The sequence below is a fragment of the Brachypodium distachyon genome, chromosome 4, assembly GCF_000005505.3.
Source record: "Brachypodium distachyon strain Bd21 chromosome 4, Brachypodium_distachyon_v3.0, whole genome shotgun sequence".
NCBI classification, from domain to species: Eukaryota; Viridiplantae; Streptophyta; class Magnoliopsida; order Poales; family Poaceae; genus Brachypodium; species Brachypodium distachyon.
The window spans coordinates 20,284,306-20,355,549 of record NC_016134.3 but is presented as its reverse complement, the minus strand read 5'-3'; the positions used below and the strand labels follow the sequence as shown (position 1 = coordinate 20,355,549).

Genomic DNA, 71,244 nt, shown 5'->3' with positions numbered 1-71,244 from the left:
TTTCTTTCATTAAATCTTCTTCCTCTTCATAGCTTTCTGTTAGTAATTTATTATTTATGTCCCATTGTTCCTCTTCATCTGCAACATTATTTTTATGACCTTTGCCTATAGTAAAGTTTCCACTATGATCATACCTTTTTTCTTCTGTCCTTACATTGTTATTTACAATAATTGAACTACTATTGACTGGCTTTTTCTCTTGTTTTAATCTCTTTAATCTTGCAATTTCTCTAATGAAAAACAATTCTTTTTCCCTAATTTTGGGCCAATCTTTTGCCATAGAATTATTATATTCTCATTCTATATGTTTTAATTTTTTTTTGCAGTGTTTTATTTCATCGTCTAAATCTGCCTTTTCCATGCATTCAGATGCACCACTATTTTTATTTTCACCAAACTCTGATTCAGAAGAAAAAGATTCAATATCATCCATGGTTGCAGTCTTATAATTTGTAAATCTAATGCTACTACTTTCTTCACAGTTTTTGATAGCTTATATAGCTATTAGGTTGCTTTAATTCTTTCTTTTCTATTACATCACTTATTTTCATTCTTCTCCTGCTCTTTCTTCGGAGCCAATTTTAAGAGGACTCATAAATTTTATACCTTTTGACTGCATACTTTCAATTACATCATCTACATTTACTCTATATCTAGAGCTGTTTTTGTTAGTGAGTCTTCCTATAAACTCTATGCTTACTAACAAATTTGTTCCTTTAAATTCTTCATATCCTTTAGTCTGAAACCCAAAACTCATTTTTTTAATAAATTCTTTTACAGGCATCATTAAGTCTGGGGCTATATAGGTTATTAACCTATTTTCGCTCATGTCTCCTTCCATAAAGCCTAATGAAGCTTTATCTACCAATCCTCATCTTTTGTCTAATAGTGTTATTAACACCTTTGCTCCTAATTTCTTTCTTGTCATTCCTTTGACTCCTATGATATACATACCCTGGTGAATATATTTATACCCACAATATTTGAGTTCATTCTCAATATTTCTGCTTACAATCCTTAATTCCACTGGATATGTTAATACACTTAACTCTACTTCTCTGGATATTCTGTATAAGCCAAATCTCTTTCTAAGTCTATAACTTCTTCTAAACTATCGATATCATCAGTTTTGTTGCATGACATTCTATGCATCATTGTTAGAGGTCTTGAATCCTACCTTACTAGTTGGAGGTTTCTGTCTCATCTAATGAGGCTTTTAGATAGGTCCATTTTTCCGAATTAATATTTTTTGAGGCTGATATTATTCCGATGATGCTAACAAATCTTTGTTACTTTCTTATCTATTTAGTTTATCTAAAATCTGAATTAATAACTGCATGATCGTATTGTTTTGCCTTATAATTACTTTTGAGGCTTCCTTTGGCGAATCGTGATCAGAGAATCCGACCGGCGGTATTAAATATTTAGAAACTTCTTCTAATGCTTGGCTATATTCGGACATGCAAATTACGAGAGAACCAAAGTTTTTACTTCTTTTACAAGTCCTTTAATTTCAGCTATATCTCTTTTTGTTTCAGAGCTAGGTTTAATCATTGAAAGATTAAAATATCTAGACTTAAAAATTAGCGCATGTAAAGTTATCAATACTAAAGAAAATATTGACATCAGGTGCAGAATAAATTCCTCTGAAGAACATATTTGGCATACTGCTCATAGTCAGCTAAATACAATTGTTGATCTGATATATAACTTTTTTATATCTTGACGAAAAAGGCAAGACAACTTAGATAAAAAATTTGAATTTATACTTAAAGAATACCAAAAACTCGCAAAAAAATACTCAGAATTGAATAATAAAATTGATATAGTTCTGCATAAGCTAGAAGAAGCCAAAGCAAAACAGAACATAGTCCGCAAGAATAACGATTACGTTAAAGAAGAACATATATATGTCCAATATTTTTTCCAATGGATAAGAGTTCTTCTTTAACGTGTATATATATATGAGATGGATTTGGTACGCCTATCCTCCCCGATGCCCACCATCGGTACCGTCCATGTGCATTGAGATTCTAACTTTTAATCTCCTTTTAGTTCTTTTTATAATTCTTAAAGAATTGGTTGTTTATTCTTCCTCTTACATACTTATGACAACTTTATTTCAAGATTCAAAATGTTTCTCCTTATAGCATGTTGTTGTATTTGAGGACCACACAAATTCAAAAATCAATGCCACATGCGACTGGCCAGGCGTAGGCCTCGGTACAGATGGGCCGTCAGGGTGCACGGCCCAAACTTTTTTCTTTCCCTATTAGCTCGGTACCGCTAGGTCCAAAAGTTCCATTGCATTGATACCCGGTCTGTCTCGTTAACAGGTACTGGCCGGTTTAGGCATTGGATGGGTTTTGAAACTAACTGGCAGTGGAAAAAAAATCCAGTTTGGGTAGTCCATCGGCGTGTGGGGCAGCTCACGTGTCGGCACTCAACTTTTTCTCTCTCAAAAAGTTCTTACTACAGTAAGCTTTTTTATCAAACCACTACGGAGTTTGGCTGAGCATGCTGCAGAACCTGCGAAAAGTGGCTGGACCCCACCACCAACTTGTTTTTTTTCTTGGCATCTCGATGTGTGCATGCATGTCCTCCGTTCAAGAGAAAATTCGATTCCAAACACATCCATTCTCATACACAGTGGATAATAAACTACCACATGTTTTTATAATCCAGTTATTCTTATATCCAGTGGACAACACCCAGACACATGCTTTTATATGTAGAATGAAAAGATGATCCCTCCTTGGCTGAGAGTGCTATAACCCGATGAATATTTCAGTGCATCCTGTCCTGCATTCCAGCTGGCGTCTTTGGGAGCCGGACGACGACGGCGCAGCAGAGCGGGCACGTCGGGTGTGCACGGAGGCACTGCTCGACGCAGCCTTCGTGGAACAGGTGGCCGCACGCCGGTAGTGGCTTGCCGCCGACGTGCATTCTTCGTGAGAGGCATTCCGTCGAACACTTCTCCTGCACATTTGCTTGTTAGAGCTTATAACTATATACTATCAGGACTAGAACACAAAGATCAAACGCATGCAGCCAAATTAAAACCACTAGCAGAACAGAAGATCAAATCTTTGGCAAATGATCAATCCACTGCGACGGAGACGAGCGCGTTGAGGCTGGCGTCGACGTCCTCCCTGCCCCAGTAGAAGGCGACGCGGAGGGCGAGCACGCGGACGCTGGGGTCGGCGGCGCAGAGCATATGGCCATGAGCCGTGGGAGCTCGCCGCGCGCGCGGACCCCGTCCGCCAGCAGCCTGCGGATCTGTGGCCCCCAGCCCGCTCGGCTCGCTCTGCGACACGGTGACGAGGAACATGCTCCGGTCATCTTCCCGACGAGGACGTGCCAGTGCCGGACGGTGCAAACATTGGGCTACGGGGAAGCAGCAGGCGAGAAGCTTGCGAAAATGAGGACGAGGAACGGCGAATGGATTCGTGGCTTGGGGATGGAGAAGATGGGCGAGAGAGACTCACGGGTGAGATAGCGCGCCTGGGGGCCTACGTGGTCTAGGCCTGAGACGGACAGATGCACCGTCACTCCCAGCTTTATCGATCAGCACGATGTCGTCCATTTGCATTTATTTTTATAAAAATTCACGTCACTTGGTTTCACACGGAGAAAATACGATTAATCCTCCATAACAAAAAAGTGCAGTCTAGCTTTTTGCTCTAAAAATATTTGCTATTGAAACCATCTTGTCTTCAAATAGATGTGAATGCCAATCGTAACAACCTCTGTCAAAACAAAAATGTCAATTATTTGTTATATACATTTTCATCTACAAACAAGTCTTGGTATCATATTATATGTTTAAGAGTTTGCTAATTGGTTATTCACCTTGATTTTGAATAATACAAATACATCATCAACTTCAATTTCATATTATATATCTCTTAAAGATGATGCCCGCGCAAGTGCGCGGGCCACTACACCAGTTTATAAAGAACAAAAAAAGACAGCTAGTGATATGGGTGGGGATGGTTCAATCTTTCGATGAGATTGGTAACTCTCGATTTGGGTAGGAGGTGACGTTGACGATCCGACTACGGTCTAGGAGGCAGCGCCTTAGCAATCGATACACCAACATCAGAGGGTTATTGACCACGCGAGGGCACGATCAACCTGACCACGAAGGTCTTTGTTTCTGCAAGCAATCAAAGAACAAGCAAGAACAAAATAAATAGAGGATGCAATCTGAAATTGCGAATGTCTAACCGACAGTCTTTGTTTCTGCAAGAAATCGAAGGTCTTTGATTTGCAAGCAATCAAACCAATGTCTCAACGAGACGATAAGTTGAGGTTCCGAAAGCAGTAAAACAGGTGGTCTAACCGACACACGCGATTACACGAAGTAGTAGCGATAGCTAACTTTTAACTAATCAAAACCCAAATCTCCATAGGGGGGCTCATGGGGTATATAAAGGAGGAGAAAGATGGATTTTCGACCAACTTGGGCATGGGGACAAAATGCAACTCTATCTCTAAGTTTCCTAACAAAACAACAACTCTTTAGGAAACAGAAAAACAGATCCGTCAGCTTGTTTTGTCCGTCACGGACAACTCAATAATGCTAGTCCTAGCTGCTGGAGTCGATAAGAACGAATTACAGAAATAATCGAAGCCTATATACTGAAGAAGGTAGGAATAGATAGATCAAAAGATGGCACAACAAGTAAATCCCTGGGATTTTCTTTTTCTTTTTTTTTCTTTTTGTGGCCTTCTTTCTGTCTTCTTCTTCTTTTTTCTTTTTTTTAACCCCAGAAACTCACGCAAAAGAAGGACCGAAAAACTGTACGTCGGTCTATCGAAGCACAGCAGAGGCTGCAGTAAGGAAAATTCAGAAAAATATGAAAAAATATGGGTTAGAAGCGTATCGACAAAAGCTTTCCATCAAGGGCAAGATCACTCAAAACAGATGTCGGACGGTGGAGAAAACTGCAAAACACCAGGCTGCAACGACGCCTGAAAACGGATGCAGAAACTTGGAAGCTTCGAAAGACCACCTTAGAAGCCGAATTTGAGGGTCAAAGTGCAGGCCAACGCCTTGAATGTTTCCTCATGCGCCTCGTCGTGGGCTTTCCAAAAAGTCCAAAACCGTCCAAATCCGAGTTGGTATGAAAAAGATACGTCCGTGTTACTGAACACGGGTCAAACCCACCCGAAACTAAAATTCTCTCAACGTGGATCCTAAACGGATTCTTTCTCTCTTTTTTTTTCTTTCCTTTCTTTTTTCACAACTTTCCAAACAACTTGATCTCTAAACAAAATTCGATTTATTATGAAACACTTTCCAAAAGCACTCTCGATTGGACTTGGACTCGAACTCGGAGAAGAACTCGGTGTAGGACTCGATGGAAGATATGGTGGTAGCGGAAGATTATGGCGTGGGGGTGGTGTGGCCGGGAGTTTGGCGACGGAAGATTGATAAAGCAAACCTGCGTCACACGAAGAACAAGAAAACCAAAAGAAAGTTCGATTTAGTAGAAAAAATCTGAAAAACGATCCAATCTAATCCAACAACTCGACACGATTAATGCACCAAAGATTCAACAATGTAAATACTAATGTGAAAATTGCAAGGCTCGGATTGGTTTTAGGACAAAGAAAACTAATCTCTACTTTTTTTATTGGCTTTTTCTGGACTATAGGTAAAACAGATCTATACAATGGAAAAACTGGAAAAATCTCACCGATTAACCTTAAGCTCTGATACCACGTGATATGGGTGGGGCTGGCCCGATCTTTTGATGAGATTTTAACTCTCGATTTGGGTAGGAGGTGACGTGACGATCCGACTACGGCCTAGGAGGCAGCGCCTTAGCAATCGATACACCAACTCCAGAGGGTTATTGATCACACGGGGGCACGATCAACCTGACCACGAAGGTCTTTGTTCCTTCAAGCAATCGAAGAACAAGATAAATAGCGGATGCAATCTGAAATTGCGAATATACTATATCAAACCAATGTTTCAACGAGACGATAAGTTGGGGTTCCGAAAGCAGTAAACAGGTGGTCTAACCGACACACGAGATTACACGAAGTAGTAGCGAGGGCTAACTTTTAACTAATCAAAACCCAAAGCTCCTTAGGGAGGATCATGGGGTATATAAAGGAGGAGGAAGATGGATTTTCGAACAACTTGGGCATGGGGCCGAAATCCAACTCTATCTCTAAGTTTCCTAACAAAACAACAACTCTTTAGGAAACAGAAAAACAGATCCGTTAGCTTGTTTTGTCCGTCACGGACAGCTTGCGTCGAATCTCCTTGTGGGGCCGGATCCGTTGGAAAGGTCTTGTAATTAACTTTCCAACAAGTACTTATTTGCTTGACTTGGACTTCGTATGCGGCCTGGGTGATAAAAACAAATTCGGGTCTCCTGACAGCTCGGACCTGAATCGGATTCAACTTTAATTCGTGATATCTTTCTCTAGCAAGCTCTGAATCATGTGCCGTTTGATTTGTTGGAAATTAGACTTGATAGGCTTCCCCTTCCATATCCCGCTGCATGCTATCGCACCTCATCTTTGTAAAGTTCAATTAGATGCCTACATAATAAGATTATACAAGATAGTAGCTCCACCTATTTGCAAATAACATATTGAACACATCTATTAATTGAATTCACCTGAGTATAATTGTTATAGAATACTCCAATAATTTGGGTTCTAATGGTCATATCCATGGTGATCATGTCCATATCATCATCCCTTTCTTGAAAGGAAAGCCGTCCTCAGTGTCGTTTGTGCTGAAAAGAGACTGACAAAATAGACAAAGTGTGTGCATGGTATATGTATATGTCATCCATCTTAAAACATCTCCTTTCTTTCACAAGTAATATCTTATAACAAAATCTCATGAAGTAATTAGTCAAAGAATTGTCATGAATAATATTCCAGCCGATAGATTGACAATATTGTTTGCATATATAAGTGAAACAATTTCTTGTATTTGCTTTGCACGACTCACCATTATACCATCCCAACAGTGGAGAATAATATTTAACAATACCCGAATTAGTTATTACAAGATGCTGAAATTTAGAGCAAGTGAAGGCACTAATATGCAAACAATCATGTAATCAACTATTTGGCAAATAATCATCACCAATATTGGAGGTCATATCAAAATGGTTAAGCATATGCAACAATTTATTTTCTCCCAAAATAGGAAAATTATCACAAGCAATGCAAATTTCATGCACCCAAAATTTATTGTTCACATCATGTTCTCCAATTAATTGAATAGTGTATCCATGAACATTAGGAAAAGATTAACAAATTGTTAACTCAGAAACTTTATCCATTGCATGTGACAAATACATAGGTGTATCAAGTATAATATAACATAAGAATTAATGGGTGGATCCTTATCAATCACTTCATGTCTAATCAACTCGACACAACCTAAATCAAAGTTATCTATCTCACTTGTTTCTTCCAAAACATTAGTTATTTCCTCGCATGATTCGTTCTCATTAATATCAAAATTATATGTGCACTCAAAATCATTAGAAGAATTAATTTCAGCAGTAGGTGCACTCAAATCAGCATGTAAATCAACAATTTCACATGGTGCAGAAAATTCAACGGGCATCTCATTTATTTCATCACATGTCATATTTTGTTCAGCAACGCAATCATTTTTATCATTACCTTGTAGGCTCGACTCATTTGTAGTAGACCTTCTTTGTAACTTCCTCTCAGCTTCACGAGCAAGATTAAACAAACACAATAGAGAGTCGTAATCTCCATATTCAATCACGTAAGAAATTTCAAAATTAAGCCCATAATAAAACCTATCCATTTTTCTTTGTTCGGTTTCATCTAAACCAGATCGCAAGGTAAAAATTTGGAACTCATGATAGTAATCATCAACAGTTTTATCATCTTCTGTCAAACGTCGTAATTTGGAACGCAACTCATAAGCATAACTTGGAGGAACATATTTTTCTCTCATGATTGTCTTCATATCAATCCAAGTGTGAGGTATTTTGTTTTCTCTAACTATCTTACTCCACCATGATAATGCATCAAAACGAAATTTACTACTAGCAATTTGGACCTTACTACTAGCAATCTAGTACATGGAAGCATGTGAATTGCTCAATTAGAGCTATTTCCCAATCAATATAAGCTTCAGCATCATTATTTCCATCAAGTGCTCGACTAGAGAGGGGATCCCATTCTTCACGCTCAGTTCAGCTCTAAGGGTTTTATCTGGTGTTCTTCAAAACAACTCACTAGGGGATCACCACCGAACCCGTTCGGGGTGGGTCGTCTTATATAGCCATGGCCACGACTGATCTAGCCATTGTGACCCGTTGGATAAAGTGATTCTTGAGACTCTAGCTCACATTTTATTTCTTTGTCTCACAACGGTTAGATTAGGTGGTCAAAACGAAAGCGACAGATTTTCAAACACATTTGAAATCAGAGTGGAGACTTCACGTGGAAGTTTCTGTGAAGCCTGAAATGCTTCATTCTTCACTCCGACGAAAAACACTCACACAGAAAATGGTTTGCGCCTAAGATGAACATGAAGAATAGGTTTCACCTGAACCAGCTCCACATTTCAAACCCCCCTTAATAGTACGGTGTTCCTATACTCAAATGAAGAAAAAAGCTGCGGAAAGACCTATGAAGAAAGCTACGCTTCACGTTTTTCACCGTTCTTCACTGAGTTCTTCATACTTCAAGCCAGTACCTGTACTTCAATTTTTAGGAGTCGTCGATGCTGGTTAAACCAACTTTTCTGAGGAACTAAAACCTGAAACACTCCGTGTAACTCATTAGTTTCTCAACCATGTTGTCATCATTCATCAAAACCCATTCAGGGGCAAGATTTCCCTTTCACTTGGTCCACGAGGTGCACCTGCTGGGCATGCGGGCGCGTGGACCGGAGCCGAACTCCACAGGAAACGTGCATGAAGAAGTGGAGACACGCGCGTGCGCAGCGCCCGTGTGCGCGGGCGGGTAACAAGCGCCGCTCGGACTGCTTGTGTGGGGAACGCCACTGCGTAGTCTAGTCCTAGTTAGTTTCCTTCAAAGTATTTCTGCAGCAACCCGTGGGGTATCTTCTAGTTATTATAAAGAGTATGACCAATAAAGTTGTATACCTCGTTCCGGTTATATAGTTATCTTTGTTAGAACCAATCTATGTATTCCATCGTATCTAAGCTCTTCCTAACCTTTCAAGTTATTCCAAACCTATTCTTGGCCTCCTCATCTATTCACTCTCTTATTTGCATTTTATTTGGCATTGTTGCTTTTATATTTATGTTGGTTATTCTGGCTATCGTTACCACGAGTAGAGAGTGATTGCTGTTTTTTTCTTCCCGCCTTAATACAGATGTTCATGTTGTTTATTCTGGCTATTCTGGCTATCGTTATTCCAACTTGTTGTTTTTTTAACGCCTTAATACTGTGAGCATAGTGAGGAGAGCAAGGGGTTCTATAGCTTAAATATGGATGCAATGGCCGCAGTGATTGTTAGGCTTTGCATGAGTCACGAGTTTAGTCACTCGCAGTAACTGTAAGTCTTAAGCTAGTTGTATAGATTGTTTCTCATTTCTGTCAGGTTGTTTTTTCTGTTATACTTTGCGCGTGGCATAGCAGACATGTTTGTTTGTGTCACGTTGGTAGTCCTTAGTCGTCGCTTATACAAGAATAAGTCTGAGACATGTGCTGAGTTCACGTGGAGACCGTAGTTATCAGGCTTTCCCGTTTTCTGTTGAGTTTGTTCAGCACGATCCGGATCTGTGTGATGGGGCAGGCAAAAGAGGACCGTAGTTTCCGGCACGTTCGCTACGTCGACGTGGTCCGAGGAATAAAAGAGAAAGCAGAAAAGACGCAACAGTATGCGTCGCAAAATATTTGTCTGTCGTTTCCGTTTTTTATTCCTGTGAGTGTTCGTCCGTGGAATTGGTCGACGGCCGGAATTGAGAGAAGGTGAGACGTGTTTCCCAGTTCATCGTCTGTTCGTTGCTGTCCAGATCGCATGTGTTGTGGCCTGATTAGTGATTTCTATTGGAGTACTAACTTCTGCTTTTGTTCCCGGCACTCAATGGTGGTAATAGCTATCTAGGTTTTGATTCTATAGCTATCTACGTTGTGATTCTATACATCAATGCGTAAGTTTCCAATGTTTCCCTCGATTAACTTGACACGGTTCTTCGTTTCACTGCTTGTGTAATAACTTTAATTACTTCTTGCAAGTGTGAATCAAAATGGGCAGAAAGTATGCCATCAATCCAGTGCTAAAATAAATTACCAGATTCAATGACGCCCAGGCGGCGCGCACGGCACTCCCCGCATGTAGTATCCATAAAAAACCGCATTTAGGACCAAGTTCTGAGAATCTTCTAAAGATACTCTTTTTTCCGATGAAACGGTAGATTCCGTGATTCGATTAGAAAAATAAAGTTGGCCCTATTTATGAGGAAAACCGGCATGAAAACCGATACAAATGCACGGCTTATATAAGGAAAGCCGTGCGAAAAACCCTGATGACAAATAGCATACACAGGAACCGAATAGACAAGCCGCTATCGCAAAGACGAAGACCTCCTCTGCTCCAACGATGCCGAACAGGAAACGGCTCCTTGCACCAGAAGAAGGTAAGCAGAGTGGAACTTCTTCGGCGACCAGAGCCAGAAGAGGTTTCCCCGACGGGAACGGCTCGCGCATCGGCAAGCCCGTGTAGCACGAAGTCGCCCTCCTTGGCCTGGACCACACCGCGGACAGGAGCGAATAGCCGAGTCTCACCAAAGGCCACCGCACCACGCGAGCGCCGGCGAAGCTCGCCGAACGCCACGCGCCAAACCACCACCGGGCACCAGCCAGGGCGTCGCAACCGCCCCACGCACCGGATCAGGCCACGCCCCCTGGCCACACAAGCAGTGGAACAGGGCAGCATGGCCAAGCCAGCCAGGCCCAGATCGGGCCCGCGTCATCGCGGACAGCGGCGCAAACTCCACCGGCACCAGATCCGGTGCCGCACGCCCCAGATCCGGCATCCCCACCGGCGGATCTGGCCCAGCCGTCCACCGAACCGCCTCACCTCCGCTCGCCAAGACGGCGCAGCTCCTCCACGGGGCGGCGCACAAGGCCGCGCGCCCCCCAGACGCACACCGTCTCCGCGCGCTGACCTCCAGGAGCACCGCCGCAGACCAGCGCTTGCCGCTGCCGCCGCACATCGCGAGTTCCCCTGCTCGCGACGCACCCCGCAGCCGCCACTGCAGAGCAAAGAAACGGAGCCTCGCCGCCGCCCGGGCGAAGGCTACCGGCGACGGCGAGGGAGAGAGATTTAGGTGGGGGGGGGGGGGGGGAGGGGGGGCGAAGGAGATGGGGGAAATCGCCGGCCGTGTCGCCTGGGGAGGGGGCATCGCGGGGGAAAAGCTTCTAGAGATACTCTTAATTCTTAAATACCTTCCTCCCATTAATATATTCATGTTTGTTGCCTTTATAATTCCGCTTTCAGTTTTATATATTGAAAACATACCAGCATGACTAAAATTTCTACCTACATGGTTCCTATGTACAAGGGTTTACGGCTTTACAATAAAATTTCTGTCTACACGGATCCTGTAACTAAGTACTCCTACAACTCTACAAGGGCCTTGCCGATTTACATGGAGGACGGCATGTTAAAGACCTTTCCTTCCAAATTTATTTTCACTTCATTGTTCAGTTAATCGCCATTCTAAAATTATTTAGTCCATCCGAACCATAACAATTGTCCCAAATTTTAACTAACTCAGTACTCCCTCGGGTGCATAAAAATTGTGGCCCACTTAGTACAAAATGGACGACGCTTTTTATGAATCGGAGAGAGTATAAAATTGTAGCACTCCCTCCGTCCGACGAAGAATGTCTCAATTTTGATTAAATTTGAATGCCTCTATACACTAAGTTATGTTTAGATACATTCAAATTTTGACAAACTTGAGACATCTTTTGTTGGACGGAGAAAGTACTAAATTTGAGACACACTTATTATGGATCAGATGGAGTAACATTCAACTTTTAGAAAATTGCAGTACTCTCTCCGTCTAACGAAGGATGTCTCAACTTTGACTAAATTTGAATGCCTTTATATACCAAGTCATGTCTAGATACATTCAAATTTTGAAAAACTTGAGACAGCTTTTGTTGGACGGAGAAAGTATTAAATTTGAGACACTTATTATGAATCAGATGGACATTCAACTTTCAGGAAAAAAATAACTTCATTGCGGATCAGACTATACTAGAAATCAAGTTACATATGCAAGTCTTTGTGACACCAGAAATTATGACAAGGGTGTGGCGCGGCCCTTTTCTAGTAGCCATAATTTCTGGATCTCCTCCTGCACTCGGGCACCTGCATCGATCGGGGCTGCAACAGGAACTCCAAAATTGTTGAACTACTCAACCTACGTTGCATGCCTCAGCTATCTTGTTTGATAAATTGTTCTTCTGTATACAAATAATAATTATTATATTATGATGCATGGAAGAGCACGTGGCAAGATAGTTCTGTCCACACTAATCTATTTATATACGATTTTGCTAGTGCACAGGCGATTTGTGGACCATCGATCTACTCATCAAGATTCGTGTCAATTCTTTTTCCTCTGACTGCTCTCTCGCTGGACCTCGACCCTTCTTCTGGTCTTCTCTCCCCATTCTGCCAGGCGGCGCGCTCGAGACGGAGAGGACAGCGCGGGGGCTTCTGCTCGTCGCCCGCGGTTTGGGAGGTGGGGGGTGGCGGGGCGATTCTTCTCGTCGGCCACTTGACCGACGGCGCGACGCTGCGGACGTGCTGGGTGCGACGGCGCAGACGATTGGGACGCGCCGTACACGAGGAGACAGGGGAGGCGCCGGGGATCGTCTCCGGCTCGAGTCCGCGGCCGCCGGGGCGCGCCTCTTCTCCAATCTACAAGCTCTCGCGGGGAACTTCCTCACCAGCGACAACTTATCTCCGGTTCGATTCGCTCGCGCTTTGCCGCTAATTTCAGTGGGATATGGTTGTTCGTAGGCCTTGTGTTTGTTGTGTTAGGTGGCGATTTTCACTGTCTTTGTCGTTGGAATGAGCTAGATGGGGGTTGAGGTAGTACCCGAACATATATATGGATGCAGATAATCACAGGGAAATAAATCACTCACAAACTTTTTGTTCATTGTTTCATTGTACTTGTTCGTTTGTGTGGAAGCAGGGATTTTCGTTTGATTTGGCGAGTGTGTAGCATGAATGGGAACAGCATGTATCCATTTGTAGTCTGATCTTACTCACAGATTTTTGCTTGTATTGCTAGCATGAACAGGAACATTAGGAATCTGTAGTCTGGGCTTATGGGGGCTTATTCCTGTGGCGATGATTTTTGTTTGAACTGCTGTGATTTGGTGTTGCTTGAGTTCTCGCAGTTTTGATGGAGCATTTTTTAAGGCCCGCTAGCCGTAGTAGGGTATCTACCCATTTTTACCCTACTTTTCATGGTCAGACTCATTTGTGCTTTTCATCCATACTTTACTAGAAATGTCAATATGATTGATATGATGTCGATCCGTTCCTTCAAGTGTAATGGCCAATTTGCAGCTATTTTTTATGTCTAATTTTCTGTTGAGTTTGACTGATGATTTATGGGTCTAGCTTTTGGCCTTAGTACAAAGTGTCCATCGGTGCGTTTTGGTTAGCAGGGTGTCATTTTTTGGCTTACATATATGGGTACAAATATGATGGGTTCGTTTGTATCCGATGTATTTTTTTTTTTGGCCTACAAGTTGTGTTTTCATAAATGCTTTGAAAAATTAAGTTGTTTTATATGTGCTCGCTGTTTTAAGGTGTTTATTACAATTTTTGTGTTCATGGGTTTTGTGTTCATCGTGGCCAATTGCACTCTACTTTAAATTTAATTACACTAGTTTAACTTTTGCAATTCTAGATATACCAAACTGCAACTAATTGCATATTTTTAAGTTTATTTTCATCATGGCAAATTGCACTGCCCTTTAAATTTCATTGCACTACTTTAACTTTTGCAATTCCAAGTGTACCAACTTGCAATCACAATTTTCATTTATGTTCCTTTCTTCTACGTTCAAATTACTTCCACAAGTATATATACTCTTTTTACTTTCTTTTTTGTCTGTCTTTAGTGGTAGCAGCGACAGAAGCAATGTAGAAGCAAGACCTGAGATTAATTTCAAATAAGAAGGTTGAAAGTTGCAGTGCCTTTTAAATCAAATTGCACCCCTTTCTGCCGTTGCAATTCCAGCCTTTTGAAATTGCAATTGCACTAGGTCTTGTACATTCAGTTATGCAATCTATTTGAAATTTGCACTGCCTTTTAAATCAAAATGCACCCCCTTTTCATCTCGCTCGCTCTATATTGTGGCTACATTAATTTCCTTTGTTCTTTGGCCGATAAGGGGTGTGATTCCCAGGAAATCCAGTGTCAAGAATAAGGGGAGGGGAGGGAAGAGGGTGCGGTCAGTGGGCACACCTTGACTACGGGGGATTGATGTTAGCTCCCATAATTCTGGCTTCAAGTTGTTGTTCTCTCTACGGATCTGAGACGGTTGATTTCTGCTTGAGTTTATGTTTTACCGAATTTTGCTTCGTCCTTCTCTTCCTCAAGCCGCCATGAGCAATATTGAGGTGTGTTCTTTTCCCAAATCGAAAACCCCCTAGGTCGATTTTCACTAAAAAAAACTGCAATTGCAGTGGCTTTTAATTCAAATTTTCTGATTGCATGTCTTTTAAATCAAATTTTGTACATGCAGTGGCTTTTAATTCAAGTTGCAACCCAGTTATTGCGTTGCAACTGTAGAATTTTAAAATACATTTGTAGTTTTTTTTAGGACAAATCTAGATTTGTTGCCGGCTGCAATTGCAACTACATATAGTCTTCTTTTTGGTAATTTGCATTGCTCTACTTCTAGGATCGTACAACCTGTAATGTGTAAAGTTACAATAGGTATTTTGAACTACATTTTCAATGTGTTGTGAGAGCGTTTGCCTATTTAATTTGTTTTGTTTTGGTCCCATTAGATATGTGTTGCATGGCTCAGAAAAAAGTGACTGATTTTTCTTGAAATAACATGTGGCTGTTTTTTCACAACACATTATGGCTTTTGTATATGCTTGAATCCATATGATTTCTGTTTTCTGGCTTTGCCATATGCTTTTCTGTATGAGCAGCGACAATTAGCTCTTCTCCTTCTAATTTAGCTCAATATATATCCCAGAAAGCACACTGGTTTGCTTTTGTTGTCGATATTTCCCAGAAGTGCTTTTGGATCATCGATTCTTATTTCAGAGAGGGCTATTATAACGAAATAGATGATCTAATTGTTAGTTTGCTGACTATATCTCTGCACTGCATGATTTGGTTTCATTCTTTCCTTTTTGTAATTCGAGCACCTGCATATTTTTGCAATTTTCCAGTGCCTGCACCTGCAATTGCATACCACCCGGGCTGCATTTGCATACCACATTGACTGCAATTGCAGTTATTCTTAGAATTGCACACAGACCAATCACACTTGGATAGCTTCTGCAATTCCATTCTTAATTATACATCTGTCTTATTATTTGTAGATACATTTTGTCCAAGAAGGGTGATGGCAATGATTAGACGATGATCTTTTTTCGCATGTTAACTGAAACACCCATTTTCTGTATTTCTGTCGAAGTGTTTTGGATCTGATGTTGCTAGATGTTTAATTCTGTGAGGATAATTTTGCAGCTTATATGCTCGAGTTGGAGGTGTCTTTTGTAAGGTGTATAAACATATAATTGGAAATTTCTGGTTCAAATAACGGTAGTTTACTTATAATTCCTTTTGTTGTTAAATATTAAGTGCTCCCTCTGCTTTCTTTGATCAGCATTTCTGTGCTATGGCAGTAAGTATTTTCTGAAAGTGTGCACATGATGTAAATGTCCTGTGGGGTGGCGGAACTCATACCTTATTAGACGGGGCGGGGGGGGGGGGGGGGGGGCGGGGGGAGATACACTATTCTGCATTTCTGCGTCTGCATGTTGTAAATATTATCAACCCCCTGTCCCTCAATAGTCAACACTCTGTAGTTTTTGTGCTCTTGAATTCATCTCCAAGGTAGCTATCTGTTTAGGGTGTACTAGGAGATCATGATTCGTCGATGTTGTGATTATATTTTATACCTTCAAAATGTTCCAACATAATTAATTACTATGATTGAAATGCACAAACATTAGTTTCATGCTGCACCTTCTTGCATGAAGGTTTGAAGTGGGTTTGATGTCACAGAAATATGTAGAGAAGTAACCAAAGGGCTAACCAAACACTGAAGGGCATACTGAACCCTGAACCAAATATGTGGACAAATTACCCGATCCAATACTTTTCTGTTGCAATCAAATTCTCCTTATGTGTTTGTGTCATGTATTGGAAGCAATACTTGCCTATAGGGGAGAGGAGGAGATGGATTGGGGTGTTTTGTGAACACCTGTACGTATTGATATTGAGACTGGCTTCCAGACTTGAAGTTGCTCCTCTCTCTTCTGAATCTGAATCGGTTGATTTCTCCTCTGTTTTTCGCTTCATTGGATTTGCAGCTCATTTTATTTGCAAGTTGTAGGTTCCCCGGTTGCAATTGCAAATAGGTTCTTTTACCTTTTGTTTTAGATCCTGTAGCAGATCTTAGGATCTCTGTTTTCTTTTTGACACAAGGATCTCTGTTTTCTTTCTTTTTTTAGAATGGATCTCTGTTTTCTGTGTAGAAGCTGATCACATTTTGATCATTTCTATAGACACAAAGCCCAACATTTGAAAACAATAGGCCCAGGCCCAACACACGAAATTTCAGCACAAAAGGCCCAGAACACAAAGCATAGAAACAATACGTAACTAGAGTATTTCGGAGTAATTCTGGTCCACACAATAGCATATTTTATGTTTTACAGCTCAATAAAATGTGACTGGTTTTTGATGAAAAACCAGGTGACTGCTTCTAAACAAAATAACAGGCGGCTGTTTTAGAAAGGAAAAACAGGCGTCTGGTCAATAGACAGACCCTTAGTATATATGATGGAGCAACCGGAAGAAGATGGATCTCTAGAAAATCCCAAAAAAAAACATAATATATGTCTGTTTATTATTTATTGGTGGAATGCCCGTGCGTTGCTAAGGAACAATAAAACAACATTCCCAATGTGAACATCTGAGTGATTTTCGTCCATTTTTCTCTTTTGCAGCAAACCATTGTGTTCGCTCCGTCGTGGACTGTGCGATATTGAATCAACCCACATGAACATGTTTAGGACGATGCGTCAATCAAATACAGCTCTTAGGAAGAAGTCCATTGTAAGGCAACCGAATTACTTTAGGAAGAAGTCCATTGTTAAGGTAAACGATTTACACATGTATTAATGAAGTTGTATAGTACAACATTAGCTCTTCCAGATAATCACAGAATAATCCCAACTCCTTTGATAACAGTCACTCCACAATATACAAAACACAGACACAATAGCACATTTTTTTCATAAACAATAAGCAATTCTAGATTCATATATTCCTAATTATGTAAACAGAAAACATTACAAAGGAAAAGAAGTAATCACAAAAAAACGGAAAAAGGAGATGTTGATGGCGAGTTTGTCCGAAGAGATTAGGGAGAGGCCTGCGTCGGATGGAGGAGCTCAGCGGGGAACACCACCGTGGTCCTGGAACAGCGGCAACGGCAACATTATTTTTCTGTTGGGTGTCACTATGGGACGGTTCAAAATGTCAAATCCCGCCGCCATGAGTTATGCATGGAGGTTCCAAAGGGGCAAAGAGAGGGAAACGTATTGGGACAAAAGGGGATGGTTATAAGAGTGGCAGGAGAAGTACGTACCATCAACACCAACAGGGACAACAACACATGTACCTCCTAGGCGTATGATACATCAATCTGCTGATGTCCACGTGTCGTTGGCGTGCTGCCTATAGACAGAAGAACAGCCAACTGTTATGCCTGTATTGACCATATTGGGATAAGACTGCACGGCCATCAAAATCCGTTGTCCTTCACTTCAATGACCTATAGAAATGTTAACCCATGATGGTTTACCAATTTTGTAACAATTGAAAACTTTACCAATGAAGAATCACTTCACCTGCACTGGGATTTTCATGTATACTTACTTACCCTTTGCCCATAAGCTTCAAAGTCCATTTTAACCTTCTGCTGAGATGTCTTGTAGTTCTGGAGAAGTTGTGAAATTAACCGAACCAAGATACAAAACGAAAACAACTCATGTATCTTCTATCAATGCATCGAGACGCAAGCTTCCAGTTTTCTCAAAAAACAACTCATATATCGACTATGCTGGCTTCACATATATAAAGAATTCAATATATGCATCGCTTGCTTACCAGGGCAAGGTTATGTCTTTGGCGTCCGACTACTGTAGAGATATTTTTAGGGCAGTAGTTTGATTACAGTTGTGGGCGCCCGCCGTAGTTTGATTACAGTTGTGGGCGCCCGCCGATCGCGTCTAGCTGATCAGATCGGACCTAAATCACACCAGGCTAAGAGCTTTCTCTGCCTAGGTGATTATACAACTGCAGAGTGCTCTGAGCAAACTGCACTTAGATCCATCTACAAAAAAGAAACAAGTAAAATGAGCAGCAACAGCTAAATAGAAATTCTCAGGACCCAAGAAAAATCAAGATACATGTGAGCAAATGAAACTACAGTACAACACAAGTTTCAGCCAGAACACACCATAGCATCTATTTCGTCCAAGTAATTGCACGGTTTCAGAAATTTATGAAAACTAATACGCTAAATCTGCCCACACAGTCAGAAACAATGCACATCCCTCTAATCTGTGTATATCACATCTGAAGAGCTAATTAGTAAACCAATGAAATTAGTAAAGTCAACCAAGAAGAATTTTTTGGGTAAAAAAATCCATTTAACGGCTGCAAAGCAACATGTACTATTTGGGATAAATCGTTTGACCTATAAGCCCAAAGATGCATTTGACCCCATAGAACTATAGAATCTTCCGCAAAAATAGAACTATTAGACATGTTGAATGAATAGTAACACTGCCTGTTTAATTTGATGGAGTCACACATTTCCCCTAAACTGATCTATTAATTTCTCATTTGGAAGTAGCCTTCGAGAAAACTTTCATACGTGATTAACCCACACGAGATAAACAAAATTAGTTTGAAATCCCAAACAGAACATAATTCCCTGGTTTACGCAAAACAAATAAATCAAGTGGCACAAACATGTACAGTACCTTCAGATTATTGGAGTGAAACCATGCTGTTCTAGAGCCACAAAATCCATAAAATTGCCCAAATGTATTGCATCTGGAAATTGTTAGTTTCTCCTGTTTACCATTAGCTTTTCCAGCTGACAACGATCGAGCCTCCTCAATGTAGCCTCCTGCTAGAAAATCTATCATACATCATCCACCGTTGGATCTCAAAATAAACAAATACATTACCTATGTTGTACTAAATGAAATATTTGTGTTCGCTCTTAAAAGCCTTCATGTGGATGTAGTGCAGGTCATTGCTTTTCTCATTGCCTTTAGACATGAAAATACAGTCCCCTAACTCAACTTTAAATGAGCTATATTGCACTAGGCCAGTTGACAAATGCTTTGAAACCTGCTCTACTTGCAAAATCATGGGAGAAAACTCTAGGAGGATGAAAGAAGCTTACTCTAATGCGTTTGCTGGCCCCAACTTTCTCAACTTTGCACACAAAACTGCTCAAAAGAGTAGTAAGGGATCAAGCGAGAGTGCCAGTGCAGTCCCGCACTTGAAAGCAAGACGTAAACTCAGAATAAAGAGGCCTAAAGAGACCAGAATAAGCACACGTATACATATGTTTCTTACAATCAAGGATCTAGCAAGAACATAGAGGCCCATTCCCATAGTCCCTACAAACTGAGGTACTGTCTCCTCTCAAAAAAAAATGAGGTGATGTTTTGCTAACCAATTCAGGTAAAACGATTGATCAATATACAACAAAAGACATCTAGTTTTGGGTCATACAACTATCTCCGAAAATCAAACCACCATGTAAAACTTGAGTACCACTAATACAGAGAGAGATAGAATTACCGTACAAAGCTGGAGTATAATTAGTAGAGAGAGAGAGAGAGAGAGAATCCATACAGGAAGCTTTGTCGTAGTTGTGGGCAGAGCAGAGGTGGCATGGCCGCGCGTCGGCCGCCGAGGCAGAGAGGGCGAGATGATTGGCGTGGCGGGGGTATGGAAGAGGTGGAGGAGAGGGGGCGGTTGGGGAGCAGCTCCATTCCATCTCGGCCTGTTCGGCGGCAGCGACCGCAGAAGCGGAAGGGGCGAGAACGAGGGAGATCCATCGGCTCAACGGTGTCGGCCGTGGGGGCGAAGAGGGCGAGACGAGCGGCACGGCTAGGGCGGTGAGCACGGAGGCGGAGGGTGCGAGGCGAGTATGAGATTGGAAGAGACGTGCAGTGGAGGAGGGGCGCCGGTAAGGAGACGTCGCGCCAGAGCAGGAGATGCGACGGCGCCGGATGGAATCTGGAGATAATCGCGGAGGGAGAAGGGAACGATGGAAGCGGAGAAAATTTCGGTATATATTTTGGGTACGTTTTTTTACCGTTATCCATTAGCTTGGCTGTAATCACGGGAGGACGCTGGATGGCCGATGGGAACGGTTCTTTTCGTTCGGGGTGGGCAGGACGGGACGGACGCCAACTGTGACTTAAGAACAGTAAAGATAAAGAAAGATGTTAGCAAATTACAACCGTATGATCTTGATCTGGTCTTCCGTTTCCACCTTCCTCCGTACAAACCCTTGATCTGATCTCCCGCACCTTCCATCTCCCGGCCTCCCTCCCTCGACCCTCGATACCGTCCAGCTCACCACAACCCTTTCCGTGAACCCTAGCGCCGTCGGGACGACAATGTCCCTTCAGATGCCTCCAGATTACGTGGTGTTCTACGTACATCATAGATGGATTCAGGGAGGTAAAGGGACGGTGTTCTGTGCTATCCTCCTACGGACGCCTTCCTGCCATCCGGCCGTCGGCCAACCTTTGTCTGACCTGTCTCCTGTCATCGCATTCCTCCGGCGGCACAACACTGCGCCCTATTGCTGGTGCGGCCTGTTTCTGTGCTGATGGGTTGTTTTACTGTTTACTGTCCTAAATATCTCAAGGTGTTCCAAATCTTGTGAGCTCAGCGGCACTTGAACAATGCACAACGCATTTTCCTGTAAATCGGACATGGGAGATTAGCAAAATTATAAATTGGCAAAGATAGTGCACCGTGTGATTACACAAAAATGAATCTCGGCACTTCTCACGCAAGCTTATGTGATTTCCTTCCAAATAGACTCCTGAATTTTTTAAGATTTCACACACACAAAAAAAGAATTTCTTAAGACTTTTTGCCATGCCAAAAGGTTTCTGAAATAACAAAATAAAAATAGGAATATACTCTGCTAGTCAGCGATTAAAACTAGTTTATCCCAAACACTAAATAAATTTTGGTAAATATAAATAGTAACATGGCATTAAATCAGAAATAATAGATAAGTTTATCAAGAATCATACGGTGACAAAAACATGTTCCCATTCATTACGTGTTCCTCTAAATTTGGGTCGATCCCTTTTAGGACCTGACAGAAGTAGAAGCGGCACACCGCCACAGCTCCTGAGCTTGTTGTGCGATACTCCCTCCTAAGGCCCCGTTCAGTTAATCCCACCTCCCACATGATTGTAGATCGATTTTTTTTCAATCATTTTCAATCCCTTAAGGAATATTTATAATCAAACGAGGCCTACGGCATGCATCCTTCGCTCATGGGAGGGTGGGCAGTGATCCGCTAGGCACCGCTGGGAGGTGAGGTCTCGATCTCGTGAAGGCGCACCGGCATCGCTGCCCAGGATGGCCGAGATCTCCGGTAGAGGTGGGGAGCAATGTTTTTCTCTCGCAGATAGTTTGGCATCCATCCTATCATTTCATTTGGTAGAAATGAAATACTCTCTTTGATCCATATTACTTGTCTCAAATTTATTTAAATATGAATCGGAGGGAGTAGAAATTTCGATTGGATTTCATTTGAATTCCGGGTTCAAAATCATGTTTGTCTACCACATGGATTTGTAGAGTGAGAGACAATTTCAGAATGATGGCTTTTAGAGAGAAATTGGAGTTAGTTATAGTCTGATTCCATGGATTTTGAGATTGAATTCCTATGGCCAACTTCGTGTTTTTTCTTTATAATTGAACATTATCTGACGACTATAAATTGCTGCCATCAGGAAAATAAAATAATTGCGAATTCCGAGTGACTGACCAAGCATCTAAAGTAGTGATAAATCCTGTCAATAAGATGGATCCTAATGAAAGTCCATCGATTCCGAATCTTTGGTGGAAATCGAATGGTACTAGCATTATAGTTGAATACTATATTAGTGTTTCATACTATTAGAACTAGTGTTTTGAAGATTAAATCTAAATTTACCATGTGATTATACCCATTTGTCAAAGGAGACCTTAAAAGCATCTCCAACAACATACACATATTTGAGTAGAATACCCAAAAACCGCCAATATGGGTATTTTGGTCCAAAAAACAGCTCCAACAGTACACCCATATTTCTAGGATACCCATAATTTTTTGGATAGCTACCCAATACCCAAATATGGGTACTCCCAGCTAGAATACCCAAACGACCCATTTCTCACGCGCGAACCTCAACTGTCGATTTCCTGAAGATTCAGCCCGGCGCCGATTTCGGCAGCCAGATCGCGCCATTGCCACCCATTGCGCCACCGGTCGGTCCATCCCGCCCCTGCGCAGCTTCCCCCCGTCGTTCCCCGCCCTCGCCCGCTCTCGCCAACCCCCATCGGCGGCCCCCAAGCTTGAGCCTGCCGCGGGCCGCCGCTGTTGTCTGCCCTCGTGCGCTCTCCCCAACCCAGGCCGCCGGCCGGCGATATTGACCCCGCTGCGGGCTGCCGCCGTCACGCGCCGCGTCGCCGCCCCCCATTAGGCCATCAGCGACCCCGACGAGCTCCTCTGCCTCTGCCCATCCTGATGTCCCTGTCGATTTGGAGCCCCGACGAGGCCCCCAGCCCCTACCCCTTCTCTCTTCGCCGCCCAAGAGCTCCGCCGCAACCTGCGCCGCCGCCCGACCTCTCCCACCGTTTCCATCTCTTCTCGTCGGTTTTCCATCTCTCCTCGTCGGTTTTCCTCCCCCACTGCAGCTGCTTGTGACATGGCGGGCGAGCGCGTCGCCGCCCGCTCGCTGGAGGGCGCCTGGGCGGTCGTCTACCGCGTGCCGGAGGCGGCAGGCCTTGAGGTCGCCGGAGTGCGCGTGCCAGAGGATCACGGTCAGACGAGGAAGAGGAGGAGACGGGAGAAGGGGAAGAAGATGGATGGATAAGGAAGAAGATGGGGAATTTTCCTTTAAAAAAATCTATAATAAGTAAAAGTTTTGGGTATTTAGTTTTCGGTACCCAGATTTGGGTATGCTGTGAGAGATGGAGCCAATTTGCATATCCAAATTTTCTCTCTTTTCTATTCATATTGGTTTTGGATATTTAAAATATGAGTATGCCGTTGGAGATACTCTTAAGAACGGAATGAGTAAATCCGAAGACCATATTCAAACCCTAACAAAACAATTTCGGGAAATAAACAACCATTGAAAGGTCAGACGTGGGGCCGTCGCTCTGGAACCGCCGCAAACATACCCAATAGGCACCCAACTCTTTAAAGGCAGCGAAGAAGCCTAGGAACTACTGCTCCCCTCCTCCACTTCCCACTTCCAAAACCACCACCGTCTCTTCCCCTCCTGAGCCCGGGGACCTTCCGTAACGGCGCAGGCGTCGACGTCGTCGCCGGCGACAATGGCGGCGGCGGCGGCGGCAGCCCGGGAGCACGTGGAGAGGATCCGGCGGGACCGCTACTACATCGGCCGCGGCGAGCAGAACCCGCTAGCGGAGGACATGCACCAGGCTGAACTACCTCAGCCAGGAGCTCTACTCCAAGGACGTCCATTTCCTCATGGAGCTCGTCCAGGTGAAGAATCTTGCTGTCTTCATACGATTCTTTTCCTTCTCTTTTGGCACTCTTTTTTTCTCTCTAGTACTATAGGTTCTAGTACAAATAGTGTAAAACTTGTTGATTTGCTGAAACATCGGATATTTTCTTTTTGTCTCTGGTTCCGATCTGGTATTTTCTTACAAATGCTACCACAGATTTTGTATGCATATTTGGCTTCAATTTCTAATTGTATTCATTGCCTGGGAAAATCTTTGTTATGATTAACTTAGTATGCATGTGCTCTTCTTTTCTACTCCGTTCCATTAAGGTAACAGGTTGGCACGGTTTTGAACTGAGCTAGTTCAAAGCCGCGTCAATCTTTGTGGAACGGAGGGAGTACATTAGTTACCTTTCCAGCCTTTATTGTTTCATCTAGATCTCTATGTTTTGTTTTGTTTTTCAATCCATTTTTTTCGCACAAAATGAACATAAATTATAATTCTTTTGTCTATTCGATTTATTTTCTATATCTCTTTCTTTCCACAGTACAATTTTTTTTGGTTCTACCGAATATTAAGTAGCAAATTTGAACTATATCTTTTTCTGTTTAAATCTCCAGGATGCAACTTTCTGGAAATACATTAGTGAAAGATATACTTATTAAGTAACTCAAATTTGTCTGAAAATGGACGTATCTATATATTAAAATGCGTCTCGGCACTTAATATAGGATGGAGGGAGTATATGAATATTATTTTCGACATGGTTCGATTGGGCAGAGATGAGGCTGGTGCTTCTGGGCGTGCAGACTGCGGACACCCGCCGCATATGCACCGCTACCTCCTCGCCACATATGGCCCGCCGCTGCCCCCACCGCATATGACCGCTGTGGAGTACTGCGTCGCCCTGCCGCACCGCCGCTGCTCGAGGTTGCTGGAGTAGGCCGAGAAAAACACAGTGGGGAAGGAGATGGAAGAGATAGAGTTTTGTGTTTGATTTGGGCACGAATCTCAAAGCAGAACATGTGTAGGGAGATAGGAGGTGCGGTGCTCTGAGGTTTAGAAAATCCCCTCAATTTTTTTTCAAGAGAACTGCATTTTTTTTTACCGAAAACTATAATAGAGGCTCATACAGTATAAATTTATAAATATAGAGTAATTCATGAGAACTGCATCAATACCTAATCAACCTAGTTAAGATTCATTGCATTTCTCTTTTAAAACACCATTTTTTTTTTAACATTGGTACTAGTAATTGTTATAGTTTGTTGGTGATGTGGTCCTAATTGCTGAGGATATTTATGCAAATGTTCTAACATCTGAAGTAAAAACACGTTGGAATGGTGCATGCAAACCGTGTCTCTTCGGGCACGTTGGAATGGTGCATGCAAACCGTGTCTCATATGTTGTACCAATTTTGCACTATCCACATACTCGTACTCATGCTGTCGTACATGGTTTAGTAACTGCGCACCATCCACGATGGAATGGCGCATGCATACCTGAAGTGTTTTTCTTTTTGCACTGTACACATATACTCATGCTCATACTCTTGCATGGTCTAGCAATTCTGGACTTGGAGAACATATGACTATTTCAAGTTTATTGATAACTTAAATTTTGTGTGAAAAGTCTATGGCTAGTTTTAGGAAAGCAGGAAATTTCAGCATGTGACTTTGAACAGTTTTTGTGTTCCATCAATCAGTTCTGTTAAACTGGCTTATGTATGAGTAAATATTTTTCCAGTCTATGGTTAGTATTCATAAGTATTGACTGCCAATTAATTAGATTGTGGATATTGATCTGCATCAGATTCCACATATGGTCTTTTGGGATCCATGCAAACGTAGTTTATCCTTGACACAAGAAGTATTTTTTTTCATGATACACACATGCACATCTACATATACTGTAACTGTATATCAGTGAAATAAAACGTATTAAATCTTGACCATGAACGCAATTGATGGAGTCAATGGTTATGTTTCTTTTGTAGTAACTACCGGAAATAAGTATTAACATATTAAGGTGTAGTGTTGCATTAATATGTTCTTAAAACGGACTGTCTTCGGTGGGCTGGATGATTTTTAGATAATGGAAGAGATTTCGCCTCTGCGTCCATGGATGCAAACAGATGGCAACATGCTCGTGAAATTTTTCTTGATGATGCATGAATTATTCTTTATTTTTCAAACCCTGTAAGTTATCGCAATATTCTGAACTTATGTGTCACTCAATATCGCGTAACAACGATTCTTTATGTAATGACATAATGCTCTCTTTTATTTTCTGAACATCACATTTATTGTTAAATTTTCTTCGTAAAAACTAGAACGCTGAAGATAACGAGCACCCTTCGGGAGTAGCACCATCTTTGGAGTTTCTAATTACATCCAATGATGCTACTGGATCTGTTGCATCTTATACGTTACTCATTTTCAACAATGAGAGGGGCTTCTTTCCCTCCAATGTTGAGTCTATTTGTCGTGTGGGGAAGTCAACGAAAAAGGGAAACCGTGACAAGGGTTACATTGGAGAGAAAGGTAAATTTTAAAGCTCATGAAATCCTTTTGGCCAGTGAGGAACTGCTTACTTTTTAATATTATTCCTCTAACTTCATTAAGGTATTACTTGAAACTTCTCCCGAGAAATATTGTATTGTGTACTCAATTAGAAGTTGGACCATGTACCTATTTTTTGCTTGGGACGTTGGTGTCGTGCAAGGTATCATGTGTTCCATTAAAAAAAAGATATCTTGCATTCATATCCCTACTCAGAATCAAAGATGTTCTCGTCTTTTATGTTACAAAGTACTAGAAATTGATCACTTGGTCACAGATATTTGAAAACATCTTCTAGAAATTATTTGCGATCAAGTTATAAATGGAGTTCAAATAGTTTCTAGATATCCTGCAAAATCTTTGTTGTCCATCAAATTAGAGCGTTGAACTTTACATCCAGTTTGTATGCCCCAGTGTTTTTAGAATAAGACTTGTCATTTACCATGTTTGCTATTTCAATTCTCATTATATGTTACAGTGTCACTTGCTCTGTTTACTATTGTCTATTTGTCTTCAAACTGTTTCCACCTATAGCATTGTTATCCCTTGGTAGGTAAGTTTATTTTTCGGCTGGCTCCTAGAAAGTTTTATTTCTCAGGGAAACTCTGCCAACCACAGCATGCGATAGAGCAAAAGTAGGTCCCCCACGTTGGCATGGTTTGTATAAACATATACAGATTATATCACACCAGATTATTGCCAAATGGTTTAGAATAATGATATTTGCTTCATATATCCACCCTAAGTTTGCTTCAATTCATGTTAAATTAAACGAGACAAACCCAAGACCTGTAGTTTTACCACTAGGCCACATGAATGTCCCAAAATTCATGGTAGATTTAGGGTGAAGAGACATTCAAAGTGTAAACCGAAATTTGGTCAGTTTTACACTGCAAACATACATATATATCTATTGAACATCGCAATTCCTTGATAGCTTCTTTGTTCAAGCACTGTTGATTTCCCTAGTGGAACGGTCTGCCTTCTGACAATCACACGCAGGCCATGCAATACTTCCATACTCAAATGGAAGGGGAAGTAGAATACTGTGTTTGCATGTTCACATCTTTAGAAACTTATATTTGATATTAGTTATTTGATTCCAAAAATAACAATATTGCTGTTGTGAAGCCTGTGATTGCTCCTGTTGATTTTTGGATTATAGTTTTAACAGCGTGACTATGTTAATTAAATGTTGCAACAGAATTGGATAGCCCATTATCAGCTTTTCTTATTGTTAATACAACCTTTTCCTGTAAGTCCTATGTTTCAGATTTTAAACCTTTACTCTTCATCATACCTTACTGAAGCAGATCTCTCATATATGTTATAAATGAAGTTTAAGCTCTGCCTAGGATGATAATATGTGCGAAAGATCTATATAGGCCAAAAGAGTTAAGAGTCTTTATTGATCATCCAATTTAACAATATTAACCATTTCAGTTGAAGAGCTACAATGTATGGTTATGTACATGCTTGCTCTCTGTTCCTTTTATAGTAGTACTTAAAATTTCTAATATCCATGTCTGTCCTGATTTAGGTATTGGATTCAAAAGCGTGTTCATGATATCAAGCCAGCCCCATATATTCAGTAATGGTTATCAAATTAAATTTAATGAGAAGCCTTGTGCAGAATGTAATATTGGATATGTTGTCCCTGAGTGAGTTGAATCCAGACCTAGCCTTTTGGATATTAAAGCGATATATGGGTGTTTCAAAAACCTTCCAACAACCTGTATCGTCCTTCCTTTGAAGGACGAGAAGGTTACTGCGGTGAAGCAGCAGCTGTCAAGCTTACATCCTGAAATGCTGTTGTTTCTGTCAAAGATCAGAAGACTTTCTGTCCAAGAACATAATTGCAACCCCAAGGATAGCACTGTTAGTGAGATTGCAATATCGAGTGAAAAGAACTATGAAGCAAGAAAAAACATGCACGCGGAGTCTTACACACTGCATTTATCAGCACAGGAGAATGGGAAAGAAGAAGAGTGCGGCTACTATATGTGGAGGCAAAAGTTCCCTGTCAAACCAGAGAATAGAGTGGACAAACGCGCTGAAATTGATGAGTGGGTCATCACCCTAGCCTTCCCACATGGTGAGCGTCTCTCTCGCGGAAAGCAACTATCCCCTGTTGTCTATGCTTTCCTTCCCACTGAGATGGTAACAAACTTCCCATTCATCATTCAAGCTGATTTCCTCCTTGCATCATCAAGAGAGGCAATGTTGTTTGATAGTCCATGGAACAAGGGAATCCTAGAGTGTATACCAAGTGCTTTTATGAATGCCTTTGTAGCACTTGTGAAGTCCAGAGCTGATGCACCAGCAATGTCGCTTCCATCCATGTTCCACTTCCTGCCAGTCAGTCCTTCACTGATCCCATTGCTCGAACCAGTTAGGTCTGGCATCAAAGGCAAGGTTCTTGTCGAGGATATAGTGCCATGCGAGTCTCATACTAAACAGAAGATATTTTGCAAGCCTGGTGTGGTTGCGCGGCTCAACCCAACCTTTTGGGATATCCTTGGCAAGGCGCGAGAAGCAGGAGTGAATCTAAAAAATCTGTCGACCCATGGAACCTACATTCTCAGCTCTCATTTTGACAACAGTACATACAATAGTGTGCTCGCATTTCTGGGTGTTAAAAGCGTGAGTCCTGAATGGTATGCAAAGTGTATTGAGGGTTCTAATCTGGCCAAGGAGGTACATGAACAGCTTTATCTGGAAATTCTACTGTTTGTTGCTGATAATTGGCAAAATTTATTTTCTGGTACAAACATGATGTCCATTCCCCTGCTGAAGTATGTTGGTAGGAACAGTGTTATCTCTTTCTGGAGCATATCTAGAGCTAGTCAATGGAGTGATAGATTGTGCATTGCATCTGAGAGCAAGTCTATATCATGGCTAATTAGCTGGAACCAGGAGTTCCTATCTTCTAACCGACTCTTTGTGCCTCCCAGTACTCAGACAGCTCTGCAAGGTTTCTCACAGAAGCAAAAAGTGACTGATTGGCTTCAGAGTCATGCAAAAGTGGAGTTTCTATCTGTATATAGTTATGGATCAATTGTTGTCAATTCCCTTAACTGTGATAGGAGGCCTGTCATAGCTTTTGCTCACTTTCTATATCACTCGTACAAAAATAATGGTTACATTGAGAGCTACAACTTAGCAGGACTATGTAGTGAAATGCCGATAATTGACAGCTACGGCAATGTTGTGAAGAAAAGAAACAATATTCTTGTTCCTGCAAACGGGAGCAAGTGGGTTGGACTGATGGTCACTAACCCATGGAGGAATGAGAAATATGTTGAAATGTCATCAGATTACATGTCAGCAGGATGCTTCGCTGGGATTTCTACGCCCAAAGGTCAGGTTTTGGATTTCTTAAAGACACATCTGCAGGCCTCGGATGTGCCATTCATACACCCTCCAGATGCAAGTTTTCCTACAGTCTCATCACCTCTAACTATGGACAATGCCATCTTGCTATTGCAATGGATCCGTAATCTGAAGTCAAGAAGTGTAGCATTACCGGTTACTTTCTTGGCTTGTGTTAAAGAGGGAAGTTGGCTGAGGACATCAGTTGGGTACAAACCACCAAATGCATCATTTATATCCAGTTCTGAGTGGGGCAACCTTTTGCAAAATGGATCTTCCTTTGTTGATATACCAATGATCGATCAACATTTCTATCAAAACAGCATGAGTACAAGGAGGAACTTAAGGCGATTGGTGTAAGATTTGAATTTGGAGGCATCAGCTTACATTGGCAACCGCCTGATGTCTATGGCTGCAAGCAATATGTTAACCAGAGAGAATGTATACTCGCTGCTTCAGCTGATTCGGTTTCTTCGAGAGGAGGTTCTGTCTCCAAGTGAGCTGATCAAGAGTGTCAAAGATGGACAATGGATGAAGAGTACGCTCGGCTTCATGTCTCCTGCTAGTTGTATCATGTATGATTCAGACTGGGCAGTGGCATCTTGTATCAGTAACCAACCATTCCTTGATGTCAAATTCTATGGTGAGGCCATCCTAACATATAAAGAAGAGCTGAAGTTACTTGGTGTTCTTGTAGGGTTTGAAAACAATGAAAAGACTTACAAGCTCGTGATTGATAATTTCAAGTTTAGTTCTTCATCTATCACTTCCGAGGCTACTGTACTGATCCTCAAGTGTATCCGGTACTCTAGCCCATGTGATGTCTTCCTGAGGAAGCTCAAGGATTTGAAATGGTTAAAGACCAATGTGGGATTCCGTGCTCCTAATGAATCTTTTTTTGTCGATCCTCAGTGGGAGTGCCTGATAGGGGCATTTGATGGAATTCCTGTAGTTGATTCTGGATTTTACGGGAGTACAATCAGTCCTTACAAAGAAGAGCTGAAGAAGACTGGGTTGATCACAAGATTTGAGGACGCATCCAAGGCTGTAGCTAATATTTTCAAGCAGATGGTCCTGAAGTCATCGCTTACAAAGTCAAATGTCCTGGCTCTACTATCGTCGTATCGGCAGCTGAGAACAGACAGCCCTATTCCTGTTGATCTTTTCAATTGCATGCGGAATGAGAAGTTGCTGCGCACAACACTTGGATTCAGATCTCCCTCAGATGCAATTTTGTTTGATGAGGATTGGCAATCTCTGTCACCGATAGCAAACTTACCTTTTATAAATGATGGTGACTCTCAAGATGGTTTAAGTAAGGACATACGTGGTTACAAAGCTGAGCTTAACGAACTAGGTGTTAGTACAGAAGTGAAAGCTGGTGCTAGTTTTGTCATCAGGGGTCTCAACATTTCCGGGAACACTTCAGAGATTTCTGCAGCTACCGTCTTGTCATTGCTGGGGTCCATCAAGAACTACTTGGCTTATACACCAAATTTTCCAAAGGACTTTCTTGAGAAAATCACTAGCTGTAGGCTTTTGAGGACAACACTGGGTTACCAATTTCCTGATGAATGTATATACTCTTTGATCCAAAGCAGTCTTCCATCGACATGAAAGATGGTCCTTTCATCAATCAATCTTTCTATGGTTCGGAGATATTCTCATTCAAGGATGCCCTTGCCGTAGTCGGAGTAACTGTGGATGTTAGATCTGGGCATGGCCTTGTTTCTCAGCATCTGAGGAGCCACAAAGATACTGCTACTATTTCCTGGATCTACATGTTCCTTAAGGAGTGCAATTGGGAGTCTGTGAACAACAAGAGTGATTGGATTTGGATACCAAATGAAAGAGAAAGTGGAGACTGGGTGTGTTATTCATGATCGGAACAATCTTTTCAGTCTTCAGTTGCATGTATTGGACAAATACTATGACGTTGCTCGACTTCTTTTCATCTACTTTTGGTGTGAGGCCTGGTCCTGGAGCTGAAGACCATTGCAAACTGTGGAGCACATGGGAGAGCTCGGTCGGTGAGCTATCTATAGATTGCTCTGTTTTCTGGCAGTTCATTGCAAAGAACTGGAGCAAAAACATGGAGAAACTTCTCTCTGGTTGCGTGAAGGTTCCGGTTCTTATTGATGGGAAGATCATTTTATCGCAGGAGGATGTATTCATTCCTGAAGATCTACTGCTCAAGGATTTGTTCAACAAGCTTCCTCGGCAATCATTTTTCATCTGGTATCCTTTTAGCGAACCGTCCATTTCTCGAGCAAAGGCTTGACAACATCTATGGTAGTATTGGAGTTCGTGCAATATCCAAAGTCATCGAGAAGAATGAATGTTTTACCTTTCGGAATGGAAGCTCCAGAACGGTTGATCAGTGTAAGGTGATCAGTATTGGTTTGCTTCAAATAGTCCTTGCTTTCCTTGCTGATCCTGTTCTTGACATTTCTGCCAAAGAGCGACATATGATGGTTTCTTGCCTGTTGAATGTGAATGTCCTGGAGACCGACAAGCCAATCAGAGTGGGATACTCTGTGAAGTTAAATTCTGGGAAGGCTGTGGATGTGACGGCCAGCAGAATGATCCGGTGGGAGAGAGAACTCGAAGTTGTACATGCAGCGGGGTTATGGTGCAGGTGGTTACAAGGAAAAGCTTGAGTTTGCGACAAACTTCGCAGATGAGATATCTCAAGGTTTGCTCTTTGAGATGGCAGACAAAATTCCTTCACTCACTGAACTCATAAAAAGTGGTAGTTTGGTGGACTTTGATGACTCTGCTATCGAATACTTGCTTGGTGGTTACAAGGAAAAGCTTGAGTTTGCGACAAACTTCGCAGATGAGATATCTCAAGGTTTGCTCTTTGAGATGGCAGACAAAATTCCTTCACTCACTGAACTCATAAAAAGTGGTAGTTTGGTGGACTTTGATGACTCTGCTATCGAATACTTGCTGAAATCGAAGAACCTGCAGCTGTTCCTTGAAGATGAGGCTTTCCTCAATACCGTGTCGCTGGGTCTGTCCCTGGCAAACTAAAATTTCTAATCTCACAACTCTAAATTTTGCTCTACTGATGCCAGTCTTCAAATCTTAAACTTTTGTACATAGGGGGAAGCAAGAACTGTTAATGGTGTTTGGATCTTGCTCTTTCGTGTTCCTTGCGAGTTAACTGGTAAGGAAGACATTGTTTCATTTCCCTTGGCGCTTGCTGTTCATGTTTTGCATTTCCTCTAGCTCGTGCTCTGCAATGGAACCTGACATATGTGAGGTTTTCCTTGGTCAGTAGTTATTTCTGTATGTGTGCCTCGCCGGTTTATCATGTCAGATCATTACTGCACAGCTGGTTTAATTTATTTTAGCGAATTTGCGCGTGTGGCACTTTTTTTTTGTGAAAAAAGAACTTCATTAACTGATGATAGTAGCACAATCCTTTGTTACAGCTTCCGGATCTCATCCGGACACTTCCGGATCCAAAATCCTGTCTGATTGTTAACTCTGGCAAAGTTTGCCACGGAGTGACTAACGTTATTTTGACTTCTACTAATTTTGCAGATCGTGATCGGTTGTTCATCCAGTTGTCTCTGGATCTCACGAACACGCATTGCATGGGGCGATCTGTCGGGAGACTTAGCACAGATCATTGCTAGGGCCTCCGCACAGTCGGATTCAAGGACAATAACCTTGTCAGTCCACCCAATTGCCGCTCGCAGACCATCTTTGCAGGCCACCAGCTCAGCTTCGAGAGCATCTGCGCAGCTCCTGAGGTTTCTGCAGGCAGAGAAAACGATCCCTCCATCGTGATCACGAAGCACCACGCCAACCCCAGCAGCACCATCAGACTGAGAAAAAGATCCATCCACGTTCAGCTGACAGAGTGAGCATCCGGTGGTTTCCATCCAAGGATCTCGGCAGCTTTCTTCCTGCCGTGCGGTTGGTGCGCCTTCTAGTTGGCAGCATACGAACACACCTGCTTTCCTTTCGCAACATCGACAGCAGGATGCTGCTGAACCAGCAGCAAGGAGTCCAAATAGCTACAAAGGAACTGTTTAGAGGCCTCCACCGGAGCTGGAGTCTTGTCATGTGTAATGTCATTATGGACGTACCATATGCGCCAAAGCAGCATGAGCAGCATGAGCAGCATTGCAGTCTTAGTCTTGTCATGCTGAGCAACAAGATGGAGAATCCACCCACCGCCAGTATTCTGAACTTGATCCGCACCCGGAATATCCCAACAGGAACTAATCGCGTGCCACAAGGCACGGGCAGGAGGACAACGAACCAAGGCATGGAAAGAGTCTTCATCCTCAACTCCACAGACCTGGCAAGTGCGCACCTTCTTCATCTTCCGTTTAAAGAAGTTAACCTGGGTGGGAAGAGATTCCCGACTAAGCTTCCAAGCAAAAATGTTGACCTTATGGGGAACGATATCGTTCCAAATGGGCTTCCACTTGGAACTGCCTTCGTCCGGCCTGGTGCTTGTAGCCCCATGGGTCTGCTCAATGTGCGCAAGCAATGTCCGCAAGCCGGCGGCCAAGATGATACGCAGACCGAACAGAGAACTGGCCTCTCTTATCAGGATGCCAAGCAAGAAAATCCCGCTCATTCCTAGTGGAGGGCTTGATCTTGATGACATAGTCGATATCAACCGGGAGAAAATAAAGCTGCAGCAACTCTATATTCTAGGTACCATCCGGGGACAAAGTTCAGAAACCCATTTGAGACGGCAATTTCTCCTAGGTGATATCGGTCGTCATCCGTGATCACGAGGAATCCAAGGATCTCTCCAAATGCGGACATCCTCTCCATTACCAATCCTCCAAATAATGCCATTCTTGACCAAGTCAAGCCCAAATTCAATCGCTTGCCAGGAGGAGGAGGCATTTCCAGTAAACACAGTGTCAACCAAGGAGCCATTGGGATAGTACTTAGATTTCAGAACTCTAGCGCACAGAGAGTCCGGTTTATCAATAAGGCGCCACACGTGACGGCCGAGGAGGGCCTGATTAAAAGTTTGCATGTCCCTAAAGCCCAAGCTGCCCATATTCTTGGGCCGAAGCATGACGTCCCAAGCAACCCAATGAGTCTTCCTCTTCCCCTGTTCAGCTCCCCACCAAAAATCCCTGATAATTTTGTTGAGATCTTCGCAAAGGCCTGCCGGTAGTTTGAAAACACCCATTACGTAGGTAGGGATGGCTTGTGCCACAGTCTTGATCATGACATCTTTCCCCCCTTGCGAAGGCCTGTTCTCACCCCACTGCAAAACCCTCTTGCTAAGCTTCTCCTGACGCTACGAGGATTCCAGGGTTTAGTGACGGTGATTTATTTTCGTGTCGGGCACCAAAAGTACCGTCACAAAAATCATATTTGTGATGGGCATAGTACTACCGACACGAAAATATTTATTTTTGTGTCGGGCATAATTTCGTGTCGGGCACTAGAAACGGACATGGAAAATCAACATTTTCGTGTCAGTCTTAACTATTTACGTGTCGGTTCACCGTCACAACAAGCACATATTTGTGACGGTGATGATGTACCCGTCACAAAAATAACAACGTCACAAATATTGTTTTTATCACTTTTGTGAAGCAACTACCATATGTCTTGCTCTAAAGAATCTAGAAAAAATTGAACATGCATAGGACTATATTTTGTAGATTCTACTTGAGTATGGTAATTTTTTATACTTGTTGACTATTATTTAGAATTACCGTGTATTTTAACCAAATTTATTTCAAATAACACCCGAATGTGCTCCGAAAAATGTGAAAATGAACTAGGGGTCCATTTAGGTACTAATAAGGTTTCCATAATGTTTTGAAACCATTTGAGCGAACAATGACTATACATTGCATTGTAATGGTGGTATGTCATAAGATGTGATATGATCTTTTGGAATGAGTTCGAGTGTGAAGTTAGTAATGCAAATGAAACTTATGAAATCATAACTAATTAATAACAAATCCAAAAAATTTGGTTATGTTTGCATTTCAATTTGTTAACATGTTGTAACAATAATATCACATGTGGTGTTCCTCAGAAATAATGATTTTTCATTTTCTAAATGCAAAAAATGGTGTATTTTGTGAAGAAAACACAAGTTTTATGGTTCAGAAGCGCACCTATCAAATTTTCACACATACTAATTGCTAGTGTCCAAAGGTTTTGAATTTTAAAACTTTTTTGATACCTTCTCTCGTTTAAATGAATTTCTAGCGTTTTCTCAAAACTAATTGAGTTTTGTTCTAAACCAAAAACTGGCCAATCGGACGGCCCAGAAAACCCTAGGGTTTGAGGGTTGTTATAATACCCCTCTCCATTCCTTGTCTCTTTCTCCTCTCTTCCCCAGCCGCCTCGCTCCCCCCGCACTCTCTTCTCACGCGGCAGCCGCCCTCCTCCCGCTCCCGGCTGAGACGGCGCCGGATCCGGGCTTCCCCGGCCCCGCCACCGCCAGATCCCAGCGCCCTAGGCCGCCGCCCCTTCCCCACTTCCCCGCGCAAAGGCGGCCCCCGCCCCTTGCCCACCTCCTCGCGCGACGGCGGGCATCCCCACCCCGACTCTTGCGCCTCTGTCGGAGGCCACCCCGCCTCGCCGCGTCATAGCCTGCCTGGACCCTGCCGCCCTCGGGCCCTCCGGCGGCGAATCCGGCCACCCTCGGTGTAACATCCCAAATTTTCAAAACCCTTCATATACATTGCATTCATAAGCATCTTGTCACCTTTGCATTTAATCACATTTAAAACGCTAAAGTTTAACTCAGAAAAACCCATTAACAAAAGTACTTTTGTTTGGATCTGGCTTTCTTCTTGCTTTTGGTTAATTGCATTTTAACCCATGATGGTTTTGGTATAAAAAGGGGATTAATGCATTTATAAATCTACCCCATATCTTGGCATTTGAATTTGATTTGAATCACTAATTATTTTAATAGTTAAAAAGCCCTACAGGCTAGTTTATAGGCAAAAATATTTTTAAATATTTTATTTTGAGGGAATTCTTGTCCCAAAAGTTGAATCATATGAAAATGTGATTTTACAAATTTTGTTGCATTTTTTTGGTTTGATTTTGAGCTTCGAATCAAAATTTGTGTTCAAAAACAGAAAATAGAAAAAGAAATGAAGAAAAAAAAAGAGAACAACGGCCGGCCCGGCCAAATGGGCGAACCGGCCCACTTACCTCGCGCGCCCGACCGCACCAGTCCGCAGCCCCGCCCACGCGTGCGCCTGAGCCGCTGACGCTGATGGGCGGGACCCACTGTCAGGGTCTTCTTCTCTAACTGCCACCCCTGATTTCTCCGGCGACGACCCGAGTCTGCACCCACGACGCCACCTCCTTTTTCTCCGCGCACGCCGCCCCATCTTCGAAACTGAGCGTGTCGGTTTGAAGCCCTCGACCCCCTCCTTCTTTTCCCCCTTCGCTCTCGCTCGATTGCGCCTCGAAACCGTCCCAATTTCTCGCCGGAAAAGCCACTGCCGCCGCCGATTTTTTGGTCGCCGCTGCCCACCTCTTTCTGCTCCCCTCTTCCTTGCGCAGCTTGTGACGCGGTTCTTTTCGTTTTTGGAGCGCCGCAGCCGTCGCCCGTCGCCGCCCGAAGCTTCGCCGCCGGCCGCGCCACGCCCGTCGTCCTAGGCGTCGACGCCGTCTCTCCCGCAGCGAACCGAGGACCCGAGGAAGATCCCCAGGTCAAGCCGCGTCTTCCCTGCCGCTTCCCGAACCTGCAGCTTCACCGGACCGCCATGCCGTCGCCTCCCGTCACCGCCGGAGCTCGCCGGAAACCTAGCGCCGCCGCCAGTAAGTCCCGAGCCCCCTCGTCCGTTCGATTTAGATGGACGGCCGTGATTAGTTCACTTAACCGAACCGGTACCGGCCAATAGGATAGCGCCACGTGTTGCCCTTTTAAAATTAAAACTTAATTCCCGGCCGAATTAATTGGTACTTTTGCAGAAAAGCCCCTGGAACTTCAAATCACCGTATCTTTTAAACCGTTTGACCAAATTTGAAGTTCTATACCTTTCTGGAATCCTCACAACATGTAGAATTTTAGCATAGTTTAATTTTGAATTTGAACAACTTTAACAGAACCAAATTACAGAATGCTTAATTATGGTTTAAAATTCATATGAATTGTTTCAAACTAGTTTTGAACATGTTAGCTTGTTGAAAAATGTTTTGAGTATACGCTCTGTCCATTAGGACTAGAGGGGAAATTATTTTGTAAATAATATTGCCACACCAAATTAATCTTGCTCCATGCCTTATAAAAATCAAATAAGCTTTTAATTAAAGCTCACCTTTGTTTTGTACAAAGAAAGTACTTTCTTATCAGTGTATAATCTGTCCAAACCTTTTGTGAAGCTCTTTAAAACAGAAACTAAACTTGTTAAGTTTATAACCAACCTAAGTGTGCATCTTCATGACTATTGCATCATGGCATGTTTTTGTATTGAATAGCATGTTTATATGTGTGTGTGTATTCTTTTATTTTAGATTGTGTGGATTATGAACCTTGTTGTTGCGAAGAGTGCGAGAACTACCACAACCTTGGACAAGGCAAGTTCACTTTGATCATCTCCCAAATACTTTTACTATGCACTAGTTGTTTTATTAGTTGCATTAGGAATATTATTTGTACCTCTATGCTAGCTATAAATCCCAGGTAGTATAGTTTTACCCTTGGAATTACCTTGCTACCAATTCGCCATCGATTGTAGTTGATTGCTAAGCTATGGTAGTATCGTGGGGGAAATTACTACATTATGATAATGTTATGTTTATGGAAATGAGATATTTTATTAGAGTAAGGCAAAACAATTAATTCAATGAACCGTCCTTGATGGACGGCTTTGAGGTTTTAGATGTTATGCGACGTCAGGTCCATTTCTATGGGTCCATTTCTATGAGTCGTCTCTCCATGTCTATGGAAGCGTCTGCGTCGCAAATGTGGAATGCCACCTAGGGTAACCGAGACTGGACTAGTTTCCTATTTAGTAGCTTTCAGTACAACCACATGCTAAATGGGCTCTGGCAGGATTGAGTAAGTTGTTTGAACCCAGGTCCGGAGAATTGTACTGAGGTAGCATGTGTAAGGGGAGCGTGATTCTTTCGTGGTCTGGGGAATGACTTCTGAAAGTCTTGTAATCGATGCCGTTGCTACTCTACCTTGAGGACAGCAAGGGATTAACACGTCGATTTCTTGTGGTTCAGATGCACCACTATTTTAATTTTCACCAAACTCGGATTCCGAAGCGAAAGTTTCAGTATCATCCATGGTTGCAGCCTTATAATTTGTAAATCTAATGCTACTACTTCCTTCACAGTTTTGATAGCTTATATAGCTATTAGGTTGCTTTAATTCTTTCATTTCTATTAGATCACTTATTTTCCATTCTTCTCCTGCTCTTTCTTCAGAGCCAATTTTAAGAGGACTCATAAATTTTATACCTTTTGACTGCATACTTTCAATTACATCATCTACATTTACTCTATATCTAGAGCTGCTTTTGTTAGTGAGTCTTCCTATATAAACTTTATGCTTACTAACAAATTTGTTCCTTTAAATTCTTCATATCCTTTAGTCTGGAACCCAAAACTCATTTTTTCAATAAATTCTTTTACAGGCATCATTAAGTCTGGGGCTATATAGGTTATTAACCTATTTTCGTTCATGTCTCCTTCCATAAAGCCTACTGAAGCATTATCTACCGATCCCCATCTTTTGTCTAATAGTGTTATTAACACCTTTGCTCCTAATTTCTTTCTTGTCATTCTTTTGACTCCTATGATATACATACCCTGGTGAATATATTTATACCCACAATACTTGAGTTCATTCTCAATATTTCTGCTTACAATCCTTAATTCCACTGGATGTGTTAATACACTTAATTCTACTTCTCTGGATATTCTGTATAAGCCATTTCTACCTTCAAACATTCCCATGTGATATACCTGTTGCGGTTTTATTTTTCTCAGTGTATCTTTTTTATACCTTTCCAAATCTCTTTCTAAGTCTATAACTTCTTCTAAACTATCGATATCATCAGTTTTTCTGCATGACATTCTATGCATCATTGTTAGAGGTCTTGAATCCTGCCTTACTAGTTGGAGGTTTCTATCTCTTCTAATGAGGCTTTTAGATAGGTCCATTTTTCTGAATTAATATTTTTTGAGGCTGATATTATTCCAGATGATGCTAACACAATATCCTTGTTACTTTCTTCTCTATTTAGTTTATCTAAAATCTGAATTAATAACCGCAGGATCGTATTGTTTTGCCTTATAATTATTTTTGAGTCTTCCTTTGGCGAATCGTGATCAGAGAATCTGACTGGCGGTGTTAAATATTTAGAAACTTCTTCTAATGCTTGGCTATAATCGGACATGCAAATTACGAGAGGATCAAAGTTTTTACTTCTTTTACAAGTCCTTTAATTTCAGCTATATCTCTTTTTGTTTCAGTGCTAGGTAAAGGGTCTCTATTTTTATTTAGACAATGTCCAATATTTTTTCCAATGGATAAGAGTTCTTCTTTAACGTAATTGTTATTCTTGCAGACTATGTTCTGTTTTGCTTTGGCTTCTTCTAGCTTATGCAGAACTACATCAATTTTATTATTCGACCCTGAGTATTTTTCTGCGAGTTTTTGGTGTTCTTTAAGTATAAATTCAAATTTTTTATCTAAGTTGTCTTGCCTTTTTCCCCAGGATATAAAAAGGTTATATATCAGATCAACAATTGTATTTAGCTGACTATGAGCAGTATGCCAAATATGTTCTTCAGAGGGATTTATTCTGCACCTGTGTCAATATTTTCTTCAGTATTGATAACTTTACCTGCGCTAACTTCTAAGTCTAGATACTTTAATCTTTCAATGATTAAACCTAGCTCTGATACCACAAATACTAAATATAAATACTTAATATAAATATTAGATACTAAATATTCAGATTATATCGACTAATATTAAATTATATGATTGATTAATATTTAATTATTATGATTATCTTTTACAGGATCTTTTAAGGCTGGTGAGGCCAACGGAGTTACCGACGGTTCGTGCAGTGGTGTCAAAAACCTACTCAGTACTCACCGTATTTTTCACTATATTGCTTCAGGAGTAGCTAAGTTTATTTCCCTAGGTGTTCTTAAACAAGTTTATATGGGTGATTTCTTATCGTCTTCCCAACCAGTTCCACCCGAAGGGAACACTTCTCTACGGTTACAGGGTTCTCGTTCAAACGCCATACGAGAGGCTTAACAGAGAACTACACGCAGATGTTTCTCCTATAGGATCCCTAGCATAAGCACCCACCCGTATAAACACATTTAACAAGACCAAGGGAAATACTAAACTACTTCATTTCACAATATAGTTTACATACGGTTTTCCCTTTTAGGAACCCCCGAAGGGTTTACACAAAGATAAGGGAATTACCTTACTACCTTCCCGACCTTATGTTACACTGCCTTGATTATATTGGCTTTATTACAGTGGGAAGAGGTACTACTACTACTAGAGAGCAGATTGTTTGCTCGCTAGCTGCTCTAACTTTGTGCTATTGAAGGCTTGTGTTCTCAGGAATGTTGTGTGTCCTCCATTGCAGCAAGAAGGCTCCTTTTAAAGGCAAGATATGGCTGGCTTCAATAGTGCTCCCATGCATTATTTACTTCTCCTTTCTTATTGGTCATGATGCATCTTCTTTATAGGTCCTAGGCCTTCTTTATAGCCTCTTGAGTGCATGCATGCATGAAAAGATGAGATTTTTTGGCTGCCACTTCTTTGGATGCTTGCGAACGTGGCCTCCTTCATCCTGGGAGTATTCTTGTGCTTCAATGATAATGTCCACGACACAATGCACCCTTCTTGTCTGCTTCCTTCGTTATTCTTCGTCTGCACACCATAAATCATAGATCCCATGCAATTGTGATCTTGCACGCTGATGATGGGTCTTATATAATTAAGACATGCTAACAATGGATGTAATATTATTATATTTTTTATTATTATTTATTATTATTTTATTTTTTAGATCTCAATCATATTCAAATTCAAATTATATTCTATCAACTATTCGGGCGGGGAGGACATATACACCTCCGAATTATATATACATATGTATATATATGTATATGTATATATATATATATATATGTATATGTCATGCTATTAAAAAACTGATCTAGAACTAGTTATTCCATTTATGCAGCTACCAATTGTGAAATTCCTTTTTTTTAATGTGTCAATTTTTCTATCGGTAATTGCAATGTCAGAAAGATTTTTATTTACGGCATTATTATTTCTCTGTCGGTATATTCATGTTGGGTGAACCGACACAATTTATTTTCATGTCGTCTTTTTCTGACGGGCAAGTCGTCAGATGAGAAGTGACCGAAACCGGACGTGAAATTGCTTTTTTGTCGGCCACCGTCAGAAATATCCGCCAGAAATATTTTTTGTGATGGGTCACCGTCACGCAAATTGTTTTTCTCCGACGCTCCAGTTCTGACGGTATTTGCGTGACGGTTGACCGACACAAATTATATTTCTGACGGTTTTTGGGCTATTTCTGACGGTTTTGCACTGTCACTGAACCCTGAAATCCTGGTAGTGTGAAGGCTCTGAAATTTCTCCTTATTCATGCGTCCTTCAAGGGTCGGTAGCCCCAAGTATTTGTGGCCTCGAAGCCATCCTCCTCCACACGGAGAATGGTCTTAATTTCTTGTATGGTACCCACATCACACTCTTTGCCAAACAACAAGGAACACTTGGATAAATTAATCAGCTGCCTAGTGCCACAAGCTTAGCTGGTAAGAACTTGTTGCACTTTCCTTGCTTGTTCGCCTTCCACCTTAAAGAAAAGCAAGGTGTCATCGGCGAAGAGGAGGTGTGAAATACCAGGCGCATGTCTGCATACTTTCAAAGGGCTAATGTTATTGAGCAAAACCTCCCGCTTGAGCAGTGCAGAGAGCCCGTCTGCCACGAAGAGAAACAAAAACAGGGACAACGGATCCCCCTGTCTCAGACCGCGAGTCGGGGCAAAAGCTTCCAGCAGAGTACCATTGAGCTTAACTGAATAATTCATAGTCGTGACACATGCCATAATCCAGTCGACCCATTGTTTAGCAAAGCCTAATTTTTCCAAGGTTGACTTGAGGAAATCCCAATCGACCCGGTCGTAGACTTTCGAAAGATCAAGCTTGTACGCACAGAACTGATTCCCAGGATTGACATTGTGCTCAATATGATGGAAACACTCAAAGGCTACAAGAGCATTATAGGTGATTAGCCGGCCAGGCACAAAACGTGCTTTGATTTTCCGAAATGATCTCATCTAGAAGGGGACGAAGACGATTCACAATACACTTGGCCATAATCTTGTACAGAACAGAGCACAACGCAATTGGCCGGAAGTCCTTTAGCGTCTTGGGCTGGCCCACTTTTGGAATCAACACGATCGACGTGTTGTTGATCCCTGCCGGCATGTGGCCCGTGCGGAAGAAGCCCAAGACGGCTTCGACAACGTCATCCTTTAACACGGCCCAGTTGCGCTGGTAGAATCTAGTAGGAAATCCATCGAGGCCGGGCGTTTTCGGCGGCCTGATTTGGAACAAGGCGTCAGAAAATTTTGTCCCTATTGAACTCCTTGCAAAGCTGATTGTTCATCTCCTCAGTAATCTTAGGTTCGAGGACGTCAATGACTGGTTGCGGATTCAGATTTGGGTCTTTCTGGAAGATACTCTGGAAATACTCCGTAGTCATCTTTTCCAGAACCGGAGTATCCTCAATCCAATTACCCTGATCATTAGAGAGCCCCCCAATTTTATTCTTTTTGGCCCTGCACACCGCCTTCTGATGGAAGAATTTCGTATTCCGGTCACCGGTCTTTATCCAGTCGATACGTGACTGCTGCATCCAAAGGAGCTCCTCCTGGTATAGGAGTTTGTTGATTCGGTCATTGACCTTTCAAATCTCCCTATTATCCGCATTCTCCAGGATAGTTGGTTCAGCCTGCCTCTTTCTAATTCCAGGTCTTTGATAATATTCTCAAACTTCCCCCTACTCCAGCCTTGCAGCTTACGCATGACACCTTCGAGAGCCAAAAAAACCGCCCTCAGATCACCCTTGGCATGCGCAGCCTTCCACGCATTCGAGACTAATTCAGGGATTTCTGCGGCCCGTTCCCAAAACAGCTCATATTGGCGACTAATCTTTCTGACCCTGCGGTATTGTCCTCAAGTAATCTGACAAGGATCGGATTATGATCCGAGCATGGAGAGACCAGGTGTTCAATTTTTGCTTGGCCATATATGTCTCTCCAATCATCATCCGCTACGACAAGGTCCAGTCTGACACGCACGTTCTTGGACCCCGAGCGTTGGTTATTATACGTGTACGGAATGCCCGAGTAGCCAAGATCCATCAGACCACAATTAAGCAGTGCATCTCTAAACACTCTCATCTGTGGATCCGGTCGAGGCCTCACAGACAGGTATTCGCGGGCCTCATTGAAATCACCCATTACCAGCCATGGCAGATTGGATTGACCTCGCATAGAACACAGATCCGCCCAAACCTGCCCCCTGTTTTCCACCCGGGGTTCTCCATGGATGCAAGTCAGTCTCCAGGGTGGAGCCTCAGGAGAAATACGAATATAAACATCAATGAAGTTTTTATTCAAAGAGATTACAGTGACATCAAACTGCTCATGCCAAAACAGCGCGAGTTCTCCACTTGTCCCAGCACTATCGACCCCGGCAAACCCAGACAAACCTAAACGATTACGAAGGCGGTCACGGACCCTATCTTTATTCTGCCTCGTCTCACATAGGAAAATCAACTTCAACTGTAATCTCTGGAAAAAACCCATTAATTCCCGAACCGTCGAGGTACAGTTCCAAGCCAAGCAATTCATGGCTCCTGACGGAGCTCCTCCGGCTCCGTCAGGTTGCCAGCGGCCCCAAGGCTGGTCGCCACACCGTCCTCCATAACACCTCCCTTGTCTCCTTCGTCATCATTCTTCGTCTTCTTTGGTGCACGCTGATCCTTCTGCTCGGACACCTTCGTGTTGCTCTGGTCTCCTCCATCCTTTTCTTCCTCAGATAGCTCCTCTGCCACGGTCTCCCGTCTCTTCCCCAGGATAGAGTCCTTCGCAAGCATGAAGGAACCGGCCATACGCGCAGCCGCTGCGCCTCTTCTTTTCTTCAGGAGTTTCGCTCTCAGTTCCCGTTCCTTTTGCAGCCCAGATCCATCTGACAAGTGGTCTTCAGTTGGACTTGTTCCCTTTGCCAGGCCCTCCTTCTCTGCTACGGCCCGGCCCAAAGTGAGGAGGGCGATGTCATCCTCCTCAATCCCCTGAGCCTGAGTATCCCGGACCGAGAGCTTGTCGACCGCGGACGCCATGCCTAGCACCTCCGCAGCGGTCTTTGGGTCCGTCTCGGTTCTCTCTTCCGCCTCTTCCGCGTCAGACTGAATGGGGGTCTTAGACGCAGTGGGAGTGTTTGCCGATAACCCCAGCCGCCACTTGGTCGGCGAAGGTGGACCAAAGCGCAGCGACTTCTTCGCAGGAACCAGTGCGCTAGGAACATAAAAGCTCCGGTGTTCAAAGCTCTTGTATGGAGATGCTCGCTGTTCCATGCAGAATCTCACTGACTTGTGTTCTTCCGGGATGAGGCAGGACCGAGCATGGTGTCCCACGATGCCGCAGTAAAAGCAGAACCGCGGCAATCTCTCATACTTGACTTGGCAGCTTCTGATCTTCTCCTTCCCCTTTTCCACCGTCTTGATCTTGATGTCTCGCTTTAACACTGAGAATTTTTTGATTTCCGAGTTGTTAATTTTGATTACTAGCAGTTCTCCATTCTTTTTGGTGCAGAAGTTTGGTTCATTCGTGTATCCTTTTTCGGGTACATGTCATTTGTGTGCTTGGCTTAACTAATTCTCATTGTTTCGCCCCTGATGTTAATTTTTTGGATTAATTGTTATTTTTCAGTACTTCTCAAGACGGAAGTGCTTTTGGAGTACCTATATCACACTAGTGCAAATGAGACGGTTGATCGGTTATTTTTCTCTCCAGTTTGACAACGTATGTCTTGTTACTTGTGTTGTTTGGCGTCGCGCTAGCCTCCTAGCGCGACCGATGCAAATGAATGGCACTATGGCAGCAACGTACAGCTTGTACTTCCTAACCAATTAGATGAGCATGCACGCAAGCGAATGTTCAGTTCGGATGTCAGAGAATGCATCGCGGTGACTGCAGAGTTGACGAGAGATCTCTTTGTAATTTCTGTAGAAATATTGTTAGGTTGGCTTTGGAAAATTTGGAATTTCAGCAAAACCTATAACGTCGAGCTAAAATCGTGCACAAAATATCAAGTTACACGGACACAAATTTGTTAAGCCCTGCGGGCGATTGTTGTGTGCGCTTTAACCCCGACTAAGCTCGAGCACCATGAACCACGAGAGTTCACGAATTCAAAACAAACCTGAAAATCTTAGAAAAATCACAAAATATTTTTGCCACCTCAAACCAACTCATACTTATGACATAAAAACTAAATATTTCGGTCAAAATCTACCTCTTGAAAATTGGCACCTACTACATACCAAATTGCCATTTCTAATTGAAGCGACCGCCCCCGTACACGAGTTCGATCTCTGTGCTTTTAGTGCTAGTCCCTGGATCGACTCACTAGCACACACAGTTTCAAGATGTAATATCATAAAACAAAAGTCTCAAGTATTACAACGCATCATCCAGAAATTAAGAATACTTACAAACTCACATAACCCCATGGGCTAGCTAGAATTAAAACAATTGTTCAACAACGGAAAACGAAAGATACAAGGGCTTCATCAACACCACGGTGAGAGCGTGTTGGAATGTAGGCCCGTAACCCAAAGACCAGAACGTACGCTTACTCTTCGTCGGAGCTTCCTGCATCATTAAACGATGCAGCCACTAGGGTCAATACATTGAATGTATTGGCAAGATCACTAGGAGTTATATCAGAACCTACCAAGTATATGCATAATCTGGCAAGGTGGGGTTCAGGCTATTTGCATAAAAACTTAATTGTTTAATTCTATCATTTTAATCAAATAATTTTATTACTATTGGACATGGGGTAGACACACCCATGCTCTTATTAAACTAAGGACATTGAGTAGACACATCAATGCTCCTAAACCCAAGTTCAAACCATTCATTTTATTAAAAAGTTAGATTGAGTGAGACTTTCCTTACAGCTCCACTATCCAGTTGCTCATAATTGTTCATAATCGGGGACATGTCTAAGTACTTAGTTTTGACGTTCTCGAGAGTTTGTACACATTCCTCACAAGAAACCGACGGGTTAATCCCTTGCTGTCCTCAGGGTAGAGTAGCAACGGCGTCGATTACAAGATTTTCAGAGGTAATTTCTTAAACCATGAGAGAATCACGCTCCCCCTACACAGGCCACCTTAGTACAATTTCTCAGGTCTAGGTTCATACAACATACTCTATTCTTGCCAGAGCCTATTTAGCATTGTGGTTGTACTGGAAGCTACTAAGTAGGAAACTAGTCCAGTCTCGGTTTGCCAGGTGGCATTCCACATTTGCGACGCAGGCACTCCCATAGACATGGAGAGACGACTCATAGAAATGAACCCATAGAAATGGATCTGACGCCGCATAACATCAAAAATCCTCAAAGTCGCCCACCCAGGATGGTTCATTAAATTAATTGTTTTGCCTTAGTCTAATAAAACATCTCATTTCTCCATAGACATAACAATATCATAATGTAGTAATTTCCCCCACGATACTACCATAGCTTAGCATTCAACTACAAATGATGGCAAATTGGTAGCAAGGTAATGGCAAGGGTAAAACTATACTACCTGGGATTTATAGCTAGCATAGAGGTACAAGTAATATTCCTAATGCAACTAATAAAACAACTAGTGCATAGTAAAAATATTTGGAAGATGAACAAAGTGAATTTGCCTTGTCCAAGGTTGTGGTAGTTCTCGCACTCTTCACAACAACAAGGTTCACAATCCACACAATCTAAAATAAAAGAATACACACACACATAAACATGCTATTCAATACAAAAACATGCCATGATGCAATAGTCATGAAGATGCACACTAAGGTTGGTTTTAAACTTAACATGTTTAACTTCTGTTTTAAAGAGATTTACAAAAGGTTTGGACAGATTATAAATTAATAAAGGGGTAATTACTTTGTATGAAACAAAGATGAGCTTTAATTAAAAGCTTATTTGATTTTTGTAAAGCATGAAGCAAGATTAAATTTGTGTGGAAATATTATTTACAAAATAATTTCCCTTCTGGTCCTAATGGACAGAGAGTATACTCAAAACATTTTTCAACTAACATGTTCAAAACTAGTTTGAAATAATTCATATCAATTTCAAACCCTAATTAAGCATTTTGCAATTTTCTTCTGTTAAATTTGTTCAAACTCCAAATTAAACCACGCCAAAAGATTCTACATGTTGTAAGGATTCCAGAAAGGTATAGAACTTCAAATTTGGTCAAACGGTTTAAAAGATATGATGATTTGAATATCCAGGGGTGTTTCTGCAAGATTTCCCATTTTAATTCGGCTGGGAATTAAGTTTTAAATTTTAATGGCGACACGTGGCGCTATCCTACTGGTCGGTACCAGTTCAAGTTAATGATCTAAGCTCAGCCGTCCAAACAAGAATCAACGGACAGGGGAGCTTGGGCTTACCGGCGACGGCACTAGGGTTCCGGCGTGCGGCGGCGGCTCAGGAAGACGGCGGCGTGGCAGTTCCGGTGTGCCTGCGGGCTCGGGGAGACGAGATGGACACGAAAACGGCGGCGGCGAAGCTCGGGGGTGACTGGAGTGACCCCTAGGATGACGGGAACGAGGCGGCCGACGGCGGAGCTTCGGGCGGACGACGGCAAGAGGCTGCGGCGTTCCAAAACAAAAACCAAACGTGTCAAAGGACGCGCCTGAGAGAGGGGGAGGAGGAAGAAGCAAGCGGCGGCACGAGGGGCTCACCGGGTCGTCGTCGGCGAGCTCGTGAAGGCGGCGGCAGAAGCTTTTTCCGGCGAGAAATTTCGGTGAAACGAGAGCGAAAACGGGCGAGAGAGATGGGGGAAAAGAGAGAGGAGGTTGTGGCCTTCAGGGTGACGCGCTCCAATTCGAAGGTGGGGCTGCGTGGCCGCAGAAATCGGGAGGAGTCGTGGCCGGTTCGGACGCGGTCGTGGCCGGGGAAAGAGGAGGCAGTTGGAGACGAAGACGACGGCCTGACAGTGGGGTCCACCTGTCAGCGGCACGGGCAGCGCGTGCGGGGGCTGGGCTAGCTCGGTCGAGCGCAGGTGAGTGGGCCGGTTCGGCCCATTTGGCCGGGCCGGCCACTGTTTCTTTTTTTTTCTTTTCTTTTTTCCTTTTCTATTTCTGTTTTTGAATACCAATTTTGAGAGAAAGCTCCAATTTAACCAAATAAATTGCAACAAAATTTATAAAATCATATTTTCATATGATTCAACTTTTGGGACAAGAATTCCGTCAAAATAAAATATTTTGAAAAATATATTTTTGCCTATACCTTTAGGGCTTTCTAGCTATTAAAAATAATTTGTGATTCAAATCAAATTCAAATGCCAAGACATGGTGTAGCTTTATAAATGCATTAAACCCCTTTTTATGCTAAAACCCTCATGGGTTAAAATGCAATTAACCAAAAGCAAGAAGAAAGCCAGATTCAAATAAAAGTACTTTTTTTAATGGGTTTTTCTGAGTTAAACTTTAGGGTTTTAAATGTGATTAAATGCAAAGGTGACATGATGCTTATGAAATGCAATGCATATGAAGGGTTTTGAAAAATGGGATGTTACACTAATGAACACAAATAATTATGTACATCTATATCGGTCGAAATGACACCATAGAAATAACTATATACATCTCCGGCACTTGAAATTGAGCTATCACCTTCCTTCAGAATGACAGCACACAAACCTTATCTCCCTGTTGCTCCTAATGAAAAAAATTGACATCCATAATGAGCACAAATTGTCTGCCCTACTGAACACAAATTGACATACCTAAGAAAAACAGATAATTAAACATGTCAATCCATTTCGGTCAAAATCTACCACCGCATTTCGCATCTTCCACACTGCAATTGGACCTACGACCTCCACTAAGAGCGACCCCACACAACACTATCTCTATGTCATCCCTAATGAACAGAATTGCCACCCTTAATAACTATAAATTGCCACTGAATACAAAATGCCACCAGTAGACACAAAGTGACAGCCCCAAGTAAATACAAATTGTCATCCATAATGAACAAAAATAATAATGCCCATCCATTAATTCAAGCAAAATTTATTATCCACCGCCACATCCTGCATCTCCTCCAATTCAGATCAAACTATCACCTTCATTCAAAACGACCCCCACACAAAATTCTATCCGAACACAAAATTGCCACCCTGAACGAACAAAAATTGCCGCTCTTAATCAATACAAATTGCCACCCTCAATGAACACTAATTGCAATCCATTTGGTCAAAAATCAACCACACAAACACTAATAGAAAAAAATTGACACCACACACAAACACTAATTAACATAAATTGCCAACGCTAATTAACATAAATTGCCACCTGAAAAAATATTTTCACCAATAATGAACAGAAATGGACAGCCCTAATTGAATACAATTTGCCACCAGTAATGAACAAACATAACCACGCACATACATTTCAGTCAAAATTTACCATCCACCACCACATCCCGCATCTCTTCTACATCAAATCGAGTTACCACCTTCATTCAAAACATCCTCACACAAAACCTATTTAGACACAAAATTGCCACACCTAATTAACAGAACTTGTCGTCCCTAATCAACACAAATTGCCACCCCAGTGAGCCATCCGTAGTGAACACAAACTACCATGTCTATCCATTTTGGTCAAAATCCTCCACACAAATACTAACACAAAAAATTGCCACCCGACACAAACATTAAGCTATGTCGCCCGTAATGAACAGAAATTGCAACCCTTAAATTGTCCGGAACATAAAATGTCACCAATAATGAATACAAATTGACAGTCCCATGTAATACAAATTGACAGTTGTAATGAACTAATATAACCACACACATCTATTTCAGTCAAAATCCGCCGTCCACAGCCGCATCTCGTGTCTCTTCCACTTCATATCGAGCTACCACCTTCATTCAAAATGATTCCACACAAAACCCTATCCGAACACTAAATTCCCCCCCCCCCCTCTAATGAACACAAATTGCCAACCCCGTTAACACTAATTCCATCCGTAATGAACACAAACTATCATATCCATCGATTTTGGTCAAAATCAACCACCCACCACTGCATCCGCATCTCCTCCACTCCAATCGAGCTATCACCTCCATTCAAAACGATCACCACACAACCCTATCCCCATGTCAGTCCGAATGACAACAAATTATCACCCATAATGAACAAAAATAACCATATTCATCCATTTCGATCAAAATCTATCACCCACAACCGCACCCTACATTTCTCCACTCCAAATCAAGTTAGCACAACAAATCAAAATGAGCACAGAAAAACCATCTCTCCGTGTCAAGATCCCCTTCACTGCAACCTGGCAACCACTAAAACAACAATGAAAATTGGTAGGGAAGCACGATTAGCACCTCGCCTACATAGGCGCATAGACATACGGTGACAGTTAAACGAATGAGAGAGGAGGGAGCCACCACTGCTCGCTCCACCCCCTTGATCCCGTCACTGGGACCCTGAATCTCTCTTGGGTGTAACAGGTGTGTAGAGCTCCTCCTCGGGTTCAAGCCTTGCGGGTGAGCCACGACCCTCGATTACGTCCTCACAGGAAGCAAGGCTAATTCGCCCCCGAATGTTGGACGGGAAGAGGAAGCAGCTGGGACACTGACGAATTGATTTCGTCCTTGTGGTAGCAGCGCTGGTTCATACCCGCAGATGCCTGACGTGAAGAGGAAGTAGCCACAGCGCCGACAGACACTGCGAGTGGAGGCAACGGGGACAGCTCGTCGCCGTGATTTTAAACAGCGGGCTATATACAGTATAGCGGAAACTTTTTTCCAGCGGCTAAACAGTGATAGTGCAGCTATGCCACTATGGTCGATAGCGGTTTTGTGAAAAAGTAAAAAAATATGGCAGCACAAAATGCATAACTTACAGAGAGACAGCGGTAGTGCAGCGGTTCAGTACATACTACATACACATTACAGAAGTAATTAAGTTCCGTTACCTTAGAGCATCTCCACTCACCCCCCCCCCCCTCCCCATTTCGCGTCCGGCGCTAGGCCATATGGGGGGGGGGACGAGAATGGGGGGAAATGGGGGGACTGGCTGTCCAGGCGGGGGGAAGTGGAGGGAAAAGGGGGTGCCGGCAAAAATTTGGAGGGAAGTTTGTATTATCTCGCCGACAGGTGTGGCCCGCATTGTTTTTTGGCTTCAGCCGGTGCCCCCGATCGCACCCCCCCCCCTTAGAATTGGGTGTGGCCTGGGGCGCCGGCTAAAATCTTGGGCCGTGCCGTCTAATTTTTAGAAATGTGGGGGCTGGGCCGGGTGGGTTTTTGGGCACCGGCGCCCCCATTTGGCATTTGGGGGGGCGGCTGGAGTTGCTCTTAAGACATAGGGGAGAGATAAGACACAATCACACAAGTACATAAGAGGTTGCTGCTGCTCCATGGCCATAAGAGCAATCTATTCAACAGAATTATCAGAGTCACAATCAGACGAATGGTCATTTCGCTGCTGTTGCTCCATCTCAACATCCTGATCATCTCCATGCACGCCACCAAAGTAGCAATCAGAGAACAAAGTACTACAGATCAACAGGAAGCCTGGAGGTGGCTAGGGATCAGACATGTCGAGGTGCCTTGCCAGCTTTGGTGTTCTTCAAGGGAAGGCGCAGCCAGTCGCCACCAGCCGCCTCCGGTCGCTAGTTGTCGCCGCTCGCTAGCAGCCGCCTCTGGTTGCCATCAGTCATCACAAGCAGCTAGAACCAGGCCGCCGCTGCACGAGTTAGGTTTAGGGAACAGGCACATTACGCAGTGTGTCGTTGTGGTGGCGCTAGGACGGCTCGGGTGGCGGCGACAGGGACGGTGGATTATGAACTTTGATGTTTATTATATTATTTTCCATCGTCTTTGCACCTCATTATGAATTATTATCAATGTTTTTAATGATTTAGGGGACTTTTAAAAAGTTATCATTTATTTGGTATTTAATTCTGAGAGTCAGAAAACCCCTTTTCAATGTTCCAAATGAGCTGAAATTTTACGAGAGTAACATTTTGAGGGAACGAAAACTGCATGCAAAGGACGCTGCCAGGGGCGCCACCAAGCTCCGGATCCACCTGGTGGCACGGCTAGAGCAGGTCAACGCACCACCAGTGGGTTTTGGGCCTTCCTAGGCCCAAATGCCTCTGTTCTTGCAGCTGTGGCTTCGTCTTGACCTAAACTGTCTATAAATATGCCCCCATATTTTTCCTCGCGTTGCACGGCGGCGGAGATCGAAAGCACTAAAACATCGGCAGATTGGTTCCAGATCGGAGGGGGGAAACGCTGTCGGGGTTGCCTCTAGTGGGCTCCTCCCCCTCCGGTGTCGTTGTCATCAACATCTACAACAACATGTTCATCATCTTTAGGAGCAAGTCCATCTCCAAGTTTCGACTTCATCCACCTCACAGTTCGTTGTATACCCGATCCCCGACGTAGCTTCTAACCTTTTGCTTAATTGCTTGGGAACTTGTTATTATGTAGTGAAGTTATAGAGGCAAGTTTTAGAGGCGTCGGCAAACTGCATCATATCCAAGGTGGGAGCCCAATGGACCAACTGCATCCTATACAAGGTGGGAGCCCAATGGACCAACCTTAAGGCACATGAATACGAGCCCAAAACATAATTTACAATGACATTCATTCCTAAATGTAAGAAGTCTTAATTTATGTTAAGTCAAACTTCGTAAAGTTTGACCAAGCTTATATAAAAAAAGTATCAATATTTAGAATATAAAATAAGTTTATTATAAAAATGTATCAACATTTAGAATATAAAAAGTCTATTATAAAAATGTATCATGATGGATTTAATCAAATTAATTTAGAGTCGCAGATGTTGATATTTCTTTTATGAATTTGATCAAACTTTAAGAAATTTAACTTACTGTAAAGTTATAATTTCTTCTATTTAGGAACAGATAGAGTAGTACTTACCATTTTTTTTAAAGGCATGGTTGGACCAGGAGTGATACGCGAGGGCCCATGTTTCCATGTCATCAAGTGGCATGCATGGCCGCACGCTCGATGTCATCCTGACTCTATTGATCAATCTAGAGGAAATTAACATGCTTAGAAAATCTCTAGTAGATCCATTATATCCCACCGATCCTTCAAATAACCGTTATTCTACGGTTTTTGCCAAAAAAAAATGGTCTGTTATATTTGCAAGAACCTTAAACAGTTTTAAAGATCCCCGTAGAGAACTCTCCCAACGCGCCATATGGCCAGTTTCCCCATGAGATTTTTAGGTACCTCATCTCCTAAAAAACAATTGGTGGGCTCTCAAATTTCAGCCCACACTTCCCATTCCCATCCCCAACGATAGTGAAAGTCGTCGCCTCGTTCTCCTCTGGCCGCTACTGCCGCCCACTCCGATGGCAGTCCCCGCCCTCATGACCTCCTCCTCTGTCCACCTTGCCCCCGCGACTCCCTCCTCTAGCCGTTTCGCACGGCCCCCTTGGGTGGTTCAAGGTCGTCCATCAATGGTGTCAAAGGTGGGGCAGTTAATGGTGGGGAAATGGCAAATTGTTTTCCTGAATCGATTCGTGGATTGATTGAGATTAAATCCCAGGTTTCAATTTGAAAAGAAATGATTTAGAGTTTGGGAATCATCTGGCGAGTCCATGAGACAGCTGTGTGCTGTTCTTGTGTGCTAGGTTCATGAGGAGGAAGAAGACCACTTTTGGCACTACAAGAAAAGTGTTGATTTATGACCTTCTCGTAGTGACGATTGCTAAAATGGTCATAAATTTATGACCATTTCGAACCAAATGGTCATAGAGCATTCGGAAGGGTCCGAACCCTAAATATTTATGACCATTTGATTCTAGAAGGTCATAATTCCGTCACGTGAAATGGTCATAAAATGACAACATGATTTACAATGTTATTTCTAATTGACCGTGACCAATTAAGATGGTCATAACCTTTTAAATTATGATGCATTAGTATGAGTGGTGGGGGCTACGGGCGGGCAGGAGATGGGTCAGATGTGAAATTATGCGTTTACTGTGCTGCAAAACTGTTTTGAGGTATACCTTATATACGTGTTTTTAAGGGATCCGATAGAAATGCTCTTAGCCACTAGGATCGGTTTGTTCCTACCAAAAAGAAAACGAATCAATGAGTTTATCACTTGATGCGCCATCTGGAGAAGCGTTCTTTTCCATTTTCGCCTTTTCCATGCGGCCAGTCGAACCTGACAAACTCCAGACCAGCACACAGCTGAACAATGCACAGACGGGGGCGCAACGCTGTAAAAAGAAAAGGTACGGGCGCAGCACAGATGGCGGACGCCCAGCTCCTGCCGCTTTGTCCATCTAGTCCCTGCCCGGGGCCCGGGGGCAGCCCTTGCAGCCAAGACACCAAGTCAACTTTGATGTTGCAATTTATATTCAAAGTGAAGCTTTGAAGATTTCTTGTTTTACTCTACATAATGCATCGATTGGCACGAAGCAATGACTGTATTTTTGAGGACATGGTGAGTCAAAGAACTCCCACATTAAAGAGAATTTTCCTTGGAAGTTTGTGACCTTTTAGCGGAGCATGATGTAGCATGTAGGAAAGGCTATGAGAAAAGATGTTGCAAAGAATGCTACGATGGTGGCTCCTAAAGTCCATAAAGATATAACAGAAGGTTTTCCAGATGTGATAGTGCAATCTATTTTGAAAGAAGTGGGCAATAACGTGTTTTGTTTACATGTTGATGAGAGATATCTCTTACAAAGAAAATGTGGCAGTGGCTTTGTGGTATGTTGGTAGTTCTGGAGATTTATGTTGGTTTTGTTCATGTCAAAGAAAAAACTACTTCATACCTCAAGACTTCAATTGGTTATCTATTTGCAAAAATATAAGTGTTGTAGTAAAATAAATCTCTTATATGAGCCGGGCCTTAGATTTTTACGTGGCAAAGACCAAGTCAACATTTTTCTACCCGAATGAACATGGCACGGTCAAACATACATGTGGTCAAAGAAAGCCAACAAGTCAAATCTCCTAGAAACAAAAAGAAATTTAGGACGCTAGAAACAAAAAGGACAAAGGTGGAGGGATAAGGCATATTGAACCATGGAACTTTCCCATTTCTCATTTGGTGCAACATAAAGCAATAGACAAAGATCCCTTTTCCTCATTTTGCCTTCATTTTCACTCTCCCACCAAGAGTAGTCATGGTAGTTTTCCATCGACCCATAACCTATATAAACCACCCCCATGGGTGGGATATGTACTTATTCACCCCCACTTGAATAAACTCAATGGGGGCTAGAGCATCCAAAGGGTTATGCTCTCGAGGGTCTGGGTCGATCTAGTCACAGCACGGCCTTAGGGGCGCACCTTAGGAGGCTTAGTTTCGAGGTTCCGGAAAGACAGGTTCAGCCCCAAACTTGAAGGAGAGGGATCGGATTAGAGTCTCGAGTATATCCTAACCTCGCTACTTGAGAAGCCAAGTTCGGCTCAGACCCGAGGCGGCCCCGAAAGAGCTCTCATTATAAGTGACTCTGAAAGACAAGTTCGGCCCGACCACTTGGCTAAGGATCCCCTCGAAGCCTCTCGTAACACAGGACTAAGTCGCACCCGCGGTGTCGACCAAAACTATTAAAAAAACATCGACATGTCCATTTTGTCCAAGTATATGATGACCTTCTTCGTTACAAGGCCGTCGTATATGCCCTACTTTACGCATTATACCATCAAACATTGGTACCCCTATTCTGTATGGTGTTTGACAACGACAACAATAAGCTCAGTTACAATCAGTTAGAGGCCAAGGATATGAAGGTGCTAGTAATATGTGAGGTCACTTCAATGGACTCAATCGTTGGTCATGAGAGAAAGTAGCACATATAAATATGTTCATTGATTTGCTAACCATCTCCAGTTAGTTGTGGTTGTTGTGTTAAGAAATCATAAAGGAGTTAGTAGTTACTTCAGTTAGTTGTCGTTACCCTTGTCGTGTCGGTTAACTTTGACCGTAATGCTATTGCGGTCTCAATCTCATCTTCGTTGAGTCAGTTCATGTCATAAAAGTGCACATTAAATTTTATTATTTCAAAGTTTACAAATTCATTCGATTTCTTTCTTTGGGACCGGAGGTAACCTCCGGATTCCACTATGAAAGATAATGCAACAACAAAAGTCAAGACCGCCGCAACTGCTATCTATTCCGCCTGTCCGAAAATAAGTGGCGTGGATTTGCATAAAAATATATACAAATCCACGGCATTTATTTTGGAAGGGAGGGAGTAGTTTAAAGAGCAAAACCATTCAGCTTTCCAGGAAGTCCCGGTCCGCGTGCTCAGCTTGCAGTGTTGAGCGCGTCCTGGATGACCGCAGTCACTGCAAATGATGCCAGTTGGGCAATTCTTGTGAGCATAAAGTATTAAAAATCTATACATGCATGCATAGCTGCAGATCACTAAAATATACATGTATACATAATACATACCTCTCGGCCCAGATGATCCAACAGTGCCAGCCAGATTATTCTTTGCAACATTTCTGCGTCAAGGTAAATCTGTCCTAGTGTCAGTACAAGTCGTTGTGAATGCCAAAACAAAACAGAAAACTTAGAAGTGTAATCCGATGTGTGAAATGAACTTTACGACTTACAGTTCAGTCAAGTTCCCGACAAGAACAAGAGAGAGGACCTCCAGCGGTAGCGTGCCGGTCAGCATATTCGCGTTCAGCCTCCTGCACAAAAGGAAACAAATCTTGACATCATCTTCTGCTAGCTAGCAGATTGCACATACGGTTGCGGTCAGTTAAGTTCCCAATTTTTCGATTCGGCATAATTTGAAAAACTTTGATGCTTGCGATTTTTTAGGTTCAGAAAAATTCCAGGAACAAAACAAGCAAGCACATACAAGAACTGCAATGTTTTGATGTTTCCCAAGGAAGCCGGGACGGAGCCGCTCAGGGCATTCTTCTGAAGCTCCAAGTGGACAAGCTTGGTCAGACTGCCCAACGACGCCGGTATACTTCCTGTCAGGTTATTGCCAAACAGCCTCCTGCACACAACAACACATTGTTTTCATGCTAGCAAGTTCAAAACAGAAGGCATTGATTTTATCATTCATCTTTGAAAACTGTTCTAGTTTCATACAGATAACGCAGACTCCCGACGGCCCCGAGCGAGGTCGGTATTACGCCGCTGAGAAGGTTGTTGTAGAGATCAAGGCTGATTAGGCTTGTCAGGTTGCCCAAGTTTGCTGGGATTGATCCGGCCATCCTATTGTCATACAGCTCGCTGCAAACAAAATGGGGGTGATATCATATCAGTCTGCAGTAATTTTAGAGGTCTGCCCTCTGTAGTACTAATTACTCCGTAATTTGCAATTCTTCTTACAGGTACTGAAGGTTCTTCAGTCCTCCCAGCTCAGGGATCAGGCTGCCTGAGATGCCTGCGTTCCCCAAATCCCTGCACAGCAAGGGAAACAAAAATAGAGATATTTATTACACTTGAATGTTATCTTGTCATGGATTTAGTATAAATTTGTTATCTTGTTGATTTAGTATAAATTTGTACTAAAACCACGATAAAAATTTAGGAAAGGAGAAAGTACAAGATTATCATCTAATATTTTCACAGAGATTTAGGAAGATATACACTCGGATGACGGAATTTATGTTGTTGCAGGTGACATGGAACCAAGTGCAGGGGTTGACAAGGGTTGGATCCCAGCTCTGAAGCACATTGTTGGGGTCCTTCCATACCTGCCTTTGGGCGTAAAGGATGTCACCTTTTTAATTTGGTCCCGACGAATCACACATTAGCACACAATCTTTGAGGAAAAAGGAAGTCACTTTAAACGATTGCAAATTAGCACATATATACATACCTTCGGTGTTGCCGCTCGCAAGAGTTAAGAGAGCAAGAAGGCCAGTAGTGACGAGCGCTGCTGCAAATTGAGCTGCCATTGCGTCTGGAAGCCTGAGGTGTGTGTATAATACTGAGAGATGGAAGCCTTTTTATACACAGCTGGAACTCAGTAGCCCCAAAGCTTTGAAACTTTCCTGGTCTCCTTTACCTTTTCTCTTGCATTGACCTCATCTAATCATCTTGGACACTAGTGCCAGGTAAATCATGGAGTATATTAATTGTCCTGACCAAGGAAAGTTCATCGCCTGTAAAACCAGCTGGAAATTGGAATCCTGGAAGAGTCGTCTAACTTGTGCTTTTAAATAGTTTCAAAGCTTGAACCGTGAAAATCCTAGCCATGCAAATTTCTTAGTGGACTAGTGGTTACGTTTGACCGCGGGCATCATTCGTGAACAGACAGATGAAGATGTGCCAAACGGAGAACATTCTGACGGAACCAAACGAAGTGAAGTTTTGGACGTAGTGTGGAAGGAATATTTTGTTGAGAACGGCGACAGTTCATGCTTTGGAAATCATACTGTTTTTTGTGCAATCAAGAAAAATCGGATTTTTCTTCTAATGCGCCGGAATTATTAAAGAGGCACGTGTAAGGTGTTACGTACCAGGCCAAAATAGGAGCTTTTTTGTGCGGTCAGGGCTACCCATAAAAACTACAGTCTAGCGTACATTTTTTTTAGATACTGAAAGCTTTATTACATCTGGTCTTTACATTCATAATGCATACGTCCTAAACTTGTATATTATTTTCAACAATTAAAAACACATGACCATATTCACAAGTGTGACGGGGCACACGGACAACCAATATACTCCCTCCATTCCAAAACACAATTCATATAGATTTTTCTCATTTGTTCCACAATACATCTCATTTTTCTCTTGCTATCCGCACCCGGCCAATAACTACTCACATACATTTACTATTAATCCAATATGAGTGGTTAGGCACTAGAAACAAGAGATGACTTGATCCAACTGCACAAATCTATAAGAGATGTGTTTTGGAATGGAGGAAGTACAAACTAAAAAGCCTAGAACTAGCACGCCACCCAAACCTTGACTAAACTCCCAGAGGATCCACTCTAGTAGCTTGGCGTCAGACTCCATCGGTTCCTTGTGCTGCAACTTCTGTAGCAACACCCATAGTCGCAGCAAATTGGTACATAGAGTAACACCTACATACATGAGTGCATTTTTTTTTATCAAAAACGATGTCATTACGACATAACCAAATAGACCAAAAAACTGCTGCTGCCCCTACTAGAATGAGAGGCTGTCAACCATTGCACAATAAAAAAAGAGATGTTGAATTAGTTTGTGCTCAGAACAAAAGACACAACGTGTATCCCCTTGACATCTTCGCTTAACCAAATTATCCTTAATAAGAATGACCCCCTTACAAAGGAACCAAAGAAAAACTTTCATTTTGAGTGGCAGTTTGAGTTGGCAAAGGGAATCCATAAGAGCCGAATACATTGATTTAACCGAAAACCCCCCACTAGAAAGAAGGTTCCAATGGAAAAAGTCTGAGTCGGTTGTCAATGTAACAGATGCGACAGAGTCAACGATGGCATTCCAAACCTCACGGTAATGTTCCAACAAGGTCCACTAAAAATCAACATTCGGCATAGTTTCTCCAAGAACTGAAGCCACCGAGACATGCTTGTTTTGCACAATGTTAAACAAACGTGGGTACTTGTCGCATAAAGGAAAAATCACAATGTTAAGCCACCGAGACCAAATCACCTTTACCAACCTTAAACTTGCCAAATTTAAGAAAAATCTTTTTGACCCGCGTTAATACCTTCAAGAAATGGGAATCAATAGGACGACATTTAACTAGGAAAAGAGGTTTCTGACCAAGATATTTGTTTCGTAAAAGCGATTGTCAAACACCATCCTTTGTCAGCAGTTTAAACAACCATTTGCCCAGAAGACACTTGTTCATAACCTCACGGTCCGCTATGCCAAGACCTCCTTGATCTCGAGGTTTGCTTAGAATAACCCACTTCGCTAACCTATATTTCTTTTTATGTTGGTCAGATTGGCAAAAAAAATGCGAGACCTATAAAAATCCAGTCGTTTCCTCACCCATTTTCGAATTTGTAAGAAGGACATCATGAAGATAGTAAGGCTGCTCAACACATAGTTAATGAGTACCAAACGACCCCATACAGAAGATTGTTGGATCGCCAACTACCTCAGCCATTTCTCAAATCGATCTTCTATACATTTCCAATCTCGATTGCGAAGCTTACGATAATGGATAGGAATGCCTAAGTATTTAAAGGGGAAAGAACCCACTTCGCAACCAAACAGCCTAGTATAATCATCTTCATATTCTTTTGCATTACCAAAACATGACAGCTCACTTTTATGAAAATTAATCTTTAACCCTGAGAGTGGCTCGAACACACAAAGGATAAGTTTTAAGTTTACTGCCTTAGCCAAATCATGCGCAACGTAAAACCTATTACATGTGTCTCCCGGCCAATTTCATTTGGCCAAATTACATTTGGTGAAAATTGGTGAGAATATCACGACACACAACAGAAGTATGAAAAAAAATCTTGATCCTGAGTGGAAGCATAAAAATATCGTGCCATATTTGGTAACAAAAGCCACAACAGGTTGGATCTGACCCTGACACATCTTTCCCCCTAGATTTTTTCCAGAAAAGAGAAAGTTTCATTTCAACTGATTTCGCTCCTAGAGTTACATCAAGCAGTTTTACAACAATATCATGTTGGTCAGAATACGACATGTAAGGGGACCAACCATGCTCCTGACCGTCGCATGCTTATTACAAACAAAATTTAAAAAATTAGGACAAAAATATGCCCGAGGAGCCTTCCGAAAACATCCATCCTCCTGAGATCGCGAGGACTCTCCATTTTGGATTTTAATCATCATCGGACCCTTCCAAAAATTAGGACAAAAATATGCCCGAGGGGACGGTGCCATTAATCATCATCGGACCCTTCCAAAAATAAGAATCTATGTTTGTTTTTTTACTAATGATAAAGGTTTTTGACCCAGATGTTTATTTCATAATAAATTCTGCCACACCCTATCTTCCATGAGAAGCTTGAACAACCATTTACTTAGAAGCCTGAACCACCGAGCTTGCCTCTACGAATATGCACTAACGAACATTCTTTTCCTTTTTTGGTTACTTTTCACTACGGATTATAAAATAAGCATAAACCAGTTTAGGTCATGCAAACAAAGGCCGAGTCTGTTACTCCCTCCGTTTCTAAATGTAAGAAATTTTACTTTTGTTCTAAGTTAAACTTTAACCAAGTATATAAGAAAATCTACCAACAGATACAACAAAGTATACTTATTTGATATGGTTAATGTTAAATTATTTTTCTATGATCATTGGTCAAACATTATGAAAATTGACAAAGTTAGGACTTCTTGCATTTACGAATAGAGGTAGTAGCTTTCAGTAACCAAAACTAGAAGCAGATTTTTGTATGCCCAATGACTTAATATTAACTTTTTGAGATAAATAAGCAAGGTCCTCAAGAGTCAAGTCTACAACTTTGAATGTAATTCCTCGACGCCAATTTTGACCGCCAAAGTACTAAATTTGCAATCAGCTTAGTCTCAATTAGCCACTATGGTCTGTTCCGGACTTTAAAAGGGTCAATGCGATAAGTCCCAGCGGACGCACTATTAGATTTTAAGTCCCAGAAGGCCAGAAGTACAATCTACCAGGCATATTTCGCATTATAAGCATTTTCTAAATACAAAAATTTCACTAAATATTAGCATTTCAATGTTCTCTCTTGCATGCTCTAAACACTAAAGTTCGCTGTAACAATTTGCAATCAGACCAAAAATCCTCTGGCTTATCAATGCTTATCCTTGGTTAGGTTAACTGATAATAGGATCAGCGCCGGTCAGACAAATCCATGTGAGGTCAAAGCAACACAAAGTTTTCTACAGAAGCTACCAACGACGCGTGTGTCCAAGTCTTCCAGCTAGAATGCTCGAGTGTCCATTTCTTCCTCCTAGCTAGCAATTTTGGATTTGACGTAGAAATAAATATTTTTCTGGTCAACTCCAAAATGAATAAATAACTAAATCCTTTTTCTAATGAGTAGGCACAGGAGACTGGCCTTGCAAATATCCATGTACTGCATCATGACAGACTGGAGTAAATTTATAACATCTATGCACATGATCATGGAGCATACTTTGGATGAGGAACACTGAATCTTCTCTAGAGAATTGTATGCTATTCTTGTGATGCTTTACACTTAAAACTATCTGATCATAACACTCTTCTTTGATCTTTCCTACTATTGGCGCTTCTGCTAAGCATCCAAGATTTACAATTAGATTGTAAATACTTCTCACTTACACAGGTAAATATTCTATTTCCTTCGCTTCTTCCTTTTTCTGAACCAAAAACCTCTTGAATTGAGTATTTCGATGTATTACTTCTCTTAATATTGGAGATAAAATACAAGCATTCGGAAGCCTGAACTATCATTTTGTTTCGGCTACTTCTTCATCATCCTTTAGATGCTCCTTAAGACTCTGAATCTGGGGTTGGCAATCAACATTCTCCCAGATTGAATCGGTGATTGGAAATTCATACCCTTCAGGTCTCAGCGAGAGTGGAAACTCTGGTAGATCAGGCAAGGATTGAAGTGCACTGCACCAGCAAAGGAGAGGTATCACAACTAGAGCAGTAGAAGAAAACAAAAAAATGTACATGCCTGTCCTTGAATCAACTCCAACAAAATTGCTATGCCAATATGATCTGAAAATTTTCTTGAGTTGTTCTTGATATCAGAAGAGTTACCTATTCTTGTTTTGTTCAAGAAGATGTCCATAAATTTGGAATTTCTTGTACGCGACGTCTGGAATTTTCTTGTGCATGTTCTTCATGATACCCCAAGGAGGAGGTACCCTACATTAAATAAAAAAGAACGCATCATGTACTTTGATTCAATTTACTCTTACCAATAAATTATCTTTGAGAACTCCGAGACCTTGTGATAGGGTTTGCCAAGCAAAAGCTTAGACAAGCTCTCTTGCTCTCAGCCAGGAGGTCATCAGCTGCAGACAGGCAGCAGACTGAACTTATATGGTTGCTCGGTTCGCTGCCCTTGTCAAGTACTAGAGCATGGTAGTAATATGCTACTGCCTGATGACAAGATGTAGCATTGAGTTAATATCGGAAATGAGGCATTTTGCAAGCTTTTCAGGAACTGATTTGTTATCCAAGCAACCTTAGCATCCATGCATTTCCACTTAAGGAACAGCAGAAGCTTCTTTCCATATGAGTCACTTGTATCACATCCCGACAGACAATAGTGAGCCTGAGGATAGGTGAGAAACCATGAAGTACCAAAACATGTTCAGTAGGAATGATAAAACAAATATGTATCAAAATACATTATGGGGCATGAGCTTAATTGTGAACTACAAACCTGCGAAAAATAGCTGACTTGCTCACAAGCTAGCCTTCTCTTTACCGATAATGTTGCCTTATCACACTCGGAAGCCAATCCAAGCTGTATTTGAACACACTGTTTTCCATAGTAGGTGTACAAGGTTTTTTAGGATCAGGCAGTATAAGCTTAGTTGTCTTCATTGTACAGAATATATCTAAGGAGAATTTTAGTCTACACTACCTGAGCCAAGGCCTGAATTGAGATCGCCTCAAGCATACCTTCCTGCAAGTAACTAGGAAAGCTCTTCCTGTGATTAAACATGTGAGCTGAAGTGAGTACTTGGTCAACTATAATGCAAATTTGTAACTTGTCACAGGTTTTGTGCCTTTCAGGTTGTCTGCATACTTGATTTGTGCCGGTATCTGAACAAGTATGCGATGCACACAGTAGTCTAAGCATCCTGATGCTCTGAGCAATGAATCAACGACATCCTTCTTTGCATCTAGAAAACACAAAAGGAATGTGTTATTTCATAAGTTTCACCATGAGTTTAAAAACTGAAAAACTATCACTGTGTTGAAAGCATGGCCTCAAAGAATGAAAGAAGTATTCCAGAAGTGATGTGATCACTTTGAAATGAAATTGGAAGGCATTTGACTAACTAAATTCTTCATGTGCACATTACATTTTCCGTTCTTTTTACCCCCTCGTCTTATATGGGGGATAGACTTCCGTACCGTATATCTATATATGGAGTATCCTTGATATATAAATATATAGATAAATAGATTTAAATGGAAAACCTTTCTATATATTCTATATTATTAAAACAAAGTTTAAAATATATACGGAAAAAGTGCTAACAAATTCTTGTCTTATCTGCATTAGACAAATAGCATAACCAAGATTACAGATTGGCCACATAATACAACATGTTTATATTACTAATAAAACTCATAGGTAGTAAGGTACTGTTAATAAATGAACAGACCTTCGGACACCTTCCTTTCACTTCCATCCTGAACATTCCTCGGAATGAGTAAAAGATTTGCCTCAAACAATGCGAGCATGGCCATCATGTGGACAACAGAAAGCACTTCATACCATGCACTCGCAAGAACACACTCCTGAATGCAAAATCCTCTTACGAGTTGATCAACCAACAAGAACATTAATGGCAACATGAGTTATAAATGGCATGAATCAAAAGATTTTCACCTGGTCATCATCTAAGGTCCTCCAACTAAATTTCACTGATGCTTCTAGACGGCTCTCTACCAAAGGAAATACCAATTTGAATGCTAATTTTTAACGTAGACATGAAATTTACAATGAAAGGGAAAAGCAAAAGTTCAAACCTTTGATTGCTAAACCAAGAACAATTGGCAGGTACTCTTCGAGTGCGCGTTGTAATTCAGAAACTGCTGACGTATCCCCATGATCTTCATAGAAAGTCAACAATTCAACAAAGTAACATCTAAATTAATTTCACTGTCATTATTCACCACTAATGTAGCAGTTCAGCTGATCAGCAAACAGGAACAGGAAAAAAGAATATCAGTGATCAAAATTCAACACACATATTTCTTCAGACAGTGACACGACGTTTGCACGGAGCGCGGCGAGACGATCGACAAGCTCCTTGGAAACCAGCCCCCTGAGTGGATTGACGATGTCGGTATCCTCCGGGACGCGGATGGTGGGCACAAACACGGCGACCTCTTGTATGACGCTCCGGCGCTTCCGCCCCTTCCCACTATATTTGATGGGGATTGACGCACCACACCCCATTTCTGTCAGTGATGCAGATGTTAATTTTGTTCAGCAAACATCCAAGCGCACAACAAAATGCAGAGAATCATAATAACTTATTGGCAGATCAATAATGTACAGGGTGTTGGTATCTGGATTAAAAAGGGGAAACTACTGAGCTCTGAATAAAATAGTTAACTGATGAGCAAAGAAATGCTGAATCCTGGCACAGGCATCCAGCATATGCATGGGAGGATCGATCAACTAAAAGTTAGAAAGCCCCGAGAAACAGAGGATTTGTGACAACAAATAGCTATTTGACTATCCAGGGAAAGGAGGCATGAACAGATTCTGGATCTCTTAAACCATGTGTCAGGCTTAACTAAATGTGAGCCATGTACAGATAGGCGGCAGATCAGCAGGCAGATTAGCAAACGAGAGGCACCCAAGTGCCATCAAGAACTGGACCGATCACCGATCGATCTCTCCCATAGACTTACAATGCGAGCAAGGTCAGAGGCAGCCGTGCAGTGCAGCCAAGACAAGACGAGATCACGAGACCTGAAGTCTGAAGACGGCGAACCGGCAGAGAGGAAGGAGAGAGAGAGTCGTTTGACCCTGCACTGCACATCGGTACAAAAAGGCTCAGCCATCGCAGGACCCGGCTTTATAGCCGGCGAAACAAACGGGGAGCAGTGGGCTTACGAGGAGGAGACGCGAATGGCAGCCTTTGTTCAGATCGCACTCCGCTGCTGCAGGAGCAGGGCAGAAGGGGCGGCGGGGATCTTTGGAGTGGAGATACCGAGGAGTTGGAGTAGGAGGAGGAAGATCACATGGCACAGAAGTGGAGGCTGTACTGGGGAGCCGGTCGGCCAGCTAAACTATGATGGTCACCGTCGTGCATGGGGACGTGTGGAGTTAACTGCTCGGAATATAAAAAAAAAAGCTCGGAAACGTCAAAGGGGGCGCAGTGGAGGGAAAAGAAAAGAAAAGGAGGACCAGGTGTCAACACTTATCTGTGGAAAGCCAGAGTGCAATGAACCACAGACACCGCAATGCTGTAGGAGCAAAGATACACAGAGTCAGTCCAATCTGGAGCTCTGGACGGTGAGGTCGTCGGCGCTGAGAGAGCAGGAGAGGCAGATCGACACATCCAAAAACAAAATAAGAACACTTTGGCTTTTCAGAGCAGCTTAAATGGGTACACATGGATTAAGGCCCTCTTTGTTTGGACTTGTACTTCAGCTTTTGGACGTGCTTTTCAGTTAGAAGCACCAAAAGCACGTCCGGAGATATTTCTCAGCTTCATGTGTAAACAGGAGAAGTGCATTTGAGATTGCTAAAAACACCAAAAACTGAAACAGAAATCTAAACAAACAGGGCCAAGTCCTATAAATATGTTGTCGGTTCTAGCCCTGACCGAAGTGGTGCCCAGGCGGTGCCGGCAGCTTGATCCAGCTTCCCCTCCGCCGGCGCTGCCACCGGTCCATCGTCCCACCTCCGATGGTTTCCTTGGCCTCGGAGGCATGGCCGATCCCCATAGCGACGGAAGGACTTTTGATTTTTTGTTTTACGGTTTTTCTGTGCCTTCTTCGAGATGGTGAGACGGTGGCGACATCTTGCAGCCCAAATAAGTTCCTCCCTGCCCTATCCTCGCACCGGTGGTGCGCCTAGCGCCAGTGGAGGGTTCATGGAGTTTGTGTGCCCGGTGAATCCCCTTGGATTCGGCTGACTTTTTAGGTTTCCAGCAAATCCCTTGGGTTTCAGTAGGCTTTCGAGTTTGTTCGTGTGGTTTTAGATCTAGCTTTTCCGATCTACGGTTCTATCTTTGGTGATGGTTGCGGGTCTGGTGCGTTGTTCCTTTCGGACCTTAGCATAACGACTACTCCACCATCCACTACCACAAGTTCTTCTTTGGCAAGCTCTTCCGGCTCCGGTGATATAGGGCAAGGATGATGGCCCGTCTTCGGCTCGGTCTAGTGCTTGATGCCGTCGCTAGGTGGTCCAAGGGCTTATTTGCAATTTTTATTGCATTTAGAACTTTTTGTATTGTTGTTGATGATTAGTAATAGACCGGTGGTCCTCTTCGCTAAAAAAAGCTACACATGGATGGTAGTTCGAGGACTATTTGTTTGGAAACTCTAGTTTGGCAATCGAATTCCTGGAGTACTTTGTTAACAATGAACAAACTGCTAGTTTAGTTGGTGTTTGGGATTTGCAAGAAATTAAACTCTATTTAGGTCATACTCCCTCCTTTTCGGTATACAGGGCTCATCTTCAAAATACTAAAATTTCAATATACAAGGCATTTCCTTCCTCTCACCAATTCTCATCTCAAACCAGCCAATCCATGTTTTATGGAATGGAGGGAACATGTAATACTCCTTCCAAAATGCTGTGCCAATATAACTCTTTTTGACTGTCAAACTTTTAAAAGTTTGACCAATCATATAACAAAAAAAAATCAACACATCTATGATACCAAATGAGTATCATTGGATTTATTGTGAAATATGTTTTCCTATTATCTTAGTTAGACATCGTATAAGAATTTGGTCAAACTTTATAAAGACTTTATAAGGCGCCACTTTATAAAATAATTTGATAGCTAACAAAATTTAGATTCACTACATTTTTGGAAAGGGGGGAGTACAGGAGATTTAATGCTTGGTCCAACACTTTATTAGACCCTACTTGGTTTCGATAATTTTATGGACGAGACTTGTCTACCGGAAAGGAGGTAGCAATAAATTGCTTACTAGGGATAACTTAGAAAAGAGGCAGTAAATTGTTGATCAAACTTATGTTATATTCGATGAAAAGGATCCGATGGAGAACCACGCATAGTTTGGGTGGTCAGCTAGCCAGGTGTGATGGCAGTCCACCATAATTTGACCCTTGAAGGAGGCACTTTGATGTCTCATTTTGTAAAAATTATATATCTATATATTGTTTGACTGCAATCGCAGCTTACCTTTTAAGTCAAAAGAAAAAGGCGATGAACCACTTGTTCTTTGAATGTTGATTTTATTAAAGTATGATAGAAAGAGATGGCTAATATAGTTGATAAAGCAAACTTATTGAGCTTTGAAACAATAGCTACGACCTATTGGCTGAGCAAGAAGATGCATCTAGTGATTAATATGATAACCTCAACAATGTTGTGGACAACATGGAAATTTCGCAATGACTATATGCATCTTCTTGCTCAAACTGTTTGGATGGATATGCAGGCTTTGGAAGAGTCGGCAACCGTTGTGTCCCAATAAGGATTCTCCGATCCGGGATAACTTCATAATGCTGCTGGAAGCCAAAGCAATTAATGGAAGCTCCCGGCGGCTGTGTGCCTGAAAAAAGTGCAAAACTCAACCGCTGGCTCGAGGGACTCCGGAGGCATCAGAGATGAAAAGCATCAATGCAAGTTTTCATTTAAATACTCACTCCATTTAATAAAGGTTGGCATATTTTGTTTCGTTAAAACAAACCTTTGACCAAGAATTACTCTATTAATATGTAAGTTATATGATACGAAACCATGATCGTTAGCAAAAATTTTTAAAGACGAATCCATTGATAGAAATTTCATGTACGAAAAAACACATATGAATAGAGTTTTCATGGTCAAAGTTTTGTCTTAACGAAACAAAATACGTCAAATTTTGTGAAATGGAGGGACTAAAACTCAGTACATTGTGCTTCTTCTTTAGCCATCAAGTCTGATTTCTGCATCCGACGAATGCAGTTTTTGTGGCCTGTTGAGATATTCCTTTTTTTACTGTAAGACAAAGAGCTTAATGGTGATACTAATTGTTTCATCGATTGCAATGGAACTGGGTGAAAATACTTTTGACCTAAAGAATAAGTGAAGATACAAAAAAGCATATTCCTCGGGAAGAAAAAGATAGAAAGAGCATGGCAATGTCTATAGTCGTGCCTTATACAGTAGTTCTTTCCTTTTCAAAAGAAAAAAATGATTATTAGACGTTACATTTTTTCTCTTTTGAAAAGGGAGATGTCCGCTGCTTCCGCATCTATCGATGCATACGACCATTTAGACGTTACCTTTCTAGGGTATCCAACTGTTCAGGATACTTTTTTTTGGAAAACCCCATCCTTGCACCAAATCTTGTTCGAAGATCGTAACAAATCATATCGCTTTGCTACTCACTTTCCATCGGCAGAAAGATATCCAATAAAAATGTTGCCAAGCATTGGGATGGATGCATGTTACCAAAACAAAATAGATCAGGCTAACGAAAGTCACTTGGGAAAAGTTTAGCATCCCAAGACATAGAAAGCAAAAATAGCACAAAAGGCGACGAAAACAAGCATGCACTCTAACTATTAGAAACTCAATCATGTGGTTATTTCTAATGTACTACACACATTTTCATAATTCCAGGTGAGGAGATCCTTTTCTCACATCTGATTCTTTTAGATATTTTTCGTTCCAAAATATCTGGCAAAACTAATGTTTAAAATTTTCCGGTATAGGGTAAAACTAATGTTTTGTTTCCTCGGACTTTAATTTTAGAAGCACGGGAGAATTAAGGAATCCAAAATTTATGTCTACCTTTTTTTAGGAAAAAACTTCAGATATTTCAAGTTCCACACAAGGGTATATTTCTTTCGGTTCTCCGTACCGTCAAATTTTGATCAATAAATAGTACTCGTTCCGTTCCATAATTCTTGTCTCAAATTTGCCCAAAAATGAATGCATCTCTTCTTAAAAAACGTCTAGATACATGTAATATTTCGACAAGAATTATGAAACGGAGAGAATACTTCATAGCGTCAAAAATTTATGAGTTAAACGCCATAAAAAAGTGTACCATTAGAAAAAAAAAGTTGAATAAAATTTTGCTGGGATATTTTTATTATTTTATATACTGTTATG

The 71,244-nt window shown here is 42.1% G+C and overlaps 3 protein-coding genes, 2 long non-coding RNA genes and 1 pseudogene across 22 annotated transcripts; 2 read left to right on the top strand and 4 right to left on the bottom strand.

Moving 5' to 3' along the window:
- Positions 1-2,787: 2,787 nt before the first annotated feature.
- Positions 2,788-3,331, bottom strand: LOC104584990 (RING-H2 finger protein ATL5). The gene is made up of 2 exons (XM_010240861.1): positions 3,110-3,331; positions 2,788-2,979 (listed from the first exon to the last, which is right to left on the bottom strand). Exons 1-2 carry the CDS (start codon positions 3,329-3,331, stop codon positions 2,788-2,790), a joined length of 414 nt encoding a protein of 137 aa, XP_010239163.1.
- A 9,266-nt stretch (positions 3,332-12,597) lies between these two features.
- LOC112268713 lies at positions 12,598-15,853 on the top strand. The gene is made up of 2 exons (XR_002960056.1): positions 12,598-14,656; positions 15,599-15,853. It is a non-coding gene; the product is annotated as an uncharacterized LOC112268713 (long non-coding RNA).
- Positions 15,854-17,379: 1,526 nt separating this feature from the next.
- Positions 17,380-20,642, bottom strand: LOC104584547. Of its 13 annotated transcripts, none has more exons than XR_002960054.1 (5): positions 20,169-20,635; positions 19,711-19,756; positions 19,280-19,440; positions 17,878-18,624; positions 17,380-17,704 (listed from the first exon to the last, which is right to left on the bottom strand). It is a non-coding gene; the product is annotated as an uncharacterized LOC104584547 (long non-coding RNA). The 13 variants fall into 13 exon arrangements; XR_002960055.1 differs by having other exon boundaries at positions 19,280-19,431; XR_002960052.1 differs by having other exon boundaries at positions 19,280-19,428.
- Positions 20,643-22,684: 2,042 nt separating this feature from the next.
- Positions 22,685-33,163, top strand: LOC100836987 (annotated as a pseudogene).
- Positions 33,164-57,315: 24,152 nt separating this feature from the next.
- On the bottom strand, positions 57,316-59,297 carry LOC100839949 (somatic embryogenesis receptor kinase 1). 2 transcript variants are annotated; one of them, XM_003577496.4, is made up of 8 exons: positions 59,138-59,297; positions 58,906-59,038; positions 58,645-58,716; positions 58,402-58,545; positions 58,163-58,306; positions 57,909-57,989; positions 57,745-57,813; positions 57,316-57,635 (listed from the first exon to the last, which is right to left on the bottom strand). In XM_003577496.4, exons 1-7 carry the CDS (start codon positions 59,214-59,216, stop codon positions 57,780-57,782), a joined length of 687 nt encoding a protein of 228 aa, XP_003577544.1. In that variant the 5' UTR covers positions 59,217-59,297; the 3' UTR covers positions 57,316-57,635; positions 57,745-57,779. The 2 variants fall into 2 exon arrangements, with proteins under 2 accessions (XP_003577544.1, XP_003577543.1); XM_003577495.4 differs by having other exon boundaries at positions 57,745-57,797.
- A 4,012-nt stretch (positions 59,298-63,309) lies between these two features.
- On the bottom strand, positions 63,310-67,240 carry LOC100839641. 5 transcript variants are annotated; one of them, XM_014902121.2, is made up of 13 exons: positions 67,053-67,240; positions 66,909-66,970; positions 66,176-66,388; positions 65,954-66,037; positions 65,814-65,869; positions 65,587-65,722; positions 65,001-65,097; positions 64,836-64,902; positions 64,632-64,730; positions 64,431-64,520; positions 64,191-64,345; positions 64,001-64,108; positions 63,310-63,850 (listed from the first exon to the last, which is right to left on the bottom strand). In XM_014902121.2, exons 3-13 carry the CDS (start codon positions 66,384-66,386, stop codon positions 63,682-63,684), a joined length of 1,272 nt encoding a protein of 423 aa, XP_014757607.1. In that variant the 5' UTR covers positions 66,387-66,388; positions 66,909-66,970; positions 67,053-67,240; the 3' UTR covers positions 63,310-63,681. The 5 variants fall into 5 exon arrangements, with proteins under 5 accessions (XP_014757607.1, XP_014757608.1, XP_003577542.1 ...); XM_014902122.2 differs by having other exon boundaries at positions 66,909-66,965; XM_003577494.4 differs by having other exon boundaries at positions 66,848-66,970; positions 67,053-67,239.
- Positions 67,241-71,244: the final 4,004 nt, after the last annotated feature.

Excerpts from the sequence above, each read along its gene's own strand:
- LOC104584990 (XM_010240861.1), bottom strand. The coding sequence starts at position 3,331 with ATGTTCCTCGTCACCGTGTCGCAGAGCGAGCCGAGCGGGCTGGGGGCC. Across the intron at positions 2,980-3,109 it reads ACGCGCTCGTCTCCGTCGCA|GAGAAGTGTTCGACGGAATG; the intron begins GTGGATTGATCA and ends GCAAATGTGCAG.
- LOC100839949 (XM_003577495.4), bottom strand. The coding sequence starts at position 59,216 with ATGGCAGCTCAATTTGCAGCAGCGCTCGTCACTACTGGCCTTCTTGCT. Across the intron at positions 58,307-58,401 it reads GTCGGGAGTCTGCGTTATCT|GAGGCTGTTTGGCAATAACC; the intron begins GTATGAAACTAG and ends TGTTGTGTGCAG. Across the intron at positions 57,990-58,162 it reads ATCAAAACATTGCAGTTCTT|GAGGCTGAACGCGAATATGC; the intron begins GTATGTGCTTGC and ends CCTTTTGTGCAG.
- LOC100839641 (XM_014902121.2), bottom strand. The coding sequence starts at position 66,386 with ATGGGGTGTGGTGCGTCAATCCCCATCAAATATAGTGGGAAGGGGCGG. Across the intron at positions 65,870-65,953 it reads TCTTGGTTTAGCAATCAAAG|AGAGCCGTCTAGAAGCATCA; the intron begins GTTTGAACTTTT and ends TTCCTTTGGTAG. Across the intron at positions 64,903-65,000 it reads CAGATACCGGCACAAATCAA|GAAGAGCTTTCCTAGTTACT; the intron begins GTATGCAGACAA and ends GTTTAATCACAG.